The sequence below is a fragment of the Anabrus simplex genome, chromosome 5, assembly GCF_040414725.1.
Source record: "Anabrus simplex isolate iqAnaSimp1 chromosome 5, ASM4041472v1, whole genome shotgun sequence".
Lineage (NCBI taxonomy): Eukaryota > Metazoa > Arthropoda > Insecta > Orthoptera > Tettigoniidae > Anabrus > Anabrus simplex.
Genome location: NC_090269.1, coordinates 398,092,540 through 398,164,628, shown reverse-complemented (window position 1 = coordinate 398,164,628; position 72,089 = coordinate 398,092,540).

The window sequence follows — 72,089 nt, the reverse complement described above, 5'->3', positions numbered from 1 at the left end:
CCCCAGGGTCTCCCTATGAGGAGGGCCTGCACATTGAAATTGTGTTACATATCGCCTAACGACTTTCCCGCAAGACTCTGTTTTCACATAATTTTCGTACATAAACACCCTTTTCAGTAAGGTGTACATATGTGGAGGCATTATGAGAATCATATCCCGAAGGAAAACTTTACAACTCGAGAACAGTTGAAGCCACAGATCAACATTTAGTACAGATTCTAAGCACGGATCGGAACTGCGAAATGCGGGCATTCCGGTGCTGTCGCTGGGCTGTGTAACGTGAAATGATGAGTCAGCGTTAGGCAGGGAAGCTAGGCGCGCCTGCCGGCCAACCGATGAGAGAAACTCACTGTACAATGTGAGTGATTGTCTCTTGCCGCCAAAATCACACACAGGAGGTGCTAACTTCTTTCGCTTGAATTAATACATCAGCACAAATACCGTTGCCTGCAAGATAAGTAAAGACCTCTGCATGCGCGGTGTTTTAAAGTACTAAACTGACAGAGTAGGAGCAGTTCAAATAGCGCCGCTAGATGTCACGCTATCCCTCCATTCCTTAGCACGATTCCAGTTGGCATTACGGGAACTTGCACATAAAAGTGCATTACAAATATAAAACATTGCGTTTTGAGTCTAAAAGTGATAGTTCTATGGCATTTCATGAAGAAAAAATAAATGTATCATCCAGCAATTCAAGAAGAGTTCATACGAGTCAGATAGTATAATTCCAACCGAAAAATTGACGACCTAGTAAAAATGAAAATACCCCATAGTATATTTTAAAACAATTCGGTTTCAGTATACCCTTAAAAAGTGTTGGAATTGAATGCGGCTACTTTTAGTAGAAATGCTAAAGCACGTACTTTCGAAATGTTCACTACATACGGTACTACAGACTTCGAGGAAGTTTGCAACATGCTATTGTTCTCGTCACAACGACGTGATATAATTTTGAAAAATTTTTCTCGTAATTATACATTTGCTCGTGGAAAGCAATTCCACCACCTTTCTGAAGTTTACTTTGCAGAATGGTATACGGCAAAAAACCATTGTTTATCACGCGGACTAAACTTCCCGTGAATAGAATGTTTACAATAAACACACTCTCGGCGCTAAATCCAGAACATTGTATATTTATCAATATGCACCAAAAATATTCTTAATCTTATGTTTAAATATAAACTATACTGGCAGTTTCCCGCTGGTTCCACCCACAATGTACAAAATATGGTGTTGTTCGTTACTATCCTCACGGATGTATTTGCAAAGTTTCGAGTTAATGAAATAAAGCACACAATCTGCTGTGGTAATAGAATGTAATATTTTGTCAACAAAACACTTGAAAATACATCACACAAAGAAGTTGAATTAAACTTTCATTGGAACAGCACTGCGCACCGAACTGTTAAAATGTCCTTCAAATATTTTCGTCATGGAGACAAATGTACTCATAACTTTTCTCAGAATCTACCAATTTAGTAATTACCCCAAAAGGAAGAACATAACCCACTGAGTGTTTTTAGAGCAGAACAAACTGCGTACCTCAATTAGAACGAAAGATATGATTGTTTCAATGAGAAAAATGTTGAAGAAATGATACGTCAAATTAAATATGCAATCATAACATTCCTCAGAATCAACCAATTTGAATAGTTAAGAGCTGAAAGAAGAGAGCTTGATCTACTGAGTGTTCTTAGGCCAAAACGAACTCCGTACCTCAATGAGAACCAAAGATATGATTGCTTCAAAGAAACACAAAATTGAAAAAATCAAATAATTTGAGGAACCCGGAAGTTAAGTGATTTATAGTACCCGATGACAAATATGTACATGAATACCTATCAGTTAAAGGAAAGTGAAGGAAAACGACCAGAGAGAATGGCGGGACTGACCGACTTTAGTTTTCATAAAAAAAATAATATATAAAAATACTTGCCACAAGCTGAATACACAAATCAAAGCCTTGTGTATTTCATCTTTTAAGGCCTATCTCACTTGAAAACTCACTAACTTAACCTTTTGCTACACAATTTCCATATAGGCCTAAATGTGCGTTAAACGGTGGAGGGCTAACACGAACTCTAGCAGCGACTCTGTAACTAGAACGTATTTCACGCTGTGAAAGCTGCCATGCGGAGGCCTTATTACAAATCACGTAAGCAACGACATTACCAACGCTTGATGAAAACCAGCCTGATCGTGGAGTCATCTATGGACTATTCGCAGAACTCGTACAAATGTTATAATTCAACAATATTATAACAATATACAGTATTAATAGACGAGGCACCGTGTACGTTATTATACGCTGACGATGGTATTCTAGTTGACAGGAACAGTAAGGTGCTCGAACAGCAAGTAGACGAGTGGGAGATACATCTCGAAAATGTCGGGAAGAAGTAAAATCTGAAAAAGGTGGAGTACCTGTACTGTGGTACAGTGTGTGGGGTTCAGCTTAACAATGTGATCCAATTCAAATACATAAGGTCACGCACCACCTCCGACTGCAGTACTATTCCCGATGTCAAGAAAATAGTCACTGCCGCATGGGAGAAACTGCGCCAAGTTAACGGAGTCCTTTTGGTAAGAAACTTCCATTTCATGGAAAACCTAATTATACCGTACTGTGATCGGACCAGTATCCCTTTATGGAAATGAACGATGGCCTACAACATAGAAGCATGAAGAGGCACTTCATGCAATGGAAATGTTTCGGTGGTCAAATGGCTTGACTCGACAAGATCGTATCAGGAGAAGGTGAGCAGAAGAAATTCAAGGTTACCCCAATCAGAAAGAAAATGCATGAATCATGCCTGCGTTGGTATGGACGTGTACTCCGTGGCAGTGAAAGACTGCCCTTCGGCTGAATATGAATGGTCCCCGACCTCGAGGGCTACCTCAAACATTCTGGCTGGACCGACTGAGAGATGACATCGGGCTCACGGTACTCATCCCTCGGGACGCTATGGATCGAATGAAGCAGAGGAAACATTGCGAGAGGTAGATCCCTCATACTAGCTACCGTACCCGTCGATGACGTAGTATATCGAAAAAACGGGAATCTTTGTGTCCATAAATGGCTTCAGCTTGAAATTATTTCAGGAATTCAGTGGGACGTAATGTGTGTGTTCACAATCTATAGACGGTTCCAAACGATAGCAATTTACACATGAGTAATGGCGCTAACAGTTGAAGTTTGAAAATAATGACCAGATTCGTTATGTCATTGCACATTTTACAATAAACTGGCTTCGTTCCAGAAATCCACCCCAACGACTAGCCAAACTGCTTGCTGATAGTAACTTCAACACTGGTTTCCAAAAGGGTTAAGTGGTATTGCGTCTGGACTGAGAGTGCTCCATCTGAAGTGTGAGACCTTATCGACCCCACGCAGAAACCCAAGGGCTTCGAACTTCCGAGACGTATATGGAAACTTCTCCACCGCATCCCAATAGGACATGGAGTACATGCGTACAACTTACACAAGTGGGGTAAGCAGTCAAGCCCAACCTGTGATTGTGCCAAACCATCCACCACTTCATCGAGGAGTGGAATTTAAAAGTCTCCACGGGTGACCTGAGAGATATTTTCAGTGATACACCATCGAGCCCTGAATATGGTTTTCCGTGGTTTCTCATTTTCACACCAGGCAAATGCTGGGGCTGTACTTTAATTAAGGCCACGGCCGCGTCCTTCCAACTCCTAGGCCTTTCCTATTCCATCGTCCCCGTAAGACATATCTGTGTCGGTGAGACGTAAAGCCAATAGCAAAAAAAGAATAGTTTCCTCAAGAGTACGCAGAACCATAGACGCCAAAATACAACTCCGTGCTACCACTGCATTCAATATGGTTGTAAGGAAATACTACAATACCTGTTCTGATTTCACCCGAATGCCTTACAAAACCTGAAAATCGCTACTTGGTACCCATAAATGGCTTCAGCTTGAAATACAATAATTTCAGGAATTTAGTGGGACATAATGTGTGTGTTTACAATCTGTAGACGGTTCCAGACGATAGGAATTTACACATGAGTAATGGCGTTAACAGTTGAAGTTTAAAAATAATGACTAATATGGATGTTTTATTCATAAGATACATTAGCAGACCATTTAGAACTTCCAATTACTTTATAGATAGTAATTTCGACTGTCGAAGACAGGCTTATGTTTACTACTAGTCTATTATACTTGCCACTAACTCCTGCATCGACTGTGCGACATGTTCCTTGTGGTGTGTGTACTTATAGGAAAACTAATTATACTGTACCTGAAAGTTGCATATGAATTTTAAACCTGCAGATAGAACACCACAAATTTCGAACTTGCCTCATCATTTACTTTGAATCAGTAATGTTCTGAACAAATTAATTATTGCATTCTATTTCATTCACATGATTTATACTTTCTTGTTTCCATTTCATTTACTGCTGATCTGCATCTACGTCTGTCACCCAGGAGGCAGATTACATATCAGTTGTTTACTTTGTCACTCTTCCAATATTTTGTTGGAAATTATTCACAGAGCTCAACGAAACATGCTTGTCGAAGCATGTTCAAAGTCTCTGTGGCCCATTTGCCCTGTTTAACGCAAAACTTCACGTTGCGTCGTTGTTCGACCATTCCATCCATGGGGTAATCGCAGACTACGAAACTCACTTGTTATAGAAAAACCATTATAATATCTCCTGATTTTAACGCAGAGATGTCACCTGGCAAAGTGCCTTTTAAAAGTTGAAAGTCTCCATAGCAGATAGTGCAACCTTGTGCTGTCATATGTCGGCACACTACAGAGCTAGCCCGGGAAATTTCTGACCCGACCTCGTACAACTAGGATACACTCCTCTCTTAACGCTAATCAAACGAGCATCTAGAAGGGGTCCACATTTCTAAAATTAACGGTATTGGAAAAAGGAAGAGAGGGGCTATGAATGGCGTGGACTTTTTTCAGTTACCACCGATCTGCATTTAGAGCAGTCGACCAGGAGGCAGATTCCCTGACAGTTATTTAGCTGGAATTTCCTTAAGTAATTTCAGAGAATTTGGAAATTTATCGAACATCTCCCTTGGTAAATTATTCCTATCCCTATCACATTATTCCTACTCTTAAAAACACCACTCAGACTTATTCGTATACTGATGGCATTCCACGCCATCTCTCCACTGACAGCTCGGAACATACCACTTAGTCAAGAAGCTGGTTTCTTTCTCCTAAGTCTTCCCAGCCCAAACTTGGCAACATTTTCGTAACGCTATTCTTTTGTTGGAAATCACTGAGAACAAATCGGACTGCTTTCCATCAGATTATGTCCTGTTCTCGAATCAAGTAATCCTGGTGAAGGTCCTGTACACTGGAACCATACTCTAATTGGGGTCCTACCAGAGACTTATGTCCCCTCTCCTTTAGATCCTTAAAACAACCATTAAATACCCTCATAGCCATGTGAAGAGATCTGTAACTTTATTTACAATCCTCGTTGATGTGATTACCCCATTGAAGATCTTCCCTTATTGTACCAGGGGTACAACTTCGCAAGCTATTTATACTGCGCGCTTTCTCTGCGGCCATCTATGCCAACGGACCTGAACTTGTAAACTCTCAAAGACTTTTTTTATACGGTTAGATGGCTCTGTCATCGATTTGTTAGCGCGCCCTTATCGCTAGAAACAAACTATTTGATAGAGTAATATTTATTTTGGGAGTTGGTAAACCATTTCTCTGAGGATTTTGTTTCGTGTACCGAAGTTGTCAACACTTCAGCTTGTTCCCCCTCTATAGGAATGTACTGAAACACTACCGATAGATGTCTCGCGTGTAGTACCCGGTATGCGCTTGTAAATCGTCATTTGTTTGTATGTGTTTTTAATGGAAGTTACATAGTTAAATGCTGAAGTTAAAGATTTAATATATCGTTACGACAACAAAGACGAGAAGAAAATTGTGATGCCTGACTATTGCTGTGTCCCGATGACCCAAAATCAAGGTCGACCGTATTCATACCATCAATTTCCTAAACAAGATACTTTCCCTAAAAGGTAGCTGCATGCGATTCATAGGCAGGACCTACGAAATAAAAATATGACACCTTATATCAAAGTCTGCTCGAAACATTTTACAGTTGAAGATTGTGTCATTACTGAAACTGGTAAGTAAGTTAATTAGTACTAATTAAGAAATAAATTTATAATGAGGTAGTACATTCTTAAAAGTTTATATGACCTATTTCAATAATTTTAGGCAAAAGACGAAGACTTAAGGAGAACGATGTACCTTCGATATTTTCATGGTGTGGCACCGGTACCTTGGAAATTACTCCGAGAGCAAGAAGGTATAGAAGTAGGAAAACAGCCATAACACCGTGTGAGGTACCCTGAATCACACAGTGACATATAATTTGACACTGGAGCACCATCATTATCAGACTTCCTGAACAGGAAATAACTCATTACTTCCAAATTTGAAATCTTTATATTTGTCGTAAGGTCCGAAAGAAGATTCTGAAACTCGTGCGCAGCAGGGAAATGAAGTTCAGTCGTACTGGATGTAGCCCTAGGTACTGCTGTCGCCCCAATGTCGTGCCTTATGTACGCCTATAACCGGCAAAGGAAAGAAGAAATACCGTATTACGAATGTTTTCGAAATACTATTTGTACTTTAAAAATTCAATCTTAACAAAAACGCTAAAAGAAGGAGTTGCTGCATTTATTCCTTACTGGTACCTTTTAATCAACTCTTGTACTTTTTCGGATACTTTTTCGTCCCTTTCCTTTAATTTTGCTTCTAAATCCGCAATCGTCATTGCACTTATACAATTCCCCGTCTTTTTGAAATCATTAGCAGAATATGGTAACTCCATTTTAATGCATTTAAAGCTGAAGTTTCGTTTCGATGATCGCAAATTTAGGAATACTCCATATAAGTCTCATGTAAATCAATCAATCAATCAATCAATCAATCAATCAATCAATCAATCAATCAATCAATCAATCAATCAATCAATCAATCAATCAATCAATCAATCAATCAATCAATCAATCAATACTGATCTGCATTTAGGGCAGTCGCCCAGGTGGCAGAATCCCTATGTGTTGTTTTCCTAGCCTTTTCCTAAATGATTTCAAAGAAATTGGAAATTTATTGAACGTCTCCCTTGGTAAGTTATTCCAATCCCTAACTCCCCTTCCTATAAATGAATATTTTCCCCAATTTGTCCTCTTGAATTCCAACTTTATCTTCATATTGTGATCTTTGCTAATTTTATAAACGCCACTCAAACTTATTCGTCTACTAATGTCATTCCATGCCATCTCTCCGCTGACAGCTGGGGACATACCACTTAGTCGAGCAGCTCTTCTTCTTTCTCTCAATTCCTCCCAAACCAAACTTTGCAACATTTTTGTAACGCTACTCTCTTGTCGGAAATCACCCAGAAAAAATCGAGCTGCTTTTCTTTGGATTTTTTCCAGTTCTTAAATCAGGTAATCCTGGTGAGGGTCCCATACACTGGAACCATACTCTAGTTGGGGTCTTACCAGAGACTTATATGCCCTCTCCTTTACATCCTTACTACAACCCCTAAACACCCTCATAACCATGTGCAGAGATCTGTACCCTTTATTTACAATCCCATTTATGTGATTACCCCAGTGAAGACCATTCCTTATATTAACACCTAGATACTTGCAATGATCCCCATCAACGCAGTAATTAAAACTGAGAGGACAACCTGACTTTTAACCCCGTTTATCAACATACCATTGCCTGCTGTCCATCTCTCAACATTTTCGATGTCACACTGCAGTTGCTCACAATCTTGTAACTTATTTATTACTCTATAGAGAATAACATCATACGCAAAAAGCCTTACCTCCGATTCCACTCCTTTACTCATATCATTTATATATATAAGAAAACATAAAGGTCAGATAATACTGCCTTGAGGAATTCCCCTCTTAATTATTACAGGGTCAGATAAAGCTTCGCCTACTCTAATTCTCTATTTTCTAGAAATATAGCAACCCATTCAGTCACTCTTTCGTCTAGTCCAATTGCACTCATTTTTGCCAGTAGTCTCCCATGATCCACTCTATCAAATGCTTTAGACAGGTCAATCGCGATACAGTCCATTTGACCTCCAGAATCCAAGATATCTGGTATGTATTGCTGGAATCCTACAAGTTGAGCTTTAGTGGAATAACCTTTCTTAAAACCGAAATGCCTTCTATCGAACCAGTTATTAATTTCACAAACATGTCTAATATAATCAGAAAGAATGTTTTCCCAAAGCTTACATACAATGCACGTCAAACTTACTGTCCTGTAATTTTCAGCTTTATGTCTATCACCCTTTCCTTTATACACAGGGCTTACTATAGCAACTCTCCATTCATCTGGTATAGCTCCTCTGACCAAACAATAATCAAATAAGTACTTCAGATATAGTACTATATCCCAACTCATTGTCTTTAGTATATCCCCAGAAATCTGATCAATTCCAGCCGCTTTTCTAGTTTTCAACTTTTGTATCTTATTGTAAATGTCATTATTACCATATGTAAATTTTAATACTTCTTTGGCCTTAGTTTCCTCCTCTACCTGGAAATTATCCTTGTAACCAACAATCTTTACATACTGCTGACTGAATACTTCTGCCTTTTGAAGATCCTCACATACACACTCTCCTTGTTCATTAATTTTTCCTGGAATGTCCTTCTTGGAACCTGTTTCTGCCTTAAAATACCTATACATACCCTTCCATTTTTCACTAAAATTTGTATGACTGCCAATTATGCTTGCCATCATGTTATCCTTAGCTGCCTTCTTTGCTAGATTCAATTTTCTAGTAAGTTCCTTCAATTTCTCCTCGAGCAGCGGAAAGCGCATACCGCGTTTTACCATTACGCCGCCTAGCGGACAAGTTTTGCGTGATACGTCCCTATTGTAATTTACCTATCACATGCTTGTAAATATGTTTTATATGATACTAATCCGGGGGGGGGGGGGGTGGCGTGTATGGGAATTCAGCCTATCAGCAAAGTGTAGTTCCAATTTAATCTGGAAGCTTCGAATACGGAACTATACAAGCAGGGCACTTAAGGGCCGTCTTGTCTGTATTGCTCCAGTGCTTGAGAGTGCGACTTGACGAAGGCCTAAGGAGGCAGAAGCGTGGCCTGCTTGAAAAACATCCAGCGATACAAGTTAAAGGCAGAATTTACCTAAACATTTGATCGCGCCTGAGGATAGTTTGAGGGTAAAGCTTCAACCGTTTTGTAATTTTGTAATCTGGTGGTTTAAATGCAAGATGTTCGGTGAAGTCGGAGGATCCTAGTTCTATTCCCTACAAGGAAATATGTACTGAAATGAAAACGCGAGTAGTGACCCTCTGTCGTCTCCCATTCAACCTCTCAATTGGGTGACTAAAATTTTCAACCTCCAAATTTGGTAACTCTTCTCTCGGTGTTAAATGTTCCTCCCTTAGTCACCCGTTATAGTACAGGATTAGCCTCTGTACCATCGAGCCTTAAGCCCACTTAGGTTTCGAGATATTTCTATAAGGAATGCCGGTTTTTCGCCTCCTTGCTTTTCGTTTATGGCCTGTTATGTGCAACCTTTCCTTTTTATTCTCAAGGCCGTGCAGTATGTGTAATCATGCCCCTGTTTGTTTTGTACTATTCATAAGGTAACTGTTTCTTCGTTTTAGTTCCCTTTGGGAACAGTGACTACTATTATTGTTGAGCAAGAGATAAGCCTGACATGGAGCAACCATGTACGAAAACTTTGAAGTGGGGTCGTACGATGTGTTTGGAGCTCAGAGTCCTGTGAAGTGTACCTGCTCGGAGCAAATCTTGCTCTTTCAAAATATTGTACCTGTCAGGAGCAATAATACTCTTCTCTATGTAATGTAACGACTAAGTCCAAGATATTGCTGGAGCTAAAGAGCTCAATATTAACCTGTTCAATTCTTTTGTTATTCTATCAGATTTTCTATCTCTCAATTTAATGAATGGACAGAAATAAAATGTCCATATTTGTTATACTAAAGGTTGCTCTAAGTAATTCCTTGTCCAGCCATTCAACGCAGGCGCGTCCTGTTCGTCTGCGAACCACGGCAACTGCGTAACACTTATATTAACACCTAGGTATTTACAGCGATCCCCATATGGAACTTTCATCCCATCAACTCCTAGTGTGATAATGGGAAACCACGGAAAACCATCTTCAGGGTTGCTGACGGAGGGATTTCAGTCTGAAATACTTTCTACGCTTCACAAATGAAATGCTTCCGTGCCCGGGAGGGAATATGTTATGGTCTAGAGAGGTGATATAGGACAGAGGAAGGTGAGGAATCCGGTGGGAGTAACTTGGTACCGATGCTAGAGTCAGATTGAGGCCCCTTGGTGCCAACCCACGGTCTCGGGTTAAGAGCCCCAGATTTACCCTTTCAGATGTTTGTTATGATAGGCAAGGGATACTGTGCATTATTTCTACCACCCCGAGGGGAAAAGCAAAGCCACTTAGTCATAACAACAGTATCATTATGCCATACACATATGTACCGTAATGTTCAGCTTTACAACGTTGCCACATACTGAATTCTAACTTATATAACATGGAAATCAGGCAACCATGCACATTTTCATTAACACCGCCATTATTTCATTTTCGATGTTGAGTGCCGTGGTTGTGTGCTACGCACCAATTTTTGTTTGGCCACCATAAATTAGCCAGTACATTAATTTCACGGATTTATTAACCTTAGCCATTTCCACAATAAATATTACTAAGTAAATCTTAGCTGTTTTTTGAACGTCGCGTTAACTTATCGAATGTTTTCGGTGATGGATGGATTTTAAGGGGAATAGGATTGGGAAGGTAGTGTCCACGGCCTTAATTAAGGTACATCCCCATCATTTGCCTGGTGTGAAAATGGGAAACCACGGAAAACCATCTTCACGGCTGCCGACGGTAGGATTCGTACCCACCATCTTCCGAATACAAGCTCAGAGCTGCGCGACTTCAACCGCACGGCTGAATTCCCTCGGTAAAGTTCAGCTGTAAAAATGCTCCATTTCTCCATTGTGTCACCTGGAAACAAAGTGAATGAATTGTGAGACGATAAATTAATTACATTTCATCTCTAGCCCCCCCTTACCATTCCACACGCTTCAGATAATAACTTGAAAGGAGAGGAAACGTAATTATATAACTTACCATGTCCTTCAACTTTAATTTATATTCATTATGTAAATGAATCATTTTTCGAACTTCCCTTTCTCTCTCTCTACTCCAATTTTTATTCCTAGTGAAAGATGAAGCAAATCCCCTCAATTTCGATGACAAACAAAGTTAGTTTCACAATCGTCAGCATTATTTAATTCCTGAGCGTTTATTGATGAGAGACACGCAGTATATTTACTGTGTCATAATTATCACCACTCAATCGTGACCAGACACTCTAGTTAAATGGTTAATTCTTTATCACCAAATCACACCAAGGAGAGGTTGTTTTGACTCCCCGGGAATCAACGTGTGATTTTTAAAAGATTCGTTTTGGCAAGGATTTGACTTAATTGTGAAGGTACTAAGGCTAAACAAACCAATACCCACGGCGCAACACCCCGAAGGGCCATGTCCAACTAAGAGACGGCTGCTTAGCCTGAAGGCCTGCAGAATATGAGTGATCATCAGAACGAATCCTCTCGGCCGTTATTCTTGGCTCTCTAGACCGGTGCCACCCTCTCACTGTAAGATAGCTCCTCGATTGTAACCAGCCCTCAGATCCGGGTAAAAATCCCTGATCTGGCCAGGAATCGAGCCCTGTTCATCCGGGTAAAAGGCAAGCAGACTATCCCTACACCGCGACGCCGACTAAGGCAAAGGGTCATGAAAAGTATGTTAACGTACAATTGAAATCTAATTTCGTTTTTATTTATGTTTGATGATTTAATTCAGTGCTTTTCGTTTTATATGAGACCTCTGAAACAACGTTGTAATTGTACTGATCAACTTTGAATCATTCGTTTGACTTGTGTCTGTATTTTTGCACCTTTACAGATCAAGGTTACCTGGGATTTCAGTGCCACGTAAAAGCAGATGGACTAGGAAATTATTAGACTGGATCCCTTATGAAAGGAGTTTATTGTGCTTATCTCCGAAGCACCCTGCATACAAACTCACCAGACAAAAGTGTATTAATCCCTGGACAAATCATTACAAGCATCATTTAACACTGTGTAACTCCGCCGATCATAACCGCCTGGATTTGATTAGGAAGTGAGTCTGCAAATTTATGCAGCTACTTCGCATCCAGGTTAAGCCACTCGCTGATGATTTGATCGCGCAATTCCACCACATTGCGGGATGCTGATGTCGGACTTTTACCCGCTGTTCCAACATGTCTCACGGATTGTCAGTGGAGTCAAGTCAGGTGACTTTGCAGGCCAATCGGGGTATAATGGGATGGGGAGTCACATATGCATCCAGCTCAATGAACTTTGCTGTTGTTATCTTGAAATATCAGGGTAACGATAGCATACTCATTATGCAAATGTTGACTGAAATAAACATGCTGGTTCAGGTTAGTGGTCGCCTCAGTGAGCGGGCCCAGTACATGATACGAAAATCTCCCCCCGCCCCCCCGCGCCCCCAAAACTTCACAGATCCACCTCTGGCCTGAACCTGATGAAATGTTACATTTGGCCTTTGGTGCACTCGACGACGTGCGCCATTGGAATACAGGCAAAAACGTGATTTGTCGAACTATATTATCTTCCACCAGTCAGAAACAGTCCACGTTCGATGATTTCTAATCCATTGAAGAAGCGCTGATTTACGTGTCTGTGTGAGCTATGGCCTCTTGCACGGTGACTGATGCATGCAGTTCCCGTGGCAATGTTCTCTCGCTGACAGTTTGGGATGGACCTTCATTCACTGACTGCAGCGATTCCTGTCGGGTATAGAAGCGATTTTAATCCACAAGACGTCATACGCGTCTCCGGTCCCTCTCAGTCAGGATCTTTTCCCGACCGCAATTCTGATGTCATGTTTCAAGGCCAAGTGTAGTACACCATTGCTCGTATACATGAAAAACAGTCCGCTGCGAAACTCCAACCAATCCAGCAACTTTGCGCACCGGATGGCCATGGCCACTGTCAAATACGATTGCCCCTTTTTGCCACTCTTTCACATTCTTACATGTTGAGGTTGTCTGTCCGCTTGAGACATCAATGTATCACTGATTGCTACTACCTCACGCTCACATAGAGGCAGTGCGCGTGCGTTTGAGCACGGGACTCGCTCGGTGCAGCATCTGTCCGTGCGTGTGCACCAGGGTGTCTAATTACGTGTCCGGTTAGCTTATTATAGCACTTGTTATAACCCATTTTACCACATGAATGGCATAAACATTTGTACTTATTACTTAACCTCACTAAATACGTGTAGAATGTTCTGTCTACCTGAATATTGATAAGATTGAGACCACCCTATAAAATCCACACCAACAACTTACTGGCTACACTTCGTGAGAGTCGGAAACTTTAATACATCAGTGCACAGAACTCTCTTATTTGCATATTTTTATGTATTTTTATATCTTAATGTCGCATGCACAAGATGAGTAGAATTGTAGGACGGCTACCCGCGTCTCCTCGTGGAACAGACGACCAAACGAGTTCTCTAATGATCAAAGTTTTTCTTTTACTCCCAGTCTATTTTTTCTTTTTGAATTAATTTGCATGTAAAATATCTCTTTGCTTCCAATGTATAAACAGGGTGCAATATAACTTGGCATTTGTGAATTCTCTGAGGGGAATTCATACCGCTCGGAGCCTTGTATATTTCGTCTCAATCTGCGCACCAAACTTCTGTTCGGACAATGTAGTTCATATATTCGTAAGTATAAAGTATCAATACTGTCATTATCAGGGAAGATAGTTTTGTGAGAGGAACTCCGTTGAACTGTAATCAATATTTACGAAGCAACTTAAATGTTATTACGTTACGGTATGAAAATAAATGTTTCAGTTTCATTGGTTAACATTGCTTTGATTTACGTCGCAACGACACTGATAGATGGCGAAGATGGGATTATGAATCTTGTGCCATTGCATAATTTTGGTGTGTTTAGGTTGTGGAGAGTAATCCAGCAGGAGTCAAAAAATTTAAAAATTATTTTGGATAATATACCTCCTCTTCTAAACCCAGGACAGTATGAACTGAACGGTTCATCAATAAATTACGACTCTACCATAGGTTACAAAATTATTAGAATTAAAGCCTGGTTTGCCATTTTATGTTGAAAACGGTCTTCTCTTTCATCACAATCTTCATTCCTATATTAGCAGAATTAAAAGGAAACAAAACCAACGACTTTATTACAATCTACATCATATTGCTCAGCGTGGCTATTAACTGAAGGATACCAAACTCATATAATCCGATCTCGTTTTATACACAGAGCCAGCAGTCAAATTCTAATCCATGCTACTTGCTTGCTAGAGATAAACCGTGAATTTCAGTCTTATAGGCAGCGTCTGAGGTCCATATATGTAGCGCCAGCGAAAGTATCCTAGGCAACACCATGCAGATAAAAGAGCACTGCCCGTCTTAAAGATGCTCTGTAACCTAGGCAACGCCCTGAATAGAAACTAGAGTGCACATCTTATTCGTGGCTTCCATGGTGGTGATTGAAAAACAAACTGGGCGACCGCATTAATTATTTCCATTGGCTTTAAAAATGCAAGCTATATCCTGTACTTTTGATACGATTTGGCAGATTTTGGTACAAACCGTAACTTGTAACGTCCTCTGGTTTCAAGAGCTTGAGTTTTATGTAACATACAAGTTAGTGTTATATATATATATATATATATATATATATATATATATAGAGAGAGAGAGAGAGAGAGAGAGAGAGAGAGAGAGAGAGAGAGATAATAATAGATTTATTGCAGCCAACTGCCAGTTTAAAAGCACAAAGTCAATTTAATTTTCTTCTATACAGTTCAAGGGAGATATAGTTGTTTCTGAGAAGTACTTCAGATGATATCTACCACATACATTGCCGCAGAGTTCATTAATGCACTTGTTATTCGGTAAGTGAAAAGACGTAGTTTTGCATGTTCGGTGATGGAAGCCATTAACCGCGAACAGCGTCACCGTGTGCCTGAGAGTGTAGTTAGTTTTCGTCCATTCGTTGTTCATCATTGCATCAGTACAATAGAAATCTGCCTAGATGCTTGCTCAATTCTCTCTTCTTTCATTTAGATGATTTTCCGATCCGTTGGCTGTTGGTAGGTGCAAATTTTTATGTTAGTTCATCTAAGAATAAGGGCTCCTTTGTGAGTTAATAGAATAGTCCTGTAGGAGTGAATCAGACGCGAATGAAATCCCCGACCCAGCCGGGAATCGAAGCCGGGACCCTCTGAACCGAAGGCCTCAACGCTGATCAGTCAGCCAAGGAGTAGAGTCGAAAAACTACAGACCTTCGTCCATCGAAATATTGCATTATAATTCCACTACCGCCACATTTAAAATCTCTGCGTTGATTTAAATATCTCGCAGATTACAGTGGCGTGAAGATCTTTAATCGCTGATTTTCACAATTCAAATATTCAGGAGATTCCTAGCTAGTAAGTATCCCTTGCATTACGGTTTTGAATATAGAAAATTCAAACTTGCTACATCACGTCACAGATCTGGTGAATTAAAATAGTCTCGGAGTTTCCTCTAAATGATATTTAATGAAAAATGGATGGTGCACAAATTAAGAAAGCATTCTTTAGGATTATCTACAATTAGCACATTAGAACCCAGGGCAATTTTAAAAAGTGCATGTAAGATGAACATGTTGACAAAATAGTGGAGTTAGAGAATCAAATTTACAGTACGAGGGACATTTTATATGGCGTCCCATAAGAATGAAGAAATTTGGCCATATCGTTTGAACCATAAAGGATTCAGCCTCGAAATTTTATGAACACTGTTCTGATATTATATCTTTAGAATAAACTTGAAAAATATAGCTTTGGTAGTTTAGAAATCTTGAGTTTCACCCATAGTTTATCTTAAAGGAGTTCCGGAAATATTGTCAAAACATCCCGATAGTCTGAAATTATTTTTCCTTTAATGTCTTATTCTTCACGGCTTTTTCCAAATTTAGTGGGATCGGCACTTGCAGCAGGATGACCATCCTGACGCCATCCTTATGTGGAAGGGTGTATTGACTATTGTGTGTTTGTGTACAGTTCGAAGTGCAATGTATCATATGCAGAGTATGTTATTAACACAGATATCCAGTCTCCGAAACACAAAGGTTAACTACAGGCAGATTAAATAATCGACCCATCCGAGAATCGCACCCAGAGCCTTCTGAATCGAAGGCCAGTACGCTGATAATTCAGCCATGTTTCTTTGAATATGACGGGGTTAAAATAATTCAGTTTGGACTGAGGAAAGGAAACGGATACGCATAACAATGAGCTTAATTCCGTCTTTATTTTCTGACAAAGTTAGACATAAAGAATCAACTGTTGAAAGTTTAACTCGGAGGGCTCGCTAATATTAAATCAGTAACAAAACATAACTCACATAGGGAAAGTATTCTCAATTTCCAGCATTCTCTTGAATTAAACTAGCCACATTTGTGGTTAAACTGTGTGGAAATGAACCAAACAACTGATTGGCAATTTTCCATCTGAGTGACAGCACTACGTGCAGATCAATGCTAATTAATTGATTGCCCAAGCTTAAAGGGAACGAGCGCTAAAATAATATTTTAGAGTTTGACATTCAACAGTCTGTAGTTGTAGAACGTTTCTGGTGCAAACTTGTCGAATGTGGAAATGGAATACGTTATTTTTAGTGCTAGGAGGGCTGCCCTGCAGCCAAAATTGATTAGTATCATACCAGGACACTTGAAACACAGTTTAATCATGAAGAAGATATAGAACTCAAACACAAAAGTGTAATTAAACTTGTAACGGATCTATGGCATGACTATAAAATTTTATTGATTTGAACCTGTTCTCAATGTTGTTTATTATGTTTATAACTACATCCTTAGATTAAGTTGTGTTCAATGATTTTTATATGCTATCGTGTGTTCTCAATCAGCTGAGAATGATCTATTGTACATCGAAAACGGTCCTGCAGATGGTATATTTGTAATCTAAATACATTTTACTCGTAACAAGTAGCATTGATTAGGTGAATTATCCCCATTATATAATACAGTTGCAAATGGAAAATGGCATTTCCAATAAAGAAAGTATCATACAGCGAATAACGTGCTGTACCTTGCTTTAAGAAAGGATGCGTTTTATCATTCAGAGACTGCTGCAGTTGTGTGACACTTTTCGCAAGTGACATCAAGGTTTTCGCGAAGGTAGTAAATCATTCAGACAAGAAACATGACTTGGGTCAATATATGATATAGTTTAATTTATGAGACACATACCAGCGGTTTTCATTTTATGTGAAACCTTAGACAAAGTAGCATTCGTTTGCCACATCTCTAATTTTGATAAAGCTCCCTCTATGGATTAGTGGTAGACTGTCAACTCTAGGGTCCCAAGATCGCAGATCTAGTCGGAGTTTTGGAAGGTGGAATACAGTCCAACTCTCCATGTCGTACGATATCGAACATGTAAGAGACTCCTGATAACACCCTTGGTGTTTATTTGACAAGATCAATTAAAACACTGTCATAGATCGTCCAAAATTGCTCTCGATTGCTCTGACATCTGGTTGAATAAAACGGCACGCCGTAAGTGAGAAGCAGGCAGCCTTTATGCTCTCAAATCGAAATATCTACACACCGTATCTGAGGCTAGGGGTTATTATTATACTTTAATAAGGTGGTTTATAAGGGTTCTTTCTCCACATTTATTACTTATTAACTTACTTAAGTACTTATTTATCTATTTTGTACTGGGTGGTCGGAAACATCGTACACCAAGCAGATTTAGTTTAAGACCGGCTTGAAAACACCGATCAAAGAAAAATCGTCAGTTCTAGTCCTTTAGGTGGCAGCTTAATGTTGAAAATATTCTATGGATATGAGCTACGAATTTTAGGAAAAAATTATAATAAATTATGAGAATATATTCTCCATGTATTCATTAAAATTACAATCCTTTTCTTAATCATCCTTATCTGGTCTATTAGGTTAGCAGTTTTTATTTTTCTACGACTACGAGCACTAATGTGAATCAACGCAGAGTTTCACTTAAGCACTTATAACTACATTCGGGTTGAATATTTTTCAAAAGATCAAAAATCGCCTGAGGGTATTAAAACAAGGAACACATTAAAGAAAGAATTATGAAGAAGAGTTCATTATGATAGGATTTGAATCGAAAAGAAAACGAATAAAGAAACAAAAGATTTTAGGCTGTTTATCCGGAACTGCATTTAGACAGGAAGTGATTTTCGATTCTTTTTGGTTTGATAGAGCTACCCAGGACTTACAATTTGAAACAATTCTGGGTCCTTTGTCCATTCAACGTTCTGCACTATTGAGGAAATTGTCTCATTTTTACGTTTTTCGTTGTCTGCTAAGAAATATTTTCAACGTTATAAAGACTCCAGGGCGGGGATTTGAACACGGTCCTCCGAGCTGACAGGACCGCGCCAGCGCCAGTGTGGAATATGACGAGGTTGGTTGGACTCAGTTTCTTATGATTTAAGGGGTTTGGAACTAAACTGGGACAAAGAGATAGCGACAAATTGAGGTTTAGGGAGGTGTTTTGTAAATTCAGAGAGACTTTCCATATCCAATATGCTATATGTCAATATGCTAATACTAAAATTACTTTCTTAAACCTCCCTTCTTCCCTCTCCATATAAAATCGAATCCAGATCACTTCTTGCATCTCTGTCTCAATATACTCCACTAGTCAACTAATTTCTTCCTGTATTAGAACCAGTATTCCTCCAGGTATTCTCCCCTTATTCTTCTCCTTTATTTTAGATTTATCCTTAACCACAAACCCTTCCCATGTTATATCCTTCCCTATTTCAAGCCATGTCTCCAAGAGTGCCACAATATCGTAACCTTCCACTACTTATTTAACCTCTTTATTACCTAACTTGCCTAATACCCCCGCAATATTCACAAGCCATATTTTCCAATTTTGTTATAACTTACCCTCCCCCTTCCAGATTTCCTCCCCTATTCTTGCTTCCTGTTACCATGGCCCACTCACTTTCTGACACCATTTTTCCCTTTCTTAACATTTTTTGTCGCTCTCTTCCCTCTTTATCCTCCAAACCTTTAAACCTTTTACCCCACAAGTGTTTTAGACACATACTTCTTCCCTTGCACATAGCTCGTTTCCTTTCTGTTCGTCACGCATATCACCAACTTTATAGTTCACTTGACTACTGCACTCTGCTCTTAAAGATTCTCGAGAATCTCCCTCTCTCACCAATTCCCGACTCCCTATTTCAATATACGCACTGTGCTGCCCACTTTCTCCTGGGTTGCTCTCCTCATTTACCTGCCCTCGTTCCATAACTCGTCTGCACCCTTCCTTCCATCTTGCCTTGACTTCATTTCCTCCTCCGTTCTCGCATAATGGTCCATCGCTTTCAGTTTTGACACCGGCCACTCTCGGACATCTTCCACTTGACACCTCTAACCGCTGCCCCCTTATGCGTGCCTTCAGCCCTTGGTGACTCGCCCTCCATGGATGCCGCTTCAAAGTTTTCATATTTCACTTCCTTCCTTCCTTCCCCAAATCTCTCTTTATCCAGATTTTGTGTCCTTGTAAATTGCTGGCGTTCCTTAACACTATTTCTGCCATTAAAGAAGATAGTAACTTTACTCCAATTGGTATGCGAACGTTAGCTTTACCAACTCTTTCCACATAGTCTATATCCACTTCACTAAAATTTATTTTCATCTTGTTCTGGATGACCTCATCCACTTTACAAATTACGTCCACCTTGCCTTCTTTCTCATCTTCCTGAACACCAAATACAAATATGGATTTCTTCATCCTCTCCTGGTTGCATACTTCTGCTTCTTTCTTCAACATCAGCACCTTCTCTTCTAGATTTTTTTACTTTCCCTCTTAGCAGCTCTATTTCCTTCTCGTTTCTACACGTTTTGTTCATCGTTTCTTCTGTCTTTGCTTCCAGCCACTTTTTCATATTTCCTATCTCTTTTGATTGCACTTTCATCATTTCCTTCATATGGTCCCAAGGGTAGGTTTCTTGCATAACTTCCCTCACTATCTCCGTAATTGCTACCAAGTCTTCCCAGCTGAAACTGCCGCTGTTATTCGGGCCGGGGTTTTATTCCCCCCCCCCCCCAATGAACAGAAGCACAGCTATCATTGCTGCCACCAGTATCGCCTTAACCATCTTTCCCAGCTGTTCTTCTCTCTCCAAACCATTCTTAGAATTCTTCCCCTACTTCCACTGCCACCTCCCAATCAGGGCCCGGTACTGTTCAACTCCCACCATACTTCACGGCACGCAGTACGCAGCACGTCATTACTCGCCGCTTGCTCAAGCTAGACTGACCTTAAATATATCAAAATTTTACATTATGACTTACAATAAATTGAGCGGTCCTATTACTAACTATTATCTTAGCATTGCAAATACAGCACGTTCATATACAAATCCACACATACCTAAAAAATTCAGATAACTAATACTATAATTTACAGTGCTGTTGGTTGAACGTTGTATTAAAATATGACACCATCGCCCAGAAATTTACACACAATTTGCAGAATGCTGGAGTATATTCTAGAAGCATCTTAAATTTTTGGGAAAAGGCTCTAAAATTCCTGCAGGTCATTGATTCCAATAATCAATTCCCCGACTTACAAACGAATATTTGATGTATGTTGTAATAGAAGTGGGAACATTTTGAATTCCAGACATCAGAAACAGACCGAAATATCTGTCCGCTCTAATTGTTCTTGGGTAATTCATCCATATTTGTGGCTTTCTTTCTGCCTCTTTGAGGAGTCACAATTAAGACTGGCATCGCCGAAATTTGAATATCTTCTATAATTACAAAAAAAAAAATCACTATTAGAACTGAACAATGAACTTACCTGGCAATTACTGTGATGTTATGGTTGTGTTAAAGGAAATGCTCCCTATAAACAGGAAATATGGCTCAGTGGCTACGATGATATGGCTCTGTAATAATGACAGTTTTCGATCAAGATGGAGTGCAATGGACTGAGTTATGTAAAACACACAAGGCCTAAATTTGCAACTTTTGCTAATGATCCTAGATTTCATTCCTCAATTTCAACAGGTAGGGCTGGGTTCAAACATAGCCAGTAATTTAATCATAAGTGCATTTTCCTATAGAATGCGCTGGCACAGTGAACTCGAATTCGAATAGTTGTGGAGTAGGCAGATTTTCGTTATTAGCACTTCAACGAACTTGAAAGTACCGTCCGTACCTCTAACTGGTATTTCTAAACACGCGAAACCAGCTACAAGTTTCAACCCAGCAGAGAGGTGAGTGTATCGAATTGAGATGACTGCCAAATCGATCAACTTGCATTCTTAATGAGTACTGTAGGCCTTCTTTGGGCGATCAATACAGTTGAGGGTGAAGTGTTCTTCTACCAGACCAAGTGTATGGTCAACACACTTCCAGTTCCCAACTTAATTCAACCTGCAGAGTTCGTGATCGTTACACAGACAACAATATAGCAGAGTTTTCATTTGTTGCCTTTTGGCATTGAAAATATTCCAATTACAATGTGTGTTTCTTTCTTTTTTTTTTTTTTTTTTTTTTACAATTTGATTTACGTCGCTCCGACACAGATAGGTCTTATGGCGACGATGGGATAGGAAATGCCTATGAGTGGGAAGGAAGCGTTAAGGTAAATCCCCAGCATTTCCCTGGTGTGAAAATGGGAAACCACCAAAAACCATCTTCAGGGCTGCCGACAGTGGGGCTCGAACCCAGATTTTGAGAGAAGTGAAACAATGCGTTATACCAAGGCCTGAATACGAAAAACAGGTTGGAGTGGGAGCAATGACGGAGAGGATTAGAGCTTGAGAGCCGGCTTTCACTCAAACTGCAGCGTAGACTGTACACAGGGCTTACGCTTTGGTATCGGTGCGTCAGTGGCGTACATTGTCCATATCGTTCATTATTTTATTGCCAAAGAAATTTATAGAGGCTGCCTGGCCGAGGCGGTAAAGGCGTGCTCGGTTCACCCGGAAGGACATGGGTCCGATTCCCCGTCAGGAAGTCGTAAAATTTAAGAAACGAGATTTCCACTTCCAGAGGGGCACACGACCCTGAGGTTCACTCAGCCTACACCAAAAACGAGTACCAGGTTAATTCCTGGGGGAAAAGCCGGCCAGGCTTAGAGCTAACCACTCTACCCCACCAAGTGCCCAGGTTACGGATAGTGGAAGCCTTTAACTTTCGCCACTCCAAGGGCCTTCCTGGCCTGTACGGAGATGACTTTGCTTTGCTATGAAGGAATCTGTACAATCAATTAATGAATCGAAGTTCATTTTTATCCACCTCTGGCATTCCGAGGCACATAAGTGGCATGCCTCCCCTGTCAGTGGCTTCTCGTTACGTACTCGTTTCCTTGCTCTCTGATTGTCGATCATTTATATGGATTTTCGATATTATGGGCATTCACATTTAATTTTCTTTCGACTCTGTGATATTAGAGCATCTAACGTAAAGGAATTCCTCTTTTCATGGCGCCCTCTCGACTTACTCTTCAACTGATCGTTCCTTTACTATCTTTTCCTCATTTTGATGATCATCTTCGGAATTTCCTTCTCGATAATAGCTGATGACCACTAGGTTTCTCACTTAAGACAATCATGACAAAACCACCACCATCGCCGGTTAACACGATTGAACAATAATTACCCTTGTTAGTGATGCTGGGCGATGACGCGGACTAATCAACAAAAGTCTGAATTCATGAATTCTCTTATCATAGTCGGCACGGTAAAAATGTACAGAACATATATTGTAGGAAATTTCAGTTTTCTAGTATTTATCCATAGGACCAATAATGACATAGATATTGGAGATTACATTCTAGGCTCTGCCCTAAACTCTTGCCTGCCATCAGTCACAATCAAGTTGGAAAGTTTTCATTATAATGGCAGGCTCTCACTCTCCACCTGCCTTTTTACATCATCAGAAAGACTGCATTAGTGGTTTTCCCAACTGAAGTCAACATAGATAATTACAATGACGCCAGCAGGGATGTCGTGATTAAAAGCAATGTTATCATATGAAATACTCGATCATATGAAAAACCACACATTTTCTCACTTTTAACGAATAGTAGTACAATGCCGATCAAACAGTCCAAAGTTCCAGAGCTAGAATGACCAGGCAGCAGACAGCCGTGAGCCGTGAACACATTTATTTTCTGGGGGGCGAAGAGTGGAGAGTCCCAGCGCGAAAACTATGCCCTTTTACTAATCTCTTTCCTAGCAGTACCCAATGATTCGGATAGACAGACAGACAGACAGACAGACAGACAGACAGACAGACAGACAGACAGAGAAGATGGAAAATTAAAACCTGCATTTTCTTCTTGTTGTAGACATGACCGTTAAAAACTTCCACCGGGAGAGTTGGCCATGCGGTTAGGAGGGCGCGGCTGTGAGATTGCATCCGGTAGATAGTGGGTTCGAATCCCACTGTCGGCAGCCCTGAAGATGGTATTCCGTGGTTTCCCATTTTCACACCAGGCGAATGCTGGGGCTGTACCTTAATTAAGGCCACGGGCGCTTCCTTCCAACTCCTAGGCCTTTCCTATCCTATCTTCGCCATAAGACCTATCTGTGTCGGTGCAACTTAAAGCCACTAACAAAAAAAGAAAAAATCCATTTCTTTTTATAAATTCTGAACCATGCACAGACAAAATCCTATTTATCATAGAGATTAAATTATGTTTACAGATTTTCCAAAGCAAACGCTTTAAACTCTACCAAACTGAAATAACATGTAGGCTATATTTTAGGTATGTATTGTGACCTTATCGGTCATGTACATATTTATTTATTAATTATTTGGCAGTGAAAAACCTTTGTAAAGCTCCCTCGTACTTGTTACAAAAAGTTGCATTAGGTTGCACATGCTTACACAACCTTTGTAACTTGCTAAACACCACTCCGTCTTAACTAAAAGGATACACAGATAGAGAGAGAGGGAAGAAAATCTCAAGCCAGAAAAATCGATAATGATACCGTCACCCGTTGAAAAAATGGCCGAACACGATGTTGCCAGCTCGCGAATCGCATTATTTTGATGAGATTTCGAGACATGCATAATATTTAATATGAGAAACCTCGGGATGTTATATGATTTAATTATAGATATCTGTCAAAATTCTAATTCTTTATAATATATTAACGTATGGAAGAATACGCAATCGTTGCATTATATAACGCGCTAAGCGTCCCTTGTACGCAGCACCCTCATGGAAGACATTGTTGGGGCATTATTTTGATAATTAATTTTGAATAAATGGCCGAACATTTCAGGTTCCGCACATAACCAGACTACTTAAGAATCTGAGTCACACGTTTGAGAGTATTACCGATGTCATACGACACGTGGAACTATTAATTAAAAGAAAGTAGTGGGGACTATCCATTGTCTCTTGCATGGAAGGGGGAAAGTTTATAAAAGGAACCGCGATGATGACAACCCATCCACTTTACGCGAAGGATCCAAAGCAGAACCACGGTTTGATGGTGTTCTGATCTATTCAGTGTTTCAGACTGTAAATGTACAGTTTATATCTTCGAGAATATTGTAATTGTCTACAAACAACAGTATTTAAAAACAGGTTGAAATAATGTGATCGCAAGAACGGTATAATTGTAATTTTTTAAGTGATGCAACAAGTATTAATTTCATTATAGTGCTATTAATTGTATTGTGTGTGTTAAAGTGACGCAACAAGTCTTAATCTCATAAAACTGTTATAAGTGTAGAAGATAACCATTGGATTATGAACGTGCTCAGCGGGAGTAGCAACGGACATGAACCCGTGACCAACGTCAACACCATGGAAGCTTAGAAGATGAAGATGAGGGTCTTACCCGGGACCCGAACCTTGGATTGTTACGACATGATGATAAGTACTAAAATGAAATAATTTTTTTTTATAAATGCGCGGTTATTCATTATGCAGATCACGTAAATTAGGTTAGACATGTAAATTGCATGTATTTCTTTTTAATTAGAAAGAGAACTTGTGAGTGGTCTTCATATTCATTTATGTTCATTTCATGGAATTTATAGTCTACTCCATGGGCTTAAATATATATATAATTAACGTAATGCATGTATTTGACGTGATGATAAAATATTAGTTAGTCAGAGTGCTTAGATTAGGTAAATGTAATAGATAGTGGATTTGTTTTTGGCACTGAGCCGAGCCGTAATTTTGTATAATTTATTTACGTGATATCCAAGCTTATTATCATAATGCATGGTGATTATGCTTGTAAAAATGGATTATCGACTGTTAACATTAGGATAGCAAGGCACTCTTATTTTCATGTAATTCGCATGATGATATATTTGTAGACGGCTGTATTAATTATATGCGTAACTTGTGACATGCCTAGACATCGAACAGACGCCTCCCTATTGAGATTAGCGTTTTCCTTTAATGTCGAATAATTTCCCTTTCTGAATATGAGAATATCCTTATGGATATGTTTAAAATCCATATTTGATTTTATTGATTTGATTTTAAAATGTAGGAAAAACCTAGGCTGTATTCTGTAATCGGATGGAATCGAAGCTGGTCATTCTGAGTTAAGGGATGTGAATATGAGACAATGAACAGTGGATTGATATTGTATTATATAATTGTGGCAGGACAGTGAATTTATAAGCCAGTGGAGCTTTGGAAATATGATATGAGAATATATAATGAAATAAGATTATTTAACAAATATGTGTTCCAAGGGAAACGATTTGCTTTCACCTTGAGATGTTGAAAGGATATTCCTGCCACACCGAGCCATTATTAGCCGCGCTTTGACGTCCAGAAATTTACGATGAGGGGAGAGTGAAAAGGGTTTGGCTCTTGAAGAGGGTTACCGTATGTTGTATTGTTCGAGCTATTCCGCTTAGAATGAAAGCTGTATGACACCGATTATTGTTTAAAGGGTTCTTTGACTTTTTCATGTATGATCTTATAATAATATTTAACTAACTGGAACGCCAGTATTTTCATTTATTTGTTGACCATATGATTAATTAAGAAAGGCAGTTTTATTAGTCCCGTTTGTCGACGCCATCTTCGATATCATTGGTTCGAGTTCAGGGGCAACCATGGATTTTTGTTGTCACATTTTTTTATATATACAGCCAATTGCATGTATATATTGTTATTGTTTATTTTCATATTGTGTACATATTTTCCTTTTTATACATTCTTTTAGTCGTGTTTCACTCTTTATGTGGATGACAAATCGAGTTTATTTTTCGTAATTTTTGTCATTGGATCCATTGGGATGTGGGTTCGATTTCTGGACCCAACATCAGTCATTTTATTTTGATTAGGATTATAACGACTAGCATTCATTTATTCTTTGTTTATTTTTGTAATATAATTAATTTAGCTAGGTGACCACTTCAAGTTATCTTCAATTTAATTTGTTGTATAAATAATTGCTTCTTCTGATAGTGAAGAAAGTTACTAATGATAACCGTCGCATTTATAAGGATATTTCTGATTTTTTTTATTTGAAAAGTATGTTATACAAATTATGATGTAATATTTATCATCATGTCGGGAAGAAGAAAGAAGTAAAGGAGAAATAAAATTTTTGACACTTTACAATTTGTATTTAGTCCATTGGACATTGCATATTCAATATTAATATACTATAAATATTCAGGATCAACCTTTAATTAATTTGATTTATCAAGGCTCAATAAATAGGTATTTAAATTTTTGCCTGCCTGTCATTTTGCCGAATAACATTGTATCCCAGGTTTCCTTCCGTTCATTTATGCCTTTAAGCTAGTTATGTGTTATTTTCTTTGATCTTCTGCCGCGAACGTACCATGGCTTTGGGAGGTCGGTGGTTTGATTCTTTGGAACGGAAGGGTGCAGTAGACCCTTGCACGGTCGGAAGAGCGTTTGCTCACCCATCATTCTGAATTTTTTTGTTCCTTCCTGATGAGGTGGCATTTGACTCTAGACTAAAAAGGTCCCTTTCCATCAGGCGCTTTGGCGTATGGTGCTATATGGCGGTATCCCGATTTTTTTAGGGATTATCATGCAGTCATTTGGTTCTATGCGGCAAATGGTGTGGGGTGGAAAGGTAGCAGTATGTTTTAAGCAATTAAGAATTCAGTCCTTTCTACCTGAGTGTGTATGTTCAATCCTCAGCCCTGAGGCTGGTTGTATCCTCCACAGCTCTGCCATAAGCTGTTATGGATGACTTAGGCATTACGGAAGAGGCGTACTAGGGAAATGAGAAGTGAGGTAGTTCCCCGTTGCTTTCCTCACCGAGGCAGGAGTTGCTATTACATATCAGTCTGCCAAGCCCATCGAAATGCATGCATCAACCGATCCTATGAGAAATATTTTCACACCATTCATAGCAGGGACTGGCTGCATAAGGAATGACATTTCTAGCATCGTTCGTACCTCAGTCACTTTCATATTGTCAAAGCCAAGGATAAGTCAGAGACAGATCAATGAAAGTAACAAAATTGCTCTAGCCTATACCAGAAGGCATGGTGCACTGTAAGCACTAGGTCCCGCCAGCAAAGGAATACAATTGTTTAAATTAAATTGCACTCTTGCCCCCTATCCTAATTGGTTATTTGACATAATTATTTTCTTCGAGTAAAACCGAGTATACAGAATCTACTGTTTCACAAAATAATCCATTTTATATTATTAAGAGCATGGAGAACAGATCAACAATTTAAAACAGAATTTACATAATTATTCCACGAAATATTTGACGGTATTCTGAGGATTGTGTCCATGAGATGCATTCCACTTCTAATAAGAATTGTCCCAGTGGTTTTGTCATTAACACTTATTGACATTTTTGGTAATATTGGGGTCATCAAAAGTTAACAGTTGATATAGACATGAGCTTCTAAAGCCAACATGATGTATTTTAGTGTTGTAAATAATGATATTATTATGGAGTGATTAACGTAATAAAACAATGTGTCCTGATAACCATTCAAAAGCCTAGTTGGTCAGGATCCAGGGCGATGTAATATTCATTACAATGCATATATTTCAAACTAATCCTGGGGGATTGTATGTTAAAATTTACTGTTCACGGTGAACATGATTTAAAAGTGTTTAGCTTTCAAATACACACAGATTTCTATAATTATACCTTTTTAAATGTAGGTTTATGGTCATGATCACTCTCATCAAGAATAATGTTAACTGTTCAGTACTACTACTACTAAAATGTTTGCATTCCTACCCTGCAGGAGGAGGCGGGCCTCCCAGATTGTGACGCCGTTTCTCAGGCCAGGAGATTTGTTACAGTAAAGGAGATGTGCGGAGAATGTGGGAGAGTTGGCGGCCCTGGTCTATACTAGGATCTGTCCCGGCATTCGCCTTAGTGCAAGAGAATGGAAAACCACGGAAGATAATTTTCAGGACACCCGACGATGGGGCCAGCCCCCTCCGTCTCCCGAATGCAGAGGCGTAGAGCCACGGCATAGCTGCGGCCACCCCTCCTCTGCTCGCTTGGTCCGTCGGAGAGCAGAGCCGTCGGACCAGCCGAAACCCACTCAATATGCATGTCTTAGTACATTAAAATAAAAATAGATGTTCTTTGGTGAGAAACATAATTATTGAGTGTGAAAAAATTGTTTTGCTTCGGATGGAGGAATAAATCCCAGGGAAAAGTGATTATTTGATCTACCATCATTTTGGAGATTTCAATTCCTGCAGTGAAAATGAAAATCAAAAGCCTGTTTACAGTCATTCGACAGGGTCAGGAATGAAATGTATGAAGCCTCCGTCTAGCGGCGAGGCTAGAAATTGTGCCGGCTGTCGAAGACTGTCGTATTCCTCTGGACAATGATTAATGACTGATAGATAGATGAAATGGTATTGGAGAGTATTGCTGGAATGAGAGATGACAGGGGAAAAAGAGTATCCACAGATAAAAACCTGTCCCGCCTCCGCTTTGTCCAGCCCGAATCTCACATGGAGTGAGTGGGATTTAAACCACGGAACCCAGCGGTGGGAGGCCGGCGCGCTAGGGCCTGAGCCACATAGGCTCATTACTTCCTCCAGTTCTATTTTTTAAATATAAATGACTAAACTGTTGTTTCCAACATTTATTTTCTTCTTTCTCAATCTGCTTACCCTCCAGGGTTGGTTTCTCCTTCGGACTCAGCGAGGGATCCAACCTCTACCACATCAAGGTCAGTGTCCTGGAGCATGAGACGTTGGGTCGAGGATACAACTGGGGAAGAGGACCAGTACATCGTCCAGGCGGCTTCAACTTCTATGCTGAACAGGAGCCTTGTTAGCGGATGTTAAGATTGGAAGATATAGACAAGGAAGAGGGAAGGAAGCGGCCGTCCCCTTACCTTAGGTACCATCCCGGCATTTGCCTGAATAAGTGGGAAACCACGGAAAACCACTTCCAGGATGGCTGAGGTGAGAATCGAACCCACATCCACTCAGTTGACCTCCCGAGGCCGAGTGGACCCCTTTCCAGCCCCCGTACCACTTTTCAAATTTCGTAGCAGAGCCGGGAATCGAATCTGGGCCTCCGGGGGTGGCAGCTAATCACATTAACCACTACACCACAGAGGTGGACACATTTATTTTAATAACACAATTATCATTCGAGAGAGCGATAATAATAATAATAATGATAATAATAATTATAATAATAAAGTTATGGTTTAAAGGTTTCCCCTAAATTTTCAGAGGCCAATATTACGGAATTGTATTCCAAAAAATTTCCTTTACGGGCACGTAATCCTACCGACACCAAGCATCCATATTTGGACGCCTTAAAATGCCACCGTACGGAGCTGGGATCAAATACGTGAACTTGGCCACAGAATGCGTGCTCTCTACTATCTGAGTCACACAACCAGGTAGAAGAAATGTCTAACCGATCAGTATAGCCTAACATACTCTGGAAGAAAACCAATCTTGGGCGATGTCATTATTTAGGTAGATAAATCCGTTTCTGTAAACAGAGCGAGAATTGGGTATGAACAAAACGAGAACATCTGAAATGAACTCTGAGTGAGGATGCCTAATCACTGATCCTTTGGAGTAGCTGGTAACACCAACATCCACACTACAGATTACGTTCGATTTCAAAGTTTATTACCAAAAATATGATGAAGATTGGAGGCATGGGTAGCAAATCCCAAAGCAACAATAGACGTCGCTATGAACTTCCTATGTCAATACTTTTTCTATTAAATGCATTCGATATTTTCACTGATATTATTGATAGCCCTATCTGACTGTAGCCATATTTGTGTACAACAAGTGTTCAAACTATGCCACAAGTTTGACGACTTTTCGGCCACTGAACAGTGTATTTTCTAGTGTTGTTTGGAATCGTGCGGGAAGGTTTCAATGAGGGAATCTTACTTTAATTTGGCCATGAAAAAAAAAAAGGGACTTTATCGATCTGGCAATAATTACTCATGTTATTTCGCTCAATTATAAGATAGTGATATTTTTCTCTTCACGTTCTTCAGCTGGTTCGTGAATTCTGTTGGCAATTGTTTTGTCACCCTCTTCTATTTGCAGGCTACGTAGGAACTGTAGGTTTCTGCATGAACCTGCCCCTGTTGTCTGTACTGGAGCTTAGTGACCTAACCTTTAAACGCGCTTTTATGAAAAGCAGGTTTTAAGCCATAAAATTATTTCTCCGGGAACGTTTCACATATATATACAAGTACTTTTATTATTATTATTATGATTATTATTATTATTATTATTATTATTATTATTATTATTATTATTATTATTATTATTATTATTATTATTATTGCGCTTTTACGGCTGCATTGGACCACTGTAGTCAATTTCTGTCCACCGGGCGAGTTGTCCGTGCGGTTAGGGGCACGCGGCTGTGAGCTTGCATCCGGGAGATAACGGGTGCGAATCGCACTGTCGGTGGCCCGGAAGTTGGTTTTCCCCGATTTCCCATTTTCACACCAGGAAAATGCTCGGGGCTGTACCTTAATTTAGGCCCCGGCCGCTGCCTTCCAACTCCTAGACCTTTCCTATCCCACCATCGTCGGTGCGACGTAAAGCCACTAGAAAAAATTCTGTCCGGGCTTCAATGATGTTTTTTTCCTTTCTGTTCTTCCAGTATTTCTGCAATCTATCTGATCTTCGTTCTCGATCTTTCTTGGTAAGAATCTAATTTTACTATTCTTCAATTTATTTACTTTCTTTGATTTATTCTTTAAATCCTCTAGTGTGATGTCTAATTTTTTAAATTTCTTTTATCCAGGCAGGTTGTTGTTTTTGTTTCCAAGGCTTCTGCAGAATTCTGCGCATTAACCTGTCTTGGTTCAGGCGGCAGCGCGCCGTCCTCCCACCACTGGATACCGTGGTTCATATCCCGGTCACTCCACGTGACATTTGGGCTGGTTAAAGTGGAGGCATAACAGGTTTCTCTCCTGGTATTCCGGTTTTCCCTGTCATCTTTAATTCCAGCAGCACTCTCCATTAACATTTCATCTGTCAGTCATTCTCATTGCCCCAGAGGTGGGCGACAGGCTTTGGCAGCTGGCACGTTTCCTATCCTCGCCGCTAGATGGGGCTTCAATAATTTCATTCCTGACCCGGTCAGATGATCGGAAACAGGCTGTGGATTTTTTAATTTTAACCTGTCTTGAGGTGTTCTCAACAGATGACCAAAGAATTATATTCTCTTCTTTCTTATGTAATCCGTAACAGGTTCTGTTTCCTGATATACTGCTGCATTTGGGATGATATGCCATTCTCCTTCTTTGTGGTACTTCTTAGTAATGCATGTTCTTACCGTTCTTCCTTCTATTTTTAAAATTTTGTGGATGTTATTCTCTTGCCTTACTTTAAATAATATCTCAGTTCCATAAGTTATTCAGGTTGTACTAGGATCTTGTACTGTTTCAATTTTGTATTTATTGACAAACAATTTTTGTTGTATGTATGTCTTATTCGTTGTCTCTTTCCAAGAAACTTTTTCACTTAAATTGTATTTTATACTTTCTCCAAGGTTATCAATTATTAATTAAAGGTCATTTTCACCAAGTATTGTGTACACCAGTACCGTAATCCTTTGAGTATTCTCATAAAATGGACAAAATTGGAATTAATGAATAATGACATACCTTTTTTAGCGATAGAACGACCACATCCGGCACAAACCATGACGTCTCAAACACTGCGGTTCTTCAGCCCCTTAGCCACATACGATGCGAACTTGAAGCCAATGGCAACAAAGTAACAGGTCGCATTTTGAAGATTTACACGTCCCACTTTTGAATTTTCTATATTGGTAACTGCACATCTTCCAGCGAGTTGGTCAGTCCTTGGGAAACCTGCGGAAAGGATCTCTTCTCTCTGTTACTTCAGGTTTCGTAAATCATCTTTCCTGTATGATCTTAAGCATGCGAGAAGGGCATAGAACCGCCACCACATTTTCTTTCGTTACATGACCCCCTTATTAAACAGCGTGATATTTAGAATCACACATGTATCTCATACTCACGTGCAGAAAATGTAATCCAGATAATGAATAATGACATTTTACGAGCGCACTGTAATAGAAATAACCTTTTAGACTATTAGGTCGTGTTCCACATACACAGTACGTGTTGAAGAGATGACAAGTACAGAATAAAATAGGCCAACCGGATTCTAGTGGGATCCGATCCCACAACCTTTGATCTCCCATAGGTTATTCTACTAAGTGTGCTATGATGTATTAGGTCATGTACATTATGTTAGGAAGGATCTTAACTAAATGTCAGGTTGAAATTTATTTCGGTAATCCAGATAAAGCAAATCGTTCACACGTGATCATTCCACAAATTTCCCTTAACATATTTTCGGATGTACTACATCAGTAATGATTTTATTTGTGGATTATCTGCTCGGTCAAGTGTTACTTTAAAAATAGTTGAACTTTTATGTTTCAGCCAGATTGATCCTGGGTGACAGGGAGGGCTCTAAGTAAGACACATGACACAGTAATCCGGCAGCCGTGGCGCTCCGCTCCCATTGCGTGCCTAGCAGGGGAGTTCAGCCTTGGTGGCTCGACATATAGACATTTATTGATTTGACTACAAGAGCTAACATTTGTTGCTCAAAATCTGCATAGTTATCACACTCAATTTATTCTGATATTTGATGGATGAAACTGTACCCATAAACCGGCTGAGGTGGTGGGTACATGTGAGGCGAATGGTGGAGAATAGGTTACCTAGGGGAATAATGTATTCAGTTATGGAGGGTAAGAGAAGTAGAGGGAGACCAAGACGACGATGGTTAGACTCAGTTTCTAAATATTTAAAGATAAGATTATAGAACTAAATTAGGCCACAGCACCAGTTGCAAAGAGAGGATTGTGGCGACGTATAATAAATTCATGGGGGCTTGCAGACTGGACGCTGAAAGGCATAACGGTCTATATTGCTGATGTGTGTATGTATGTATGTATGTATGTATGTATGTATGTATGTATGTATGTATGTATGTGGTAGATGTTCGAACGTTCGAAGATCCACCGGTTGTTTCTTCTTCTTCATGTGTAGTCTGCCCCAAGGAAGTTGACAATCATCACAACAATCCGGTCCTTAGATCTAGTAGAGTTGAATAGTTCATTGTAACTGCAATTAAACCTCTTTTGTAGATTGTCCAACCAAGAAATTCGTCTTCCACAGACTCCTATTACCATCAATCGTCCCTTGAATGATTACTTGCAGAAGACGATATGTCGTTTTCCTCTCCTTATGTGGCCCAAGTACTGTAGCTTGCATATTTTAACAGTGTTAACTATCTCTTTACAGTTATCAGTCGTATGCATTTTCTCAAGGTTCTTGACTTTGTCCACCCAAATTACTCGCAGAATTCTTTGGTATGTCTGCATCTGTAATACCACCAATCGGTTGACAAACATTTTGTTTTAATGTCCAAGCTTGAATTCCATAGAGCAGTACCGAAAACACATAGCATCGTAGCAGACTGATTTTTAAAGGCAAACTTAGGTGTCTGCTGAATAATACATTTCTCATTTTATTAAATGTACTTCTATGAAATCTTACAGGAAATAAATGAATATTGTTACTTGAGTACCAAAATAACTAATGCTGGCAGAGGTAAGGAGGACACAAAATGCAGACTACCTCCAGCAAAGAAGGCCTTTCTTAAGGAAAGGCTTAAGAAAAGAAATTTGCTCACTTCGAACACTGATATAGGAATTAGAATAATCTTTTTGAAAACTTTCGTATGGAGCGTGGCACTGTATGGAAGTGAAATATGGAGGATAATTAGCTCAGAAAGAAAGAGAATAGAAGCTTTTGAAATGTGTTCTTACAGAAGAATGTTGAAGGCGAGATGGAAAAATGACGAATGAAGAAATACTGAATCGAATTGGTAAGAGCAGATCTATGTGGCCAGGACTTGTTCAGTTGGTTTTTAAAGGAAATGTAGGTGGTAAGAACGGTTGGGTTAGACCAAGGTATGAATATGACAAACAGATTAGAGCAGATGTAGGATGTACTAGTTACGTAGAAATAAAAAGATTAGCACAGGAGAGGGTGGCATGGACAGCTGCATAAAACCAGTCTATGGACTGATGACTCAAACGACAACTTCTGGATGGTCCAGTTCTTACGTTAATTTCTTCACGACACTTATTGCTAGCATTGACATTGGTTCCTAAATATCTATATTTCTCGACACTTTGTACAATTTCACCATTGCTAGTTCAAGAATTTCAGTTCTGGAATGAGGGAAGAACGGAGTTCACCTGATACGAGATTTCCTCAAGCTCTTAGTTATATGAAAAAAGTGCATAGCATGAAGATGACCATCCTGACCTAGTATACATAGACGAAAATTGGTTGCTATTGTCACAATGATGTCGCGGGGGGTTGGGTAGATGACGATAACTCCAGGTATAACCCCAATCCAAATATCACCAGAATGCCTTGACAATTTGTTTTTGAAATATTTGTGAAGGAAGTTATCTAAATATTTAGGGCTAAGCCACTTTCCTTGTTTACTGCTACCACCTTATCAGTCAGCCGTTGAAGATCTTTAAAACTTCCCGCTAGTAGAAAAATGTCAGCAGATCACAAGTTTTTAAGAACCTGCCATTCACCTTTATTCCGGCTACTTACTCATACACGGCTGCTTTCATGACTTCTTGAGAATAAATATTGAACGGTCCGTATTCTCGTCCTTATCAGCCTATGTCTGACGTACCACAAAGTTCAATGCTGGGACCTTTGTGTTTCCTTCTATTTATTAATGATCTGCCATGACAAATCAATTCGAGCAACTACCAGCTCTATGCTGATGACCTTAAACTCTACAGGGTAATTGAAAAAAATGAGTGACTGTGAATTGTTACAGTCTGATAAAAATAATATTAATGATTGGTGCAAAAAGTGGCATTTAACCCTAAATATTTCAAAGTGCAGTGCAATATCCTTCACGAGAAAATCGCAAGTTACTGTATTCAATTATCATATAAAGGATCAAGAAGTGAAGCGTGTTAATAAAATTAACGATGGTATTATTTTTAGTAATCAATCTTTCAATGAGCATTTGTTAAATATCGTTAACAAGGCATTTAAAACGTTGGGCTTCCTAAAGTGAAATTACAAGAGTTTTAAATCTGTTGTCCCATTGTAAACCATGCACTTCTCGCTTATACGATCTAGTCTAGAGTACTGCTCTCAAGTGTGGATCCATTCACAGCAAAACTTATTTAATGCCTTAGAGCGAGTACAGATCAGATGCTCAAAATGGATCAGTAAAAGGTGATCAAGCTGTCATCTATATATTGTAACCGTACAACAGGGTTACAGATTCCATTCAGTATTTATTATTATTATTATTATTATTATTATTATTATTAACCCGATTCATTAGATTTTATATTCTGTTTCTCATCATTCACAGTAGATGGTAATAATTAGGTATCACGCATATTATTGTATTTAATCATAGGTTTATTGAATTTTGTTTATAAATATTCTGTATATTAATATGTGAGATTTGTTGGTTTCAAATAGTCATGCTGTGGCTTGTAACTCTGGCCAGATGAGCTGGCATAGTATTTTGCAATCGAGGCTATGTTTAACCGAGAATGTATTGAGCAAGTAGGTTTCCCGTGACACATGCAAGGTAGTCATCCGTATTCCGCGTAGGCACGCTTATACGACACATGATTGATGACATCAGTGCGTGGGCACGTGATTTAGAGCAAGTGTGTGTATTCGCCAGCTACTGTATGTTGAGGTGGAAGGGATGACCAGAGAGTAGGGAGAGGAGTAGTCATGACGAGGTTATAAAAGTCGATGCAACGGTGGTGAGAGCTATCAGATGAATCAGATCAAATGGAAGAAGTGAAGGAAGAGTGATGGTCAGTGGTCTTAGAGTGGTGGTCAGCGCTAAGAATTGTGTTTGAAGAGGTCTTGGAATCATCGAGGAGGTCTACAAGTGGTGGTTGGATCCGTGTAGAGACTTGTACTATGCTGATAGTGAAACATCATTTACTTGTGAGGATGGACTTCACAAAGTGTTTCAATAATATTTTCCAATTCTTACGATCTATTGAGTGGAAGTAACTACATTGAATGGAATGTAGGTCAACTCCAGGTTATATCAGAAGATAACAGCAGACGGCTCCCGACTTCAGCTCATTGGTTTTTCCAGGAATTTTAAGTTCAACAGAGGTGTGTGCAGACAGCAGGTAATTAAAGCATCAGGCATGTTATGCATTAATAACATGAAGAAGAATGTAATCAGCGGCGATATCACATTTCACTTCAAGTTCATGCCAATAGCTTTCTTTGTTTAGATTAAATTTTCTTTTTGAATGTTACAGCAAATCTCACAATATATATATTTTGTGTTAAATTAAAATACGCCAATGCTTGCTCTTTGTGACGTAAATTATAGTCATAAACTCAGTTTTATTTTAATTATAATAAGTGATTCTATTTCCAAGTACAATCCTCAATTGTGGATGCAACCGTAATCTAATATTGTCCTGATCCATATCCCTGTATATTGCCAGATGTGTGAGTTTATCACCTCACGCCTTGAGATATTTGAGATATGAGGCATGCTCTACCAATTTTTTTTTCTTATAAAGCAACTGGCGCTCAAACAAATGTTATGTATATTGTGTGAAGGAGATGAAGGTATAAGAATAGTGGTTGAAGTACTTTGTACTAAGATGCGTATTGAGTTTCTTTAGAACTAGGCGAAGGTATGTTAATGCACGTTTCATACACAAATGTATCGGTAATTTCCTTGACGGTGCCAGTTTACTCCAGTTGCTACCAATTCATGTTCCTTCCCGCAACACCCGAGGACAGGCCATCACCTTTCACTTACCCTGGTGCAGAACGGAATCACACAGGAACTCTTGGTTTATGCAGGCCCTAAGATCCCTGAAGGAAATTAGCTAGGGAAATTCGCAGACATCTTATGGACGGTTCATAGACAGAGTGATCCTTGTATCTCAATCTGCACATTTGGTAACTGAGAGACATACTTCTTTTCTTCGGTCATTTCAAATGTATAAACACTTTTCTGTTGTCATGTTTTCTTCAAATCAAATCAAATCAAATCAAATCAAATCAAATCAAATCAAATCAAATCAAATCAAATCAAATCAAATCAAATCAAATCAAATCAAATCAAATCAAATCAAATCAAATCAAATCAAATCAAATCAAATCAAATCAAATCAAATCAAATCAAATCAAATCAAATCAAATCAAATCAAATCAAATCAAATCAAATCAAATCAAATCAAATCAAATCAAATCAAATCAAATCAAATCAAATCAAATCAAATCAAATCAAATCAAATCAAATCAAATCAAATCAAATCAAATCAAATCAAATCAAATCAAAATCAGTAACTGAACATTTTGAGACAGCGAATATAGGGTGTGATAAGCCATATTCCAACCCCGAGACAGTGCACTGATGATTTTAACATGGATATGTTTTTGGGATGGGAGTTAGCGTTATCAATTTATCGGCACTATTGTAACCATGGCAACCACTATTCATCTATGTATACTAGGTCTGTAGCGTCATCTCCTTGCAATTTACAGTTAGAGAAAATCTCGTACCAAGTGAATCGCACTCTACTCCTTAGTTCGGAATTGAAATGGTTGAATTGGCCAGAAAATGAACCCGGGGCCTTTGAATAAGAGGCAGGCCCGCTATTTCTATCACACTATAATATCAATGTGATTGATATTGTATTTACGAAGTCTAAAATGTACTCCATTTTCTTCAAATTCAAGAGCCTTACATTTATTTTGTGGATACACTAATATTTCTTTCTATTTGTCGGAACACTTTCATCTCTCACGCGGGTGGAGTCAAAGGATGCATTGTCTGTACCACATTGATGTTCTAAGAGGCTACTAAGAGGGGAATAACCAAAGCATCTGTACTCGCTATCTCGTACCCTTAACACCCCCCCCCAAAAAAACATATTCATGACCCTATGATTTTCCATGTAGCGGAGGAAATATACAAGTGGAATTCCCTTTCATAGCAAAACCTTTAAATTACATACATACATACATACATTATCATTATAGACTGTTATGCCTTTCAGCGTTCAGTCTGCAAGCCTCTGAAAATTTACTAAACGTCGCCACAATCCTCGATTTGCAACCAGCGTTGTGGCCTCATTTAGTTCTATACTTCTTATCTTTAAATCGTTAGAAGCCGAGTCTAACCATCGTCGTCTTGGCCTCCCTCTATTTCTCTTACCCTCCATAACAGAGTCCATTATTCTCCTAGGTAACCTATCCTCCTCCATTCGCCTTACATGACCCCACCACCGAAGCTGGTTTGTGCGTACAGCTTCATCCATCGAGTTCATTCTTAAATTAGGCTTTATCTCCTCATTCCGAGTACCCTCCTGCCATTGTTCCCACCTGTTTGTACCAGCAATTATTCTCGCTACTTTCATGTCTCTTACTTCTAATTTATGAATGAGATATCCTGAGTCCACCCAGCGTTCGCTCCCGTAAAGCAAAGTTGGTCTGAAAACAGACCGATGTAAAGATAGTTTCGTCTGGGAGCTGACTTCCTTCTTACAGAATACTGCTGATCGCAACTGCGAGCTCACTGCATTAGCTTTACTACACCTTGATTCAATCTCTCTTACTATATTACCATCCTGGCAGAACACACAACCTAAATACTTGAAATTATCGACCTGTTCTAGCTTTGTATCACCAATCTGACATTCGATTCTGTTGAATTTCTTGCCTACTGACATCAATTTAGTCTTCGAGAGGCTAATTTTCATACCATACTCATTGCACCTATTTTCAAGTTCCAAGATATTAGACTGCAGGCTTTCGGCACAGTCTGCCATTAAGACCAAGTCGTCAGCATAGGCCAAACTGCTTACTACATTTCCACCTAACTGAATCCCTCCCTCCCATTTTATACCTTTCAGCAGATGATCCATGTAAACTACAAACAGCAAAGGTGAAAGATTACAGCCTTGTCTAACTCCTGTAAGTACCCTGAACCAAGAACTCATTCTACCATCAATTCTCACTGAAGCCCAATTGTCAACATAAATGCCTTTGATTGATTTTAATAATCTACCTTTAATTCCATAGTCCCCCAGTATGGCGAACACCTTTTCCCTCGGTACCCTGTCATATGCTTTCTCTAGATCTACGAAACATAAACACAACTGCCTATTCCTCTCGTAGCATTTTTCAATTACCTGGCGCATACTGAAAATCTGATCCTGACAGCCTCTCTGTGGTCCGAAACCACACTGGTTTTCATCCAACTTCCTCTCAACGACTGATCGCACCCTCCCTTCCAGGATGCCAGTGAATACTTTGCCTGGTATACTAATCAATGAGATACCTCGATAGTTGTTGCAATCCTTCCTGTTCCCTTGCTTATAGATAGGTGAAATTACTGCTTTTGTCCAATCTGAAGGTACCTTACCAACACTCCACGCTAATTTTACTACTCTATGAAGCCATTTCATCCCTGCCTTCCCACTGTACTTCACCATTTCAGGTCTAATTTCATCTATTCCTGCTGCCTTATGAGAATGGAGTTTATTTACTATCCTTTCCACTTCCTCAAGCATAATTTCACCAACATCGTTTTCCTCCTCCCCATGAGCTTGGCTGTTTGCATCACCACCATGATGATTTCCTTTTACATTGAGAAGATGTTCAAAATATTCCCTCCACCTCTCCAGTGATTCCCTGGGATCTATTATGACTTCACCTGAATTACTCAAAACACTGTTCATTTCCTTTTTCCCTCCCTTCCTAAGATTCTTTATTACTGTCCAGAAAGGTTTCCCTGCTGCTTGACCTAGCCTTTCCAGGTTATTACCAAAATCTTCCCATGACTTCTTTTTGGATTCAACAACTATTTGTTTCGCTCTGTTTCTTTCATATACGTAGCAATCCCTGTCTGCCTTGGCCCTTGTTTGGAGCCATTTCTGATAAGCCTTCTTTTTACGTTTACAGGCTGCTCTCACTTCATCATTCCACCAAGATGTTCGCCTTTTCCCATCTTTACACATAGTTGTTCCTAGGCATTCCCTTGCTGTTTCTATTACAGCATCCGTGTATGCCACCCATTCACTTTCTATATCCTGAAACTGCTTACTGTCTACTGTTCGAAACTTCTCACTAATCATATCCATGTACTTCTGTCTAATTTCCTCACCCTGGAGACTTTCTACCCTTATTCGTTTGCAGACAGATTTCACTTTCTCTACCCTAGACCTAGAGATACTTAGTTCACTGCAGATCAGATAGTGGTCTGTATCATCGAAAAATCCGCGAAAAACTCGTACATTCCTAACAGATTTCCTGAATTCAAAGTCTGTTACGATATAGTCTATTATGGATCTGGTACCCCTAGCCTCCCATGTGTAGCGGTGAATAGCCTTATGCTTGAAGAATGTATTCGTAACAGCTAAACCCATACTAGCACAGAAGTCCAGCAAACGCTTCCCATTTCCATTAGCTTCCATATCTTCCCCACATTTACCAATCACCCTTTCGTATCCTTCAGTTCTATTCCCAACTCTCGCATTGAAATCGCCCATTAGCACTATTCTATCCTTGCTGTTGACCCTGACCACGATGTCGCTCAATGCTTCATAAAACTTGTCAACTTCATCCTCATCTGCACCCTCACATGGTGAATACACGGACACAATTCTTGTCCTAATTCCTCCCACTGACAAATCTACCCACATCATTCGCTCATTTACGTGCCTAACAGAAACTATGTTGGGTGCAATGGTATTCCTGATAATGAGCCCTACCCCAGACTCTGCCCTTCCCTTTTTAACACCCGTCAAGTACACTTTATAATCTCCTATCTCTTCCTCATTATCTCCCCTTACCCGAATATCACTTACTCCTAGCACATCCAGATGCATCCTCTTTGCTGACTCAGCCAGTTCTACCTTCTTTCTTCCATAAGCCCCATTAATATTGATAGCTTCCCATCGAATTCCAATTTGTTCGCCAAGTTGTTTCCAAGGAGTCCCTCGCCTGTCAAATGGGAGTGGGACTCCATTACTCCCATAGGTCCGAGGCTTGCTTAAAGTGTTCTGAGCTCGGTAAATTCATGAAGCAGGATGCTGCCGTACTTGCACATAGTCCAATTGAGGATCTCTCCTCTAACGGGTTATGGACCACCGGTGAATTGTATAGTCCTAGCCGCCTGAGCACAAGGAGGGCCACGACTCAGATTATGTCCGAGATGCCCACTCCCATTCCATAGCAACTGGTATCCCGACTCTCAGGACCACGTACTTTGCCACTCAGCCGTTGCCCATAGTTCACGAACTAGGACGTGACTACAGTAACCCACAAACATGAAAATTAATATGATATGATAACTCGAGCAGTTGTGCGTAGTCTTCGTAAAGAACACACTGTAATATTGGAAGTATGGCACATTTTTCCATTTTTCACAGTAGAGGCAGAAAAAAATTTAAAAAATAAATAATAATTTATTCCTTATATCAGGGAAACAAGCATGTTACATCATAACAGTACATATTAACTCTTAATCAGCTGCCTATAATCGAACGTTTCAAAATCAAAGTGGTTTTAAAGCGAATATCAGTCGAACAATGATGTATGTTACTTAGTGGAACAATGCTGTATGCTTCTTACTGACGAACTTACTAACAATAAATGGATTTCTAATCTTATAAACAAACATAAACATAAACATAAACATAAACATAAACATAAACATAAACATAAACATAAACATAAACATAAACATAAACATAAACATAAACATAAACATAAACATAAACATAAACATAAACATAAACATAAACATAAACATAAACATAAACATAAACATAAACATAAACATAAACATAGAATAGCCTTAAAAATAATATAATAGGTGTAACAAATCACGGTTATGTGGGATGCAAGTAGCGTAATTACTTGTGGTGGCAGACACTTCTTAATCAAAACCAAATTTTACAAGCAAATTACTTCAAAATTAATATAACAGTTTTAACATATTTCAAAGAGTACACAGTTTTTCTTCCAATGTCACAAATTGGTAAATCAGTTGGCAGGTAAAGGCCAATTGATATTACAAGTGCAGAGCAGTGCTGAGCATCCGTGATCCAGTCTTGGTCAAGATCGCCCCTGGGTCTTTTCAATCCCTGAATAATAACTTTTTGCCTCGTTTCCAGTTAATTACCAGTACACATCCACAATAAAATAGGAAATAACAAGAAACCCTGTTTTGTTTCGTTCAAATGTCGTCAAATATAGCGTGGCAGCTAACGTGTTAAAATTTTAATCCATCTTTCACAATGGTGCCTACATTCGATATCATTCGCACGATTTGAAAATAACGTAAAAATAGCACATACTTTAATGTATAGGGACATGAAAATAATTAATGGCAACCTGGACACCGGTCATTTTGTGTACTGCAGTAAGAAAAACACAAAGAGCATTGTTCAACTCATCTTATATGGAGGTGTCCCTCCAGCCACCTCTTTGCCTCTTCGGCTTTTATATGGCATTCTGGAGTCCCTTAACTTCTTCCATTTCACACCATTCCACTGAAATATGTTAATTTTTTATTTCCTTGACCTATTAAGTCTTTTTATAGTGCTTGGCGAAACATGTATACTTCCGACGACCGCCACCTCTTTTGCTATACAGCATTATTCCACTGAAGTGCTTCAGATATCTGACTTTTACTGCCACTTACAGATGGATATTTGACCTACCAGAGACTATTTCCATTAAAAACTCAACTTCACCAAAAATGTGACATACAGCGTTGTTCGGCAGCGTACTTCATTTATTAAACAAATTTTATATTCTAAGAAGGTATTGTGTTTTCTACTAATGTCTTCCTCCGTAAAATCTCCTTATAAAATGAGGATGTGAATTTGAAGTTGTTCAGTCACCAATCAATAACAGCTGATCTGCATTTAGGGCAGTCGCCCAGGTGGCAGATTCCATATATGTTCTTTTCCTCGGCATTTCCTAAATAATTGCGAAGAATTTGGAAATTTATTGAACATTTCCCATGGTAAATTATTCCAATCCCTAACTCTTCTTCTAATAAACGGATATTTGCCTCAATATGTACTCTTGAATTCGAATTTTATCTTCATATTGTAATTTCTCTCACTTAAAAAACTCAAACTTATTCGTCTACTAAACTAATTCAACGACATCTCTCGAATGATAACTCGGAACATACCACGTAGTCGGGGAGCTCGTCTCCTTTATCCCAAGTCTTCCCAGCCCAAACTTCGCAACATTATCGTAACACTATTATTTCGTCGGAAATCACCCACAAAAAATTGAGCTGCTTTTCTATGGATTTTTTCCAGTTCTTGAATCAAGTAATCTTGGCGAGGGTCTCATACACTGCACACATACTCTCATCATCATCATCATAGGCATTTATTCGTCAACGAATATGTAGTATATAAATACAATGTCATTTGGACATATAATTGTGTCTTCTCAGATGGCTGAACAATCCGATTCTGGATGCACAGATTTTATTGCAGTGACAGCACACACTAGTCGCTGCAGCAGATGGTTGTGCAAGAATGCCATCCCTCGCATTCGCTTGTTCTTTCCTGCGGTTCCTTCCCTCAGCTTCTAATATTCTCCTGTCTTTTTCTAGGTGTTCAACTTCACTGTATACAATGCTACGTCATTTGGGCCTATCCTCGGCTGTAGTTTCCTATTTGATCGTATCAATATGACACCTTTTAAGATTATACTTTAGAACATCCTTATATCGTTTAAGCTGCCTTCCATGGTTACGCTGGCCATTCTTTAGTTGGGGGTACAAGATTTTCTTTGGGAGGCGTGCATCTGGCATTGGACGATATGACCAGCCCAGTGTAGGTGATACCTGACTATCTTTGACTCTATGATTGTAGTGTTGGCTTCCTCGAGGATGCTAATGTTCGTTCGACGATCTTGCCATTTAACTTTCAGTATTCTCCGCAAGCATCGTTGATTGTATTTTTCCAGGCATTTTAGGTTTCTCCTGTAGGTTGTCCAGGTCTCGCAACCATAGATAAAAGTAAGAATTACAACAGCATTGTAAACGTACAGTTTGGTTCTCACACTGATATGATTGTCGAACACTCTTCTTAGGAGACGACCGAAAGCCGCACTAGCGCATCTTAAACGATATTGGATTTCTGCATCAATGTTTGCAGATGTCGAGAGATGGCTTCCAAGGGAAAGAAAATGATTATGTTTGGCAGACTGGCCATTGATTGTAATAGTAGGAGTTCTATTATTGGAATTTGGTGCCGGCTGGTAAAGGATCTTAGTCTTATCAATATTAATTTCCAGTCCGATACTTTCATATGCTTGATTAAAAGCATTGAGGATTGATTGCAGATCTTCCTCTGTGTTCGCTAAGATAACATTGTCATCTGCGTACTGAAGCTCTATAACTGACACTGAGGACACCGTGGTCTTAGCTCGCAGTCTTTTAATATTAAACAGATTTCCATCAGTTCCATACAGAAGTTCTACTCCTGATGGCAGTTTATCATCCACAAAGTGTAGTATAGTTCCAACAAGTAGTGAGAACAATGTTGGAGCAATTACACAACCTTGCTTGACTCCAGTAGAAATACGGAAAGGGTCTCCTGGTTTTGTATTTGAAAGAACAGTAGTAAACATGCCGTCGTGTAGCAGTCTGAGTATCTGCATATATTTGTTTGGATATCCGATCAGAGCTAGAATTCTCCATACTCTAATTGGTGTCTTACCAAAGACTTACATGCCCTCGCTTTATATCCTTACTGCAACCCCGAAATACGTTCATAACCATGTGCAGAGAGCTGTAACCTTTATTTAAAATCCCATTTATGTGGTTACCCAAATTAAGATCTTTCCTTATAATCAGAGACGGTTGGTGACATTTTACTCTGGCAGGTCTGTGACGCCATTTCTTCCTCCTCCCTAATCGGTTCCATTTTCACTGACCAACACAACGATATTTCAGCTATAATAATAATAATAATAATAATAATAATAATAATAATAATAATAATAATAATAACAATAATCACCATCATCATCATCATCATCATCCAATGACATTGGCTGAAGAGAACTCTGCTTCTGAGAAAACGATCACGTCAGGTAGCGAAAATCGGATAACATCGAAAAAACTTCGGAAAATACCAGGGTAATCAGATATCTGCCCGAGCTCTAGTTCAAAACGCCCACAAAACTTAACAGCATGTATTAACTTGCTAGGAATACAGGATCAACGACGTTCATTGCCAAACAAGAGTAACAGAAGAACACTTTCCTAATTTCATATCAGCACAGAGAGTCAGCGTGATTATAACCTGACGGACTGCACTTCCTAGTTTATGCATTTTCGTTCGTATAACCCTTCTGTTCTTATGCAATATTTACATTTACCCAGGGAGGTCCTAATTTCCTTAATTCTAGCCTTATGTTCAAAACTTAAATTCCTGTCTCTACTTAAAATGCTACCTACAAAATTAATCTTCTTTGCCTTCTTAAATTCAAACCGTAACACTTAGTTTTCAACTACACAGATAAACACTAAACACATGAATCAAGATATTAACACGAGAGTTGAATAATGAAAGTTGATTTTACAAGGCTATTTAAACTATAATAATGGCGTAGTTTTGTCTATGGAATACTTGCTCTACATTACCATGGCACTTATACATACATTAACAGGTTATCAGCCACTGCAGTCACGATCGGTATGGCACTGCAACTTATCACAAACGGCAATAAAACATTCGCGAAAACAACTAAATAGCGCACGCCCCAATTTCGCTCACCTTGCCCAAATCTCAAAGCATGAAGACGTATTTAACAATTTGACCAACCTACAAATGGAGCGGTCATCTTATGGCTATATTTTAAATTTGTATGTTACCTGCTATCTAGAACTGACTTGTTTCAGTATCCAATATAATGGAATTCGTCGTTTTGTAAAATGTTTCGGAATTAATCTCTAACAACAGTTAATGTAAGAAGTGGTGGAAAAAGCCTAGGTCATTGTGAAGTGGTTGGCGATATTGCTGCGGGCTCTGCCAGACAGACCATACACCAGCCTGCATTCTTCCTTCCCCTGACAAGCCCATATCGTCTTTCCAGTCTCCTCCCGCATCCCGCACCCTCTACAAACATACAGAGGGCTCTCCTGCCACAGCCCGAGCGCCTCAAGGCCCAAGAGAAAACACTGTGCTTGCTGAACTGCTGCCACTATCTGAAATGATTTGCCATATCTTTGAAAATAGAAAAACGAAATGTTTACAGCCAAAATAGGAAAGATAACATTGTATAACTGAATAACGCACCACAATAAGTTTGACTTAGCTACATTTGTACATCTCTTTATTTAAACAGTTGCAGAGTGAAATTATGTTAAGTGTTTCTGAAAAGGCGGCGGCGCGGCGCCCAAGAGCCCATCATGCACCAATCGCCACTGCTTATAATAACATTAATATTAACATATTAAGACCTGTATTCTCAAACTAAATGTGACCGTAATTTACGACAAAAGGGTAGTGTTACGATAATGTTGCAAAGTTTGAGCTGGGAGGATTTGAGAGAAAGGAGACCTGCTGCTTGTATAAGTGGTATGTTCTGAGCTGTCAAAGGAGAGATGCCGTGAAATGACATTAGTAGATGAATAAGTTTTGAGTGGTGTTTTCAAAGGTAGGAAGAGGTGAAGATAAATTTGAAATTCAAGAGAACAAAATGGGGCAAACATTCGATTATTTGAAGAGAAGTTAAGAAGTGTAATAATTTACCATGGGAGATATTCAATATATTTCCAAATTCCTTGCATTTACTTAAAAAAAGACAGATAGGGAATGTACCACCTGGTCGACTTCCCTTAATGCAAATTAGTAGTGATTGATTGATTGATTGATTGATTGATTGATTGATTGATTGATTGATTGATTGATTGATTGATTGATTGATTGATTGATTGATTGATTGATTGATTGATTGATTGATTGATTGATTGATTGATTGATTGATTGATTGATTGATTGATTGATTGATTGATTGATTGATTGATTGATTGATTCATTCATTCATTCATTCATTCATTCATTCATTCATTCATTTGAATATTAAAAGTGCGTTGTGCATGAGCAAGCTTAATATGGACACTGAAAGAGTAGCATCAAATAGAGTGATTATTTCACTTCAAAGACCTCTCCATTGTTGGCTGATTTTTGTAGAATTGATATCAATATTACCGATGCAGATGGACAGTATTTTCCGCTCACCAGTGTCCTATACAGAATTGGTAACAACGGAAATTTAATTAATCTGCAGGCCTGATGTAATTGATTTGTGGCAAATATTTGTTATCAAACTAATTTATGCCTGTTTTGTAATGGAATTTGAACAGCATAGTTGTCGTTTGTCAGTGGATGAACGGAACAAACACTGACCGTTCGGCGAGCACTAAATTGGACCGGCGACTATTGAGTTTCTCTCTCAGTAACTGACCGTGTTCTTTGCCACTGGACTGAGGGGTTGGTGGTGATAATGACGATGAATTAGACTTTAGGCCCCTTCAGACAACAATCATCATCACACGTTTTCCAGAAAATTGCCGTTTAATATGGGAAACTGTCCTAAAATGGTTTAAATATTATACTCAGTCAAATGAAATATTGCCAACGTTTATGTACTTGTATTGAAGAAGATCTTCAACAAACATTATGTAATTGAATATCTCTCCAGAATAAGGATGTAACCAAAAGTCATTAATTTTTCAGGACAGAGGAAAATTATTTTCATGGTTTATTTCATGGTATACAATACTTGAACCAGTTGCATATGCAAGTGTACAAACGTGTTCACCTGTTAAAAAAATATTATACTCTCATAACTTAAGATTTTAAAAAATATGTATGAATTCGAAATTATACAACGGAAGATAACCTGGAAGTCTGACTTACATTTGTATGTAAGAGAAGAGAAATCCTGTACATGGACTTGGAACAAAAATAATAGCAAATATTATTAGTGAAATAATAAATAAGAGTAGCGATAAAATTAGCAAGAAGATATTTCAAAATATAGATGTGATTTCGTATATGACCTTTATTGAAGTAATCTGTTACGCCTGGTAATGAACCAACACAAGTTATTAGTGTAAGTTAACCCTAGACTTGAACAAAGTTGTATTGTCTTTGTTACCTTAGGCACAATTCCGCCACTAATTAGTGTGTATCAATTCTTACCTCTATCAGTTTATTTCTCCACATTTTATTAATAATCTTGAATAATTTAGCAATTGTTCCCGGTTACATCCGCTCTCTGCTCAATAACTTTAGAATATAAAACCGAGCTTCATTAACAGTTTTCCTCCTGTCCTCTTCATCCATAAATTTCTCCCTTGTTTCCCTTGTCTCTAAACATTTGTTTAATAAGATGTGCCCCTCCCATTTCTTTAGAAGATAACAAACATGTGTTACCATCCCTGTTCTGACTATATGCTTTATTTTGGTATACTCCCATCAACTATCTTATTATTCTCCTCATTTCCCTTTTTGTTATATTATCTAACTTCATCCTCGTTCTCCCAATTACATTACAAAATACTGCTAGTGACCTCTTATTTTTACACTGTGAAGCAATTTGTTGCTTTTCAATATTCTTAACTCTTAGGACAACTTTGATTACATATTCTTTGTTGCTCTGAGCAATTCCTTTAACAGTAGTATCCCATTCCTAAACTTTCCAAAATGTTCCTTACCCCATCCACCAAGTATCCTCGGTTCTGGTATGTCATTTGGTGTTGGCAGGCTATCTGTACCACTTTGCCACTTGATTCCACCTTCAGCCTTAACCAATAATCATCTTACTAACTCTGTAGACTTACACCATTGCACATCATTCTTACTCCACAATCCCATTATTGATTTAGCGAATTTACTTGTGATTACTTCAAACCAACGCAAGCACTGTCGACCACCTTGACTGATGTTCCATCCTTAGACCAGGGAAGACGAAGTTCTGCTGGCTGTAAACAAGCTTGAAGTACATAATATGTAAGACATAAGATGACACAACAGCATATAGGCGTGATGATACACCCTTTTTTCCAATTAAATCTCTGCTTTCAAAAATTTGTTGGTAACATACTTATTTCGGGGAGGTCTTTAATTGTTGGTTGTTTCAGAAATCCCTTATGAGGCCACTGTGGTCAGTGGCTCTCTTGGTTTTAGTAAAATTTATGATGTTTTTTTTTTTACATTAACTTCTTCAAACGAAGGACTGGAAGAAGGAAAAACAAAAAATCTCTTACATTTTTTCTTGACACATACTGGTTTAAATAGCTCAAATTTAGAAATATAAAGAATATTCCCTTCACCGAACCGGTGCAATGGATGTTTTCGATATGTGTACTCTACAATTTATGTTGAATAATAATATTTTTCAATATATTATCAAAAAAAACATGTGTAATAAGTGAATTTTACCTTTCCAAAATGCCCTCAGCTCACTTTTGATGTAATCATATTTATGCAGTTTATGGCTATTTAGGAGTCAGTACGTCACTCTATATCAAAACGATGTCAATCAAATATATGATAAGGTACAAAACGAAAGGCTAGATTCTATATTTCTTACCAAAAACGTCATCCCTGGACTGTAGACTCTAAAAAATAACAGTAGTTGGCAGTCATGCCTTTTAGCTGCCCGTTGCATCTATATTATTGCGGGAAGTTTGGTAATTTTTAACATTTGATGTGGTTGTTGTAAGTGATATGTGTTGTTCCTCGCATTAACGGGTACAGGGCATTTAAAATTATTGTGTGCTTCCACTCAATAAGTAGGCATTCATGTGCCGATGCATTATAGATTATAGTATGGTCAGAGAGTTTTAAGAAAACGTGGCCATCTGTAAAAGATTCATGGAATCTCATAACTGTACCTAAAAGTAATACTTGTACGTTCACTGTTAAATAAATTTTAAATTACTTGTGTAATCATGGGTTACAAGAACTGGTAGCTAGACCATTGTAAGAAAATCTGCCTATCTGAGAAAAAAATCAGAAAGTAAATAAAACGTGCCCATACCAAAAGGACCAATTTATAGATTTAAGGCCCCAATAATACAAAAACACTATTTTACTACACACTTTTATGTGAAAACCATGTCGTTTTATTGGTTTAGCGAAGTCTATTTTGAAGTGAGGTTCTTTTGGAAAGGAGCTATTGGAATGCGGAATGATCATATAAGATGATGTACCTGAAGATCACAACAACCATAACAGCACACAAACTATACGAAACCCACCCGCTATCTTATATTTTTGAACATATTCTGAAGTAAATGTTTTCGTTTTAATGTTAGTTTAGTTCTACCTCAGGAATCTATCCTGGGAATTTTGTTCTTCCTAAGGTTTATAAATTATTTATCGGATGATATACGATGTACTTAGTGTTTATGTTTTGCATATGATGTTTAGATAATTAAGGAAATTAATAATTGCCGCGGTGATTTAAGATTACGAATGGAACTGGATAGATTATATTGATGTAGTATTGGCAACATATTCCATTTAATGTTAGGATTGATAATAGTTTATAGTTTAAATACAAAGTAAGTAACCAAGAGGTGAAAGAAACAGCAGTGTAAAATATATCAGAGGACCCGTGCTGCCCTGCAGCGTTCGTCAGGTAACTCGTCTTGTTATGCCATTCGTAGTCATATTGCTTTGCCTGTCTTTTTCAATTATATTATGAACATTTAATAAGAAGCGCGTTATGGTATGCCGCAGTTCGTAACACCCCGGTGAATGTTTAATGCGGCTTATGGTTCCAATCTGTAGCTAGCTTCAGGTAGTTCCCGTCGGAAATTTTAGATGGCGCTGGAGGTCATTCACAACGTTAGATAGTTGCAGACAAATTCTCTAGATGGCACGCAAATAGGCATGAAATGAGAGATATTAAAGTAGGGCCCACGAGAGTTGAAGTCTGACAGGTGAGCTGCGAAAGCAGTAACTACGAAGTACGGTGCGTTGTCATAGTTACCATCATTTGCGGCCTACCACCCTTTCAGACAGGCTGAGTGTTTAATAAGACATGTAGGCCTAATGCAATTCATTTAATTACCCTTAACCGGTTTCTAAGCTCCTGTTAATAATTCCAGCAATTAAGATAGTACACGGCATTATATATATATATATATATATATATAAAGGATTTCATAATCAGTAACAAAATCATCAGTTTCTTAACAAATGCACATGTTAATTACAGAATAGAACAACACTACCCACATCGATAGCTTTTTTATTATTTAACGCCGATTCTTAACGGTACTTGCACAACTCAGAAATAAACTACGGTATAATAAGCACAATAGGAAGACGATACTTCATCGAGAAAAGAAATCAGTCAGATTGTGAACGACAATAATGGAATTAAGGAGACATTTAGACTTCCCCCCGTAATTGCTCAGAAAAAAAGTCAATAAAATGTACAGACATGTAATGTACACAAAGCACTGAACTGAAATATTTGTAAAAAAATGTACTCATTGCTCTGCCGACAGCCAATCAGCCATGTAGAAGGGCCCCTATCCCATCCATATTCTCTCCTGTACTATCCTGCTCGTTGTCACTGTCACTTTCATTTTCAGTTTCACTGGAGCTTGAAGAACCGCCTAAGTGAATTATTAAATCGTCCACTCCATTGTCAATACATCCTTCCCGTTTCTGGGCCTTAACTTGAAACCTCTCTCAATGACTCATTGCTTAAAAACTAACTAATTACAGCACTCTACTATCAAGAGTGGCAGTAATAAAAATTCAGCAATATAATACACTATGAGTTACAAGGGGTCACTGAACAAAATTTACACCCTGCTTTTTGCTAAACTAGTGTGACCGAAAATACCTCCATTTTTGTCAGCACTCAAAAGTGAAAATGTGGAAATGTTTCTTAACTTGTAAATATAACGGAACGTGAGAAGGTGATTTCATTAACTGATAAAGCTACATAACGGTGGCAGTATTGAAGATTAATATAAAAGTGAGGGACTTTGTCATGTAGCGCAGATTCCCAGGTGGGTCTTTTTTGACCCATCAAATGATGCTACCCTTCTTTAAGCTGTCACATTATTGAAACTTGTAAGATCAATTAAGTTAACCATTATAAATGTTGTCATAATTTTAGGCGGAAATTTGATTCATTGTTGACGATTTTCTTGGTCTAGAGTCAAGAGAAGAAAGATGGATTGTCAGCTCTCTGCACGTGGGAGAAGAATGTAAGTAGAATTGATAACTGTTCCCTTTGGCATGCTATTCATTGCAGTATTTCCTACTTAAAACTTCAATAATATACATGCAGAATTTGATATCCGCGTAACTTGCTTAGAATTTCCAGTATTTTCAATAGAACCTAGTGTGGGCAACTAACGACCCGCTGAGCACTTACCCGAGAATTATCACTGACTTTCTCGTTCGCTCGATAATGACAATATATTTAGTTTAAACCTTACGTAATTAGTCTTAGTATTCCTAATTGCTCAGTAATTTATTGCAGAGTGCGCCATGTAACAGTTGCAGAAATTCTGGATGAGCTCAAACCGGCCGGTCCTTCTTGATATCTCCAACTCAGGTGTTGATATCTTTATTGGGCTGTCTGAAGATGGAGGAGGAGAAACAGATGCTGACTCTGGTGATGAAGATTGTTCAGATCTTGACAGATCTTGCTCACCTTCAAGCTCCGGCAGAGTTAGTGATGAAGGTACCAATAAACACACGGGCGCACATATGACAGTTTGTAAGGGGGGGGGGCAGAGCTGGGAGTACGTAGTGTTTTTAATATTTTGGAAGAAAAATGGTGACTTGCATTCTGCGGTAGAATAACCCACGGTATCCCCTGCCTGTTGGTGCGGGACGGTACTACCACTTCTACGTAATACTGACTTTTAAATCATTTTCTTGAAAGGAAAACACCTGACTACACTAGATTTTTGTCTGTCCCTGAGAGCTAGAGGGGGGCAGCGGCCCCACCTTGCCCCCGGTTATGGGCACCCTTGAATAAACAGGAACTTCAATTCAGAACTTCCTCCCGAATTCATTGATGAACCTGAATCACTTCCGGAAAATGAAGAGGTTTACGGTTGTGACTTGGAAACAAATTGTGCTAATGGGACAGCTAAATCTTACTCTTTCAATCGGGAAATAGGCGATATGACATTCCCACTCCTTTCTTAGTCCAATGTTCGTCATCCCGATAAAAGAAATTTTACGACGCAAACACCCCCTCTAGATATTTTGAGTGTATTTGTCGAAGCAGATACGGTTCTTCAAAAATTGAAATATAACGTTGGTTATGTCTCTTACACTAATAATCTACAGTTTAAATTATCGTTGGAGAGGTGTATTCTTTTCTCGACGTAATTTTTCTGAGTGGATATATAATGCCACTACCACGGAGAAGGATGTTTTGGGTGAGCTCAGATGATGTTAGAAACGAACTTGTTCGGAGCAGCATGCGTAGGAATAGGTTTGAGGAAATATTCCGATATCTTCATGTTTGTGACAATCTGGATCTCCCGGCAGGTGAAAAAATGGGTATCATAAATTTTATACATCATATAAACAAGCCATTTCATATAGATGCTCCCAGTGAAGACGAAGTATCTATTGATGAGTCTATACTCCCGTATTTCGGCCGCCATGGGTGTAAGCAATTCATCCGCGGCAAACAAATTCATTTTTGCTTCAAAGCTGTCTCCAGGCTGACATTTACCAAGGATATAAAGCAGGAGAATGTATGGAGAAAGTAGTGGAATTAGAGGAATCAGTAGTGGTGATATTTGTGGTTATTCTTTCTGAATTACTGTATTTCCTGGGACTGTTTTCTTTCAACAAATTTTTCGTGTCAGCTAAGCTTCTATGTAGGATCTTTTAAAAAGGCCATCATGCTACAGGAACTCTACGAAGCAACAGAATAATAAAGTACCCTATTTCTGGTAAGCCTGTCATTGAAAAGAAAGAGTATGGTTACTTTGAATATTGTTTTGATAAAGAGAACGGTGTGATAGTTGTGTCTTGGAAAGACAATGGTGTAGTGAACAGTATGTCAAATCAGTCTGGTGTAGTTCCCCTTCAAGAGGTCACAAGATACTCAGTCAGCCAAAGGGGAGAAATAAAGGTCAAACAGCCAAATTATTTCCATAAGTACAATCAAAGCATGGGTGAAGTTGACCTCGTGTACCATAACGTGTCAGATTTACGAACTTCGATTCGTGGTAAAAATGGTACATTCCTATTTTGTTTTGGTTGCTCGATTTATGCATGAACGATGCCCGGATTCCTAGCAGAAGCTATGGTATGTCACTTGATGTCCTAACATTCCGTCGGAAGCAACCAAAGAAGTTCTCTACAATTATGGGACAGTTCCTAAGGGAAGATGTCGACTTACGTTGCATGACATTATCAAGGAACTCCAGAGAAAAGACCATCGTGGTCACCTGCTGAGGAGTAAACAACCTAGGCGCCAATGCAAGATTTTTCGCAATAAAACAGTGAAGGCCAGTGCGAGGTGTAATATTTCTCTTCATGACAGGTGTTTTGTAAACTACTACGAGTGTGTCTCAGTTCGACTGTCAGTTATGGAATGAAAAGTTACGTGTTTTGGGTATTAAATATTGTTATAATTAAAAAGAACAAAAACAATTGTTGCTTTTTCTGTCACGTAAGTACGCATTTTTAAAGGCAAGTGAACTGTAAGTCTGTAGGAATAAATTGCTACTAAGGTTGATGTTCAGAATATTCTCTCTCCATGTTTCCAGAGAAAGTGCTTAGAGGGTCGTTAACGACTCATGTGTTTAAATGTGTCAGCGTCTGTGGAGGCGAATTAATAAAAGTGACCAGCCGGTGAATTAGCGCCCTTATTCGGCAGGAGTCTTCGAAGTAGTAAAGTTGTGAGAAGAAGTGTGTACTTATGGTGAGCTTGGAGTCAGGTATTATGTGCCTTGATCGTGTGGGTACTTTCTAACATTTAGCTCAATACACTCAGACTTCACTTAATTACTCATGCTTATGCCTTATGATTTATTTCTGCTAATATTATTTTCTTGGTGTGTGTTATTTATATTCTAGTTTGTGTTTTTAATTAGGATGTGAATTGTATGTAAGTTTTGTGAAATGGCGTTCTAGCTTTAAGTGAGGTGTCGTGTGTAACGGTGAAGGCCATTATTATCTGGGTAACTTTTGAAATTTGCCTTTGCCTTGATTTAAATTGGTTTTTCCCTTGTATTTATTCGTTTACCTTCGTATTTGCGTGAGTTTTTCTGTGCTATGTCCTGGATGCGTGTGTGGTTACAATTTTAAAATCTATAATATTAATAATAATAATAATGTTGTTTGTTTTACGTCCCACTAACTACCCTTTTTACGGTTTTCGGAGACGCCGAGGTGCCGGAATTTAGTCCCTTAGGAGTTCTTTTACGTGCCAGTAAATTTACCGACACGAGGCTGACGTAATTGAGCACCTTCAAATTCCACCGGACTGAGCCAGGATCTAACCCGACAAGTTGGGGTCAGAAGGCCAGCGCCTTAACCGTCTGAGCCACTCAGCCCGGCATATAATATTAATTATCGCTGTCGTTGCTGGGTTTCGTGCATGTATCTAGGTTTATTTTGTTGAGTGTTTCATCTAGTAATTCGTGCATCCTTTCGTGTGTTTCGGCCTTATCATACCCGTGCTTCGAACTAATTCATCGCTTGCACTAATTCTAACAGTATTTTTAGAATATTATTATTATTATTATTATTATTATTATTATTATTATTATTATTATTATTATTATTATTATTATTATCGTCAGTTTTGTAAATTTTAATATTTCTTTGGGATATATATTTTGGGTTAGATTGGTTTATTTTCATCTTTACTGCGGATATTTTATGAGATTATTGTCCTAATTATTTTGGTAAACCCGCATTAATTTTTACATTGTAGTAATGTAGTAACGTAAATTGTAACTTCACGGGTTTTAATCGAGGGTTTTGGACAGTCCTAGTGTGAGCGATCGGGAGTTCAGTTATTATCTATTCTTCCTATTATTGTTGCTTATCTCTTCGTGCTTGGCAGTTACGCACTTGATTATTATTCATTAATGTCTTGTCTGCGACAGCAGCAATTTGTGTGTGCATCGTGAGTATAATAATGGATTGTTTCATCTTGAGTGGTGTTCGTGTGTTTGACTTGGTCATGTTAATTGATCTGGCTAGCTCTCTTACTTACTAATATCGGGTGTTTATATTGATTCTCTAGCTTACTGCGGCTTTGTGACTTAAATTATGTATTATTTGGCTTACTATTCTCGATTCAGTGCGGGCTTGTATTATTCATTATGGTCGGTATTTTTGTACTATTTTAAATTTGATGTGATGTGTTGTGGGACCATCGTTTATGTGGGTATTGCGGGGAACCATCCTCCACTGGGTTCTGTCAAAAGCCCTGTATTTAGCAATCCAACCCATTTTTCCTTTTTTATTTAAATTTTAATTCTATTTAATATATTATTTATTTGTGATGTTTGGAGTAGGCTGGTGCACCAGGATGTTTTTTTCTGATAGAATGGTACCTTTTACTATAGAACTATGTTTATTTACGCTTAAATTATTTATTTACTAAATATTAATTATACTACTTATTTTTGTTCTCTGCAAATTCTTTTTATTTTTATTTGAGCAAAGATTATTGATGTTTCAAATTTAATTTTAATGTAAATATGATTTATCAAGTTATAGCTTTATTTTAAGATTTTTGAAAGTTGGTGTCGTTTTTAGTGAGTGCCTCAGTAATTCCTTGGAATCCTTACCTCTTGTTTTTTATTATGGGTGGGTTTCAGTACTCTTCCTAGTTTTCTTGTGTGCTCGATGAATTATTAACTGATGTTCTTGTCTGTTTTACCTTTTCTTGTGTGTGCGCACTTCCCTATGAAGTTTATTAGCCGAACGTCATTTACAATAATTGTTAGGGGTGTTGCAATACGTTAATTATATTTATTTTGTCCGAATACATGGCTAAATGGTTACTGTTCTGGCGCTTTTTTCCAGGAGTTCCCGGGTTTTATTCCCGGCTGGGACTTGACCTTTTACCTTCATTGATTCATTTCGGTGACTGGGGATTAGGTGTGCGAGTGTGGGTGTGCCGACTTCAGCATTATAATAAATTCATCAGTGGTAGAGTCACACCCTCAAAGATGCCCGGGTCAATTCGAATGACTTCGCCAGGCCTCTTTGCTGGTCACACGCCATCATTACACTTATTTTAACCACCGTCGTAATAATTACAATGACCGGGAGACTTGGCTGTGCGGTTAGGGGCGCCCAACTCTGAGCTTGTATCCAGGGGATAGTGAGTACGAACCCCACTCTTGACAGCCCTGAAGATACTGGGGCTGTTCCTTCATTAATTCCACCGCCTGTCCTTTTCCACTCCTAGGCCTTTCTTATCGCCTCGTACCCATAAGACCTACATGTGCCGGTGCGACGTAAAGCAAATTGTAAATTTAAAAAATTAAAAAGTACAACATTTACGTGTTGAAGATGGGCAGGTTATTAATCTCTGAAGTCTGGGTCACAATACAGATATCTGTTACACCTGTAAACAATTAAAACTACAAACAGTAGGCTTTCTCAAGAATACTAATGTTGAGTTATTCGATAAGCTGTATGTTATTACTTAAGTACGTTCAATGATGAGTAATATTAGTACACCCCAAAGTTTTTTCAGCTAATCACTGAGGATTACGAGATAATGTAGGTGTAATTATTCACTTGAGCAATGATGATTGTCTTCAATATAGGTGTGACTGTCCGTAATTTAGAAATTATTTTCAGTAATATTAGATTCATCAAAATCAGAGTGTACAGTTTGCGTAGTGTTCCTTGTCAGACAATTAAGATTACAGAATAGGTGGAGGAACTCATTGATCACCGGTACGTAGATCTTGAATACACGCCGCGCAATCTTCATGGCCTTTAACATTATAAAGAGGTAAAAATGGCGTAAATCTTATGTTGAAATACATTCCGATACCAACCCATACAGAATAAAAGCAGAAGTATATAGAACCCGTAAATAAAGGAATCTATAATAAATCGACAATGTACAGTTATTGGCGAGGAGTTGTGACTTCCAATACACTGCACTCCCGATTTCAACGCGCTACCATGTAACTATCCGGCGTGCTAAATTAAATCCGCTTTTAAACACTAGTACTCATAGAATGCGCTGCTATCGTTCTACAAAATACTAGAATCCTAACAGACCCCCTCCACAGCCTATGAACGCGGCATATATAATCGCAAAGTAAAAATGCCATTTAGTAACTGCAACCTATCTTTGCACATTCAGTCTAACCTCTGTCATGAGAACAGTGGCCTCTTTATGGCCACACTGCCTTACAAGGCTTTGTCAAAGTTAAAAAAAGTCGTTTAGCTTTTCTGCCACACCTAACAATGTACACCAATCGTCTTGTCCCAAGTTCCTAAGTGGACAGGTTGGCAGCCCTGCGCACCGCGCGATCACGTCGTCCGCGGGAAGGAAAAAGACGACAGTCATACCGCGCATAGATATCAGGTGTATGTATACGGTAAGTCTTTTCCGGTTTCACTAAGGGATGGCGCCAGCGAACAGTACGCAGCGTATGAATTTACCACATACGCCAGTGTGTTCATCTGACATTATCCTACCAATTCACACAAGTTGAGTCCACCAAACACTAGCGTCTGTATTGTATTGCTCAGTGATCATGTCGATGCTTGTGCCTGAAAAATAACATTTGCAACACGCATTGCCTTCCTTATTTAATCAAATAATGAAAACGGCTGTGGAAAATCATCGTTTGCTGGTAGAAACATATAGTGAAAATCCTCCATCGACTAAATATGTGGGATATGGTTTCGACAATTTAAACGTGGTGATTTCAATGCGAAAGGCAGTGCGCGCTCTGGTAGACCACAAAAGTGCGAAGACGAGTAATTTTAGGTATTGCTGGATGATCACCCAACTCAAACTCAACAGCAATTGGCACAAGCATTAAATGTGTTACAAGAAAGAATCAGTAGAGATTTACGAGCAATGAGAAAGATCAGTAAACTCGGTAAATAGGGCCATGATTTGAATGAACGGCAAACGGTAAACCGCAAAGTCACTTGTGAAATGCTGCTTCAACGCCACGAAAGAAAATAATTTCTGTACCGGATTGTGACGGGCGACGAAAGCTTGATTTATTTAGAAAACACGAAGCGGAGAAAATCGTAGCCGTCACCTGGGGAAGCCCGTCTTTCAAAACCAAGGCCAAATATCTTCGGACCGGGCGAGTTGGCCGTGCGGTTAGAGGCGCACGGCTGTGAGCTTGCATACGGGAGATTTTGGGTTCGAATCCCACTGTCGGCAGCCCTGAAGATAGTTTTCCGTGGTTTCCCATTTTCACACCAGGCAAATGCTGGGGCTGTACCTTAATAAAGGCCACGGCCGCTTCCTTCCAACTCCTAGGCCTTTCCTATCCCATCGTCGCCATAAGACCTATCCGTGTCGGTGCGACGTAAAGCCACTAGCAAGGAACAAATTTCTTAGGCAAGAAGACCATGCTTTGTGTCTGGTTGGACCAGAATGGTATTGTGTATTATGAACTCTTGAAACCCGGCGAAACTGATAACGCACAACGATGTCGCCAACGAATGATTAATTTAAATCACGCATTGACAAAGACGACCGGAAATGGCGAGAAGACATGACAAAGAGATTTTGTTACACGACATTGTGCCTACTCATACAGCAAAACCAGTGAAAGACACCTTGAAGCCGCTTGGATGGGACATCCTTCCGCACCCACCGTACTATCCCGATCTGACGCCGTCTATCACCTCTTCGCATCAATGGAGTACGCGCTCGCAGAGCAGCACTTCAACAATTTCAAGAAAGTTGGTTTGCCGCAAAAGACAATCAGTTTCTCTGGCATGGTATTTATAACTTACCTGAAAAATGGGCGAAGTGTGCAAAACCCGAGAACCAATATTCTGAATAAACAAAAAATAGATTTTAAAATTATGTGCTTTCCTTGCCACGAAAACCGGAAAAATCTTATGCATATACTTGGTATTTGCGATGCAAGTGTCTACCCATCGTACTATTGTTGCACGACGTAGAGTAAAGTACCCGTGCAGCACACAAGTCATCTAGAGATGACATCGCAAACAGTAGAGAGAACTTCATTGTCAGCAAGCATTGACTCTCATTGGCTCTATTACTCATGAACTACCGCACTCATCAATGAATCCAGGTACGACGAATTCTTTCTTGACACTTCACTTCTCCTGAAACGCTCGAGTAATTGTGCGGTTGTTTACCAGAAATCTAAATAGAAATGGTTGACTGCAAGCAGCACATATTGGAAACACTGCTATGAGATAATCAATGACCTTGAAATAATGCTAAGCTCATTCAACGTTGCAGTAGACATGCAAACGTAAGTATGCTGCTGGATCCCTGCTATTGGAGAGTGCGGGGAAATGAAATCAGCTTCTTGGTACGGTGCGGAGTAATAGGTTTCGCTATTCTACTGACATTGTCACTTGCTGTTACCAAAAGCCCGCCGGTCAGTAACGACGGTAGTACGCCTGTAATATAGAGTGAAGATCATCGGTCACTCAACAGTCTAGCACTGGGCAAAACGGCCTTTATTACCATGGATAGCAGGAATGTTAAATTACAGCACTCCAGTGATTTTGAAAATAAAAGCTGTTATACTTTGGGAGAAAACGACGACCTCGCCTCACACCTCGAGTGGCAGCCCGGTGTCTACTAGCTGCTTATACAACCTGTGAGAATAAATTTCGGTGAATGAAGTCAGAACGGTCGATCCGGCAGCACTGGCAACACGCAACGCTGCACCTGCGTAGCAGCAGGTTTTGGCCACCTGCTCTCAACGTTGTTCAGTTGAGCATCGTAGGTGTGCTGAGTAAGACCTGTTTGACAAAGTGCGTGTTTAGTGCGTTGGTTCTGAACTGCGAAGAGGAACATGAACGACCAAAAGATCAATGTACAGTTTTGTTTTAAGCTTGACAAGACACCGAAAGAAACGCATGTGATGCTGGTACTTGTTTATGAAGATCAAACACTGTCCTTGAAGTGTGTGTGCGAGTGGTTCGCCCGTTTTCGAGGAGGCCGGGAAAGTGTTTCTGAGAACCCCCGTAGCGGAAGACCGGCGACGGCCGTCAGTGACGAATACATTGAGAAGGTGAGGACATTGATCACGAACGATCGGCGATTAACTGTGTGCATGATAGTGGATAAACTGCAGATTAACCGGGAATCCGTGCAACAAATCGTAACCCAGAAGTTAGGGAAGAGGAAAACGTGTTCTCGTCTTGTGCCATATCACTTGACTGACGATCAGAAGCCGGCACGTTTACAGGCTTCACAGGATTTTGTCGAAACGGTGGATGCGACACCAAATTTCTTGAACTGTTTAGTCACTGATGATGAAACCTGGTGTAAGGTACGACTCTGATTCTAAACGGAAAAGCATGGAATGGCGTTCCCCGGGCTTCCGTCGTCGTAAAAAGGTCAGAGCAGAAAAGTCACTCATCAAAACGATGCTCATCACCTTTTTTTTGATGATATTCCTCACATCCAACGAAACGTAACGAGGCCTTTGAACACCATCCCAAAGGAAGCCTTCGTGAAAAGTTTCCAGAACATGTATCGCCGATCTCAGCAATGCATAGTTAAGGAAGGGGACTATTTCGAAGGACAGTAAGGTCACTGTCGAGCATTGTTCATCTGTGTTGATAGTACAAGACTATTACTCGAACTTTATTGTCACAGGTTGTAGGATGTATTAGGTCTACTGTAGCCGGAGTTGCTAAATTGTCTACTGCACTCAACGCGAAGAAAGGGTAAAGACCGAAGAGAGTGAAGAAGAAAGTGGTTTGTCAACCTCCCCACACCGAACAATGATCGCAATTAGAACTCGTTAATCCATCCAGGTGTAGGGTGTAACTGACTGTTCTCTTCCAGGAACTGAGGCCGTCGTGTTTTGTCCCAGGTATAATTAATAATTATATGTGATCTCCAGAAATACCAGTGTAAGTCTTTCGAGTTGATCAATCAATCAATCAATCAATCAATCAATCAATCAATCAATCAATCAATCAATCAATCAATCAATCAATCAATCAATCAACCAATCAATCAATCAATCAATCAATCAATAATGGTATGCATTTAGGTCGGTCGCCCAGGTGGCAGATCCCCTATCACATTTTTACCTCACATTTTCATTTATAATGGTTTACCTACCTTTTCCTTAAATATTTTCAACGAACTTGAAAATTTATCGAACATTTCCCTTGATACTTTACTCAATTCTCTTACTCCTCCAATTTTTCCTCTTGAATTCCAACATTACCTTGTAATATTAAAAGCTCCATTTAAGTTTATTCTTCTACTTACGGCATCCCACGCCAACTCACCACTGACAGTTCGAAACATACCACATAGTCGAGCATCTCGTCTCCTTTCTCGCAAGTCTTCCAGTCCAAAGTTTACAACATTTTACTACCACTAATCCTTTGTCGGAAATCACCCAGAACAAATCGTGCTGGTTTCCTCTGAATTATTTTTCCAGCTCCTGTATCGAGTAGTCCTGGTAAGGGTCCCATACACCGGAGCCATACTCATATTACGGTCTTACCAGAGACTTACACTTTCTCTCCCTTGAAGATCAGTCCTTATTATAACACCTAGCTACATATCTTGTTCCACATCAGGTAGTACCAACCCATCCCTTTTAGGTGACCTGTGTGTCTGAAGCTGTCAATGAAACAGATGAATGAATCGCATTAAAATTATTACAGTAAAATATGATCAAAGACATATTTCTTTAAAATGTTAATAGGCAAGTATTCTTCTCAAGTGAGCATGTGTCACGTCACTAGTGATCGGTATTTACAGCGCATGGTTGATGGATTGCTCCAAGGATTTAGCGAGAGCGTACTCTAAGCTGGGAGTTTTAACGTTGTCATACGAGCTCTATTACATTCACTGACACAAGAGATTTACAAATGTTACTGTATATCTCTTTGCCAGGACGACTGAGAGACCCATACACACGCATGTATCACTGAGGATTTAGCCTGCGCACATTGGTAGCCAGTTATATTTAGGAACGGCAAGTTATCAGAAGGGTTTATTTCACAAATCTCTGTCAGATGTCGCCCTTGATGTATTTATCCTCGTTTCCTTAATATCAGTTAACGAATAAAAGTAAAGTTATGCAATGCTGCCTAAATATTTCACTCAGAATTACAACGGAGTTCAATGTTCTTAATTTAAACTTTACTGTTACTACTACTACTAATAATAATAATAATAATAATAATAATAATAATAATAATAGTAATAATAATAACAAATGCCACGCGAGTTGGCAGTGCGGTTAAGGGCGAGCAGCTGTGATCTTGGCATCCGGGATATAATGGGTTCGAAAACCACTGTCGGAAACCATGAAGATGGTTTTCCGTGGTTTCACATTTTGACACCAAGCAAGTGCTGGGGCTGTACCTTAATTTAGGCCAAGACCGCTTCCTTCTCACTCCTAGGCCTTTCCTATCCCATCGTCGCAATAAGACCTATCTCTGTCGGCGAGAAGTAAAGCCAATTGTAAAACAATAATAATAATCCTTCTGAGGATCAGTGGTAGTCTGCGGCTTCTTGATCCCAGGAACGTGGGTTCGAAGCTAGCATATTCATTCAACTCTCCATACCTTACAATGTCTGCATCTGAAAGATCTTTAGGGAGACATTTGGTGTTTGAGCGACAACATTAATTAAATCTCAGCAATACAACATCCACCAGGCATCCGTATCTTCGTTATCTGCTGGAGTAAATTAGAGCCTAGAAACTGAGAAGTAGGCTGCATATGGTATCTGAGGTTGTACGATTACTACAATAATTAATTCATCACAATATTTCTATTAGTTTTACCTCTCACTAACTATAGTTTTACGGTTCCTAGAGACGCCAAAATGCCGGAATTTTGTCTTCTGCGAGTTCCTCTACGAGTCGGTAAAACGTTCAACACGAATCTGGCATATTTGGGCACCTTTGCAATCGCACTGAATGCTCATAAAGCCTGGGTTACTCAGCCTGGCTTAAGCTTTGGTGGAAAAATGAATTGTAGAATTCAGTTCTAGAACTCATTCAGTCCAATTCTGTGAATGTCGTTTTGATATATTAAGCATTATCTACGAATTAATTATGAAAAATCTTGTACTGGGATGGTAGTGCACGTCTCCAGTATTCGTCTTTGGAGGAAATGACAAACAACTCTCTGAGGGATGCTGGCTGTGGAATTAGAACCCAGCATCTGAGGAAAGTAGGTTCACAGCTAGTTGGTAGCTGCCTCTGTGGATCAGTGGTAGAGTGTCGGCCTCCGGATCCCAAGATAGCGGGTTCAAACCCGGCAGAGGTAGTCGGATTTTTGAAGGGCGGAAAAAAGTCCTTTCCACACTCCATGTCGTGCGATGTCGGCATGTAAAAGATCTCTGGTGATACATTTGGTGTTTACCCGACATAATTCATTAAAATCTCAAACATAGACGCCCAAGAGAGTTTCGGTTTACTTGGTTTGACATCTAGTGGGCCTAGAGTAAAACGGAACGTCGAAATTGACGAGCAGACAGCCAGATGGCGTCAAATTGAAATGTCTGCACACGGTGGCTGAGGCCATACGATTATTATTATTATTATTATTATTATTATTATTATTATTATTATTATTATTATTATTATTATTATTATTATTATTATTATTATTATTATTATTAGATACTTGGTCACAAATGTGCAGCCATATTTATCGGTGATATATGTGCACCTTACCACCTGCGGACTCGTTGACTAAAGATACTGTACTGTGTTCGAACGACCGTCAGCCCTGCCATAGCCTGGAAGGAGAGAGTGAATCAGGTGGGGACCACCCAGCTGGCCTCTCTTTGTATTGTGCTTGCATTCGGTTTCCCAGGGAGCCTTCTGAAACGCGAAACGAGAATGTTGCTTATCTAGCCACATCCCGAAAATCCCGGTGCTTTATCGCCAGGATTTAAAAGCAAGCTCGCCACGAACAGTCAGTCATTGTAGAATTGTTGGAGCAGAGATGCGAGTGTTCAGAGAGTGTTGTCAGTGTCGGTAGTGTTAGAGTGCTTTTGCTGAAGTGAGTGTCAGTGCTTGCCGTGGTTGTCATCCCTGAGTGTTTTTCCCATATGTTCAGTTTGGACACCCCTGAGGGGGGGTGCCGGTTGCGGTGCCAGTACCGGTGCGCTATGCCGCGCTCCTCACCTGGCCTGTTGTAGAAAATAAGTATAAAAAGAATAAAGAATATAATTGGGTGATAATAATAATAATAATAATAATAATAATAATAAAATGGTGGAAGTTTTACTGTCAGTGGGTGCGGTTTTGTGGTATAATGGGTAAATTCCACCTTATTCTTTGCGTGCCATGGCTGGATGTTAATAAAATGTCTAAATTTTTGGCTTTGAGCCAGCGGCAAGGGCAAATATGGATGGTCACCCATCCACACCTTGACCACGCCCGGTGTTACTTTGGTTGACCGGGCCTTGCCGCTGGATTGTTCGCAGGAATATATTTATATTCCTGTGTATCTGTTGTTTTTGATACTTGAATTTGGAAATACAGCATTTAAGTGTGGAAGTTGACAGCATTGGAAATACGGCAGTTCGTTGTGGTGCACCCGCTTCGGTGTCCGAGTGTTCCAGTGTTTTGTTTTGTTGGAGCTATGAAGGAGCGAGGTGTTTGTGCGGTTAAGGAAGTGAGGGCATGTTCTTGCTGACTTGGCGGGGGTGGGATACTGGGAGACTTTAGTCTATGATGAGTTGTTTGCTTGGCATGGGGGGTGGGGGGTTCTGGTTCTGGTTATGGATCGATAGGAGGTTTAGCAGTAGTAAGTTTAGGATGGTGGTGGTGTCTTGAATGGTCTGGTTACTGGGTTGCTGGATATAGGGTCCGGGGTTCGAGTGAGGTTGGGTGTTGGTAGCTGTATGTACTGTAGGTTGAGTGTTTGTCTGTAAATGTTTGGCGTGTCTATAGTGTTCCTTCACTGCCTTCTTGATAAAGGGGCAACCAGGGAATGAGGCGGCATGACTGCCTTGGCAGTTTGCACACCTCGGCTGGTCCCGCGGTACCGTGCAATCAGTGTGGCGGTGTGAGCCGCCACATCTATTGCAGCGGGTAGCTGCAGAGCAAGTAGCTGCAGAGTGGTGTAGTAGAAGGCAGTTGAAGCATTGTGTGACAAGGGAGGGGCGGGGTGGGTCGTGGGTTCGAGTCACTGTCTGTGTGGGTGTGTGTGTTGGCTGTCTGGCAGGCCTGAGAGCAGGTTTTTTACGTCTGCGCCTGGTCTGCGTGTATTTGTTTGCTGTGTCCGTGCCCGGTTGTGAGACTAATGGGATCTCAGTCCCGGGCTCGGTTTCAGGTTGGGGGGAAAGGGGGGAGGTGAGAGGTGCATCATCTACAGTGTCATCTGTTTGTGCTGCTGAGTGCTGTATGTTAGGTTCTGTTTGTGTAGCTGTTTCCGTGCCTGAGGTGTACTGAGAGCAGACTCTGTATTGGATGTTCTCAGTTTTTAGATGTTCAAATATAGCATTGTAGTTTGCTTGTCTGTTGAGAGAAAATATGATGATACATCCATTACAGAGCTCTTGTGCCATTTGTACGTGTTGGATGACGGGTTTTATGGCTGTGTATATGTTTTTGCGGTGGTGGTACAACCGTTTTGGAGATATGTCACTGTATGGGTCGTATGGAAGAGGGAAGATGAAGGGATAGGAGCTGGAATAGCGTTCCTTGGTTCGGATTTCAAGTGGTGCGTTGAAGTTGGGTGGATCAGGACTGTGCGAGGTCATGGTTAGTAGTGGGAAGGTCGGTGTCTCGGCTACTCAGTCCACCGAGGTGGTTCCGACAGGGCTGGGTTAGGGCTGGGGAAACTTGGGTGTTTATGTAAAACACTGGAACGGTCAAACTCAAATAAGAGGACCGGCGCGGTGTTAGGTGCTCGCTCAGTGGGCACGGTCGGAACAAGTGTAGTTTTACCGTGTCGCAACGGGACGAGTTCCGAACCAATGACCACACTGAGGGCTCTGACAAATTGCTCTGTGCTGGGTAGCTTGGTTCTGCCTATTCTTGACTGGCAGTTGGTGATTGTTGGTTCGAACAGGCTGTATGGCAGGTGGCCTGTTCTCAGCGAGCTAGGGGCTCTCTGGTGGCTGGGCTTCGTTGCTTGGTTGGTACTGGGTACCGTAGTTATCGCAGTAAATGGGAGAGGGCTAGTTTTCAGGGTGCTAGTCTCTCTGGAGCTTGGTGCTGGGAGCGTCTGCACAGTGCGAGCGCTGGACTGCGAATGTGTTCCCTGAGTGTTTTGGGGGAGTACTACGGAGGGTAATGTTAGAGTGTGGTCGTTGTTATCGAGTAGTTCACTATGTGAAGCGCCCAAGTGAAATTGTTGTTTGTGTGACAGACTTCTCTGAAGTCGAGCCAAAGAACGGTCATCGTGCTTCGTCATTACTAACTGACTATGTGTTTGAAACAGCTGAGAGGAGTGAATGAGCGAGCGAAACAAAGTGGAAGGTGAGCTGTCAATTAAGATTACAGATGGAATCGCCGTTCTAGGTAAATACCAAAGATGGCGAACTAGAGGAAAAGAGATGTTGCTAATAGCCACTAATAGGGGAATTGCCATCTCTACTAAAATATAATGGTGTGTGTACTAATTTGGTGATCCTGTATTAAATCAGAAAAACAAAACAGAGAGCACTTTATTTTCAACAAAACGTTTTATTCGTAACAATACGTTGATATTCATCTATTATTTGAGAACTTGCTCAGTCGATTGTTCCAGCAAATAACGAAGTTTATTCGCAAGAAAGCTCTCTTTGATGTAACAGACCGACTGCAATGAAACTTCCTAGAATGATCAGTCAAACAATTAATGATAATTGTCATTCTGGGGTATTTTTTATACTTGAATATGACAAAGCGTTTCTGCATTTTTAAACTAAAGATGGTGTGACGAATGCTTGGGTTGCATTGAAACTCGGTATGATTACCAATTAGAACATCAGAATATCGCTGTACACATTCCGCTGCTACGTAGTCTGAAAGGAATGAGCGAGTCAAGCCGGTTAACTCCCAGCCAGCGTTAGGCTAGAGTAAGTAATGGTCTGTCCTTGTATTGTGTTTTCCTCTGGTGTCCCCATGGATTTTCAGGAAAGCAAAACGAGAACTTTCACATTCTGAGGGAACGTCAAAGACACTAGGACTTCATAAGCAGGTATATAAGAGCAGGCTCGATGCGAACGAGTAGTCTTAAGTGTTGAGGGAGTGCCAGCATGGTTCAGTATTTCGTAGTGTGCAGAGCAGTCAGGTGAATTGATTGTGCAAATTATCGGCCTTTGCCTGAGAAGAACCAAGTGTGCACTAGTTATGTGTTGTGATAGACATCAGACTTGTGTTCGAACCTCTCTGCATGGACTTCTGCTTGTGAAATGTGAAGCTTTTCAATGAAGTTTATTGGTGTATCGCCCGTTGCAGGTAAATACGATTTAGCCAGAGGCCTGCTGTGATTACATGAGACTTTCGTAAATGGCCGCTAATTTGTGAAATATAATTTGATGAGTGTTTGCGTCATCGTAGATTAAAATTGGTCAATAAAATATACTGTTTTATTCGAAATATTTTCATAATTTCACAGAAATTCATGTGTATCGTTATTTGTAATCTAGCAGGGAATGTTTATCTAATATACGGACTTCTTATTGACGAACACTTGGTACAGCTCTGGAGTCCGGAGCTGTAGCACGTCGTATGAGGCGATGCTCGATTCGTCTGGGTATATTCGGACTGAACGTCGAATTTACTAGTACTTCATCACGTATATAAAAGCAGGCTCGCTGCGAACGAGTAGTTATAAGTGTCGAGAGAGTGTCGTCGTGTGCAGTGGTTGGTGACCATCTGATGAATCTGCGGTGCGAAAAGTGGGAAAGTAAAATATTTTTGCGAAATGTCTTCAATATTGTCGAAATTGCATTCGAGTGGTCATAGTAGCTCGTCATTATTCGAAGAAGTCCAAAATTATCAACGCCAATCTTCTAAAGTTTTATCGGGTGTGTGTCCAATACAACGAGGCTGAGGGTCGTTAGGCCAGTTCTACGCAAATGGAGCTCCAACTACTGTCCCAGGGGCGGGAACTGATTTAGAACTCATTGACCTGAAGACCCATACATTCGTTGAGAATTATGACCTGTTAGGTGTAAGCTATACAGGCGTTGGCTCTATAAAACCAGCGTTTCGTCGTGGGCGTCGCACTAAGCTCATTAGAGTGGGTTGTGTCAGGCCCAATGCCAAGCCAGGCCAAGTGAAGTTCTTTATTTCCATCTTCACATAGTGGAGATAATCGGGCCAGCTATACTATGAAGCTCTTTGTCCAGTGCAATTGTTGTTTTATTGTTGAGTGAAATGTGTGTGTGTCGTGCATATGTTAACATATAAAGGACAGTCAAATATAAACAGAACACCCGCTACAACGTGAGCATGGAGTGGTTTTATTAAAAAGTAATTACCAAAAGTATTTATGCATTTATCCGCTGTGAAACGAGGCCAGAAATTCCAGTTTTATAGAAAGAGTTAGATCGCTGCCGGATCCACAATTGCACTTCCTCGTCCGAATGATTCGTCTGTTTTCGTGAATAAGGCCATCAATCTGCCCTATTACATCAACAGTAATGGCTCGATGGGTCTGTGCTGGGCGCATGCCCGCCTTTCTCGGTATCTCCTATGCCACTTGTGCACACTCATCTTGGACATGCGGTGTTCGCCATATTCTGCAGACATGCGACGATGAGTTTCGCGTATTCCAGTACTCTCAGCCACCAGAAAACGAACCACTCGTCTCTACTCTTCTTTGCTGTCCCCAATTTCTACAGCTGGACGAACACACTAGATTAGTCCGCGCACCGAGAAAGAAAATCATAACCCAACAACAGCGTGCACTGTGAGTTGTCACTACACAGTTCTCCTACCACAGTGATGGCGGGGGTACGGTTTTCATTTGACTCATTTGCTCGGTGGTTTTCTGTTATCCCACGTTTACTTTTTCAGTATACATAGAACATACGTACTTTACGATGCAAGGTGTTTTAATTTTCACCAATTTACATTCTCGAGATCCTGACCCTCTTTTGTGTTCATATGGGCAAATTGTTAAGTATCCAGTTCTCACGTCTAGTTTTCTGACGCTGTATTTCGTAACACAACATAAAAAGAGCATTTTAAAATATTTATGAATATTATTAAAAATACGTCACAATTGGGAAATATCCCTGTGGCAATGATCACGTAATGTGATAACAAAATAAAGGTGAAATTATCTAGCAACAACAAGGTTACAACAAGCAATTTCATGCAGAGAATATATTACAAGGAATACTACTATTTGAACATTCTAAACCCAGCATCATCATGTACCAAAACCAAACCAAACCCCATGGCACTACAGCCCTTGAAGGGCCTTGGCCTACCAAGCGACCGCTGCTCAGCATCATCATATACATCACGTATATAAGACTAGCTGATGTACCCGTGCTTCGCTACGGAATTCTACGTATACACTGTATACAGAATTCTACGTTAGATAGTGTACACGTTGTAAGCAAGATTGAATTAATTTGCATAGCTCTTACCGTTACCCTAGAAACGCGACGGAGAACGCCAAAAGTATTTTCTCATATGAAGACTGGGTTAGGGAAATTTCATTGTAATGGTAGGCACGTGGAAAGACTGTGTTTGTGATTTTCCAAACTAAAACAAACATAGGTCATTACAATGACGTCAGTACGAATGGCGCAAATAAAAGTAATGCTTTAATATGAAATACTCGACCAAAGGGAAAACTACACATTTTCTTACTTTTAACGAATAGTACTAGACTGCCGATCTAACAGTCCAAAGTTCCAGAGCTGGAATGACCAAGCCGCAGAGAGCCATGTTCCGTGAACACTCTTCGTCTTTTTTCGGTGGGGATAGAATAGTGGAGAGTCCCTAGGAGTTCTTAGGTGTACCCGATGAGTTGGAAAATCTCAATTCACTACATTGGCGGCGGAAAAGTCTATCTTACTTGGAGGCAAATTTTTCCTCCAAGCCAGAGAAGAGACCCCCTCTTCACTGCTAAT